The sequence below is a fragment of the Stegostoma tigrinum genome, chromosome 13 (genome assembly GCF_030684315.1).
Source record: "Stegostoma tigrinum isolate sSteTig4 chromosome 13, sSteTig4.hap1, whole genome shotgun sequence".
Lineage (NCBI taxonomy): Eukaryota > Metazoa > Chordata > Chondrichthyes > Orectolobiformes > Stegostomatidae > Stegostoma > Stegostoma tigrinum.
This window is the reverse complement of record NC_081366.1, coordinates 77844262-77916350: the sequence shown is the minus strand read 5'-3', so window position 1 is coordinate 77916350 and position 72089 is coordinate 77844262. Positions and strand designations below refer to the sequence as shown.

Here is a 72089-nt window from a genome sequence, read left to right as displayed (position 1 = left end):
GGCCTGCACTTTCCATCAGGGGCTCATTCCAACATTCTGTCTACCCTCTAGGAGCTAATGGGCCTCATAGTGTCTGAAACCAATGAAATGTTGCAAAAATATTACCAATGTGTCTGTGGGCTGCATTTCCACTTGAGCACTAGGCAGGTGATTATGCAAGACAGCAAACCAATGTCCAAATGTGTGAAGTTAAAATAGCACTGGGGCCCCTGAATCTGATTATGTTAGAAATGGAGGAGTGACACTTCACTGGCCTAGCACACTGTTAGCTCTGTCCCTCTCAAACTACTGCTCATCTCCCACTTCACTTCAGTAGCCTCTTCTTAAATGTTAATCTAAGTCTTTTTTCAATGATTTCATAGATTTAACTTTAACACCTCTGCTAATTAGTAATTGTATGTTCAGAAGGTCCTAAAAAGGTTCCTGTTAGCTCCTCCACATCATGACGAATGATCATAATCGATCACTCTTTGCCGACTCAAGACGCTGTTGCATTTATAAACAAATACAGCCTTGCAATATCTCTCATCCCAACTGGAGGTTGCAGAACACCGGTAATCATTGGATAAGAGTATTTTAACCTGTCCTACTTCCTTCTGAGATGCTGCATTTGAGTCTGATTCTTGTCACAATCCCAGGAACGAATCAGACTGGAGAGTGCTGAATGTCTGTTGAGTATCCATCACTACTGGGACTTCAAGCTAATACCAGCTAGTCGTGAAACCAACACATTAACAACATCTGTTCAACTAGATCCGTTGTCTGACTCCTAACGGATGAGGCTCCAGTCCCAGATAATGCCTACGTACAGAGGACTTGCGTTACATCAACTCCACACCCAAGCCCGTCTGCCATATTCTGCTGTGCAATCCCCTTCCTTATTTAACTTGGTCTCAGCTGTTGGAAATGTAGGTGTTTCTTCCAAATGCAGCACCAGTCATTTGTGCACAAGCAAATCATTAGGCCAGTGAGCCAGCCAACCTCAGGGGGCTGCGAACACCGAGGAGATCACTGCTGCTGATAAATATAGTCGTGAAGCAATGGCAAATTAGCTCAAGGAGTGTGTCACACAATCCAACTGTCCAAGCATCTTGTTAACCTACCAGACAGCTGGCTGCTTGACAAACAATTGTACAACCCTCACTTAACATTGATTCCAAAGCAACATCCCCCACTGAGATGTCAGCACAACCACTTTGATTTGGATTGGCAGATTCCATTTCTGTTGGCTTTCTTTGGGTTGTACCATAACCTTGACAAACAAAAAGGTCTCTCCTGACTACACTGGCACTGACACATCAAACCAAGACATTGGACCCAACACCAGCGCTTTTAAATTCAATAAGTCAACTATTTCAGATTGAATTAAATAAAGTCCTAATTCTCAAATCTTAGATATAGCTTACAGAATAATGGCATCATTATTCTCATCTACCTCACATCTTAATGTTATTCTCTAAACTGAAACTTGGAGGAGGATGGGGTACACGTTATTATAGTGAGCAGGATTGTGACACTGCTTAGCTGCTTATTCAAAGGTCAGGTTCTATCAGCATCACTGGTGGCGTTTCGGGAACACTCAGTAGGAGTCCAAGAGACAGACTGACACATTCCACAAGACACAATGTCCTAGTACTGCTGCTTCACAGTGCCAGGAACTCGGGTTCAATTCTACCATTGGGCAACTGCCTGCGTAGGGTTTGCATGTTCTCCCCGTACCTGTGTTTTTCCTGTGGACACTCCAGTTTCCTCCCACAGTCCACATGTGTGCAGGTTATGTGGATTGGCCATGGTCAGGAGTCCAGGGGTGTGTAGGCTAGCCATGGGAAATGCAGGGATGCGGATTGGGATAGTGGGTATGAGTCTGTGTAGGGCACTATTCAGTGGGCCAATGTTGAATTGATGGACTGAATGGCCTGCTTACACACTGTAAGGAGTCTATGAATAATAGCTAACGTAAAATATGCTGAGAAACTGAGCCACATTTTGTCAATTCCCATAACAACATAATGTTAGGGTTTATGACTATGAAATAACCATTTATGCAAGGGGACAGGTGCATAACTCCAAGCAACTTCTGTTTCACATTTGGCATGAAAACTTGCATCTCTCTGTTGTGAGATTGCTGGCAGTCTGGGGTTGTTTCCAGGGTTAGCTCTCATTTGGCGGGCATTATTGAATAAGACATCAATACAACTGCAGTATTCCTGGAAATAATTTTGCAATGGCAGCAGGCAGACAGCTTGCTACTTTCTGTTTTAGGGAAAAGGTAAGCTATTGGAGGTGAATCATCTTGGGAGTAGTATTGGGGCAGGGAAGGACCAGAAATGTTTGTTTGATTTAAGTTGGCAATGTTCTCCAGTAAAATGATAAAGGAGGTCATTGCATCCCATTGCATAGTGGGGAGGAGATGCCCCAGTTGTATTAGATTAGATTCCCTACAGTGTGGAAACAAGCCCTTTGGCCCAACAAGTCCACATCGACCCTTGAAGCATCCCACCCAGGCCCACCCCCCAATAACCCACATACCCCGAACACTACGGGTAATTTAGCGTGGCCAATCCACCCTAATCTGCACATCTTTGGACTGTGGGAGGAAACCGGAGCACCCGGAGGAAACCCACACAGACACGGGGAGAATGTGCAAACTCCACACAGACAGTCGCTCGAGGTGGGAATCGAACCTGTGAGGCTGCAGTGCTAACCACTGAGCCACCATGCCACCCCATTATTGCTGGACTGTTAACCCAGAGACACAGATAACATTTTGGGGACCTGGGTTCAAATCCTGCCACAGCAGAAAGTGAAATTTAAATTTAATCAATATCTAGAATTGACGATTATGCATTTGAATTCAATAAATAACTAGAATTGACAATTGTTTGGAAAACCCATCTGGTTCACTAATGCCCTTTAGGGAAGGAAATTGCCATCCTTACCTGGTCTGGCCTACATGTGACTCCAGACCCAGAGGAATATGATTGACTCTTAACTGCCCTCTGGGAAATTGTGGGCGGGCAATAAATGCTGCCCTAGCCAGTAAGACCATCATCAAGTGAATGAATTTTTTAAAAACCCAGTCGGTCACCCCATACAGCTGCTTCTTCTGTTAGATGTCTGTAGAAATCCTTTCTATCCATTTGCCCATTCTGTATGAAGGAAAATTTCCTGGCAACAGTCCTAACGTTGACTTTTATTAGTTTGAACGTGTACCCGAATGTCTAGTCTCTCATGTCCTTCCTTGCTGTACTCTTCCTACTTTGTACATCTGTGTAAGTGGGGGCTTTTAGATTGTCATTGATATTTTTAAGAGCGGCGATTTTGTCATACAGTAGTGAGTCCCAACACAGTCATTATGACACTGGAGGAAGACTAAAGTGTCTCGTGAACATAGAGTGATCAATTTTTTAAAAATATAGTTTACTGCTATGGGGAGATGAGAAAAGTGGAGTTTCCCTTTAACTGCGAATCTCTGTAAATGACATGAAAACAATCGCAGAAGTCCCTCCCTTGAGCAGTGAGTGACTGTTTCTGAGAGCTATAGGAGAAAACAAGGCAGGCAGCTTACAGCACGCCTGTGACAGCTGGGAAAGTGTGCACTATCCCAGTGGGCTTTGCTGTCTGTCTTAGCCGCGTTAGCACCACAGCTGCGGATCATGCAGTCTCAGGAAAGGTGTGGGTGAGATCCGATAATTAATGTGCAGCCTTGGTCGTCAGCACAGATTGTTGCTGGCCCTTCTGAATCACCGCATCGCTGAAACAAGCGGCGACACTTTGCAGAGCCAAACTTTCAGGGGCGGGTTAAAAACACACACACACACACACACACACAGTTCATACTGCTAGAATCCCTCAAGATTCTTAAAACTAGACAGGGAAAGAAAAATAGGTGCTGTGCATAAAACCCACACTCATTCCCCTAGCGATACCCTGAAGATTCTGTTGCAGCAAAAAGATGATTAATCACTTTACACCCTCTTTCAACCCTGTTCTGCATACAAATTGCTGGAACACAAAAAATGCAATTATCATTATAATATTATGATTTCTACTTCCTCTAATTATTTTTTTTCCAGGCTGTCAATGATATGAAGCATTTCCCCTGTGCAACTATTTCCCTAACCCACTGTAATGTAGGCAGTGTTTCACAAGTTAAAACCGCTCTCCCTAAATTCCCAGACTCCGGTCACTGACACTGCTTTATACTGAACTGGAACCTGTGGAATGTAACCGGGTAAAGGCTATCAGTGAACTTTTCCTAACGATTTTCTTGTTTCCTACGCAACGAAAATCTGACTCGCACTTTTTAATCAAACACCGCACACCTTCATTCTGTTATTGATCCCTTAAACTAGTTGTTTTTGAGAAGCAGGCTCATTCTTAAAATCACATTTTATTGTTTTACCTGTTTGCACCAATGTGGACCGCTCTAACCCTAAACACTCACTCCTCCTAATATCTTGTCACCGTTAGAAAAGAATAATACCAACTGGCCCTGGAAATGTCAACAGCCAAGCACAAAGCCAACATACCCCATGGTGGACTCATTTCTCTTCTGCCCTATCACTGTGCCTCAGGCTCCACAAGCTGCAGTCCCTGAAATTCTACTATTTTCCCCTCCTCCTTCAAAGACCCATCTCTGCAGAACAACCCCTTCAGAACCTCTTCTGACATCTGAGATAATGGGAACTGCAGATGCTGGAGAATTCCAAGATAATAAAGGTGACACCTCTCTGATGAAGGGTCCAGGCCCGAAACGTCAACTTTTGTGCTCCTGAGATGCTGCTTGGCCTGCTGTGTTCATCCAGCCTCACATTTTATTATCCTCTTCTGACATCTCCCCCTTTTGACTCAGGGAGGTCTTGTTCTTCTGGGCTTTGAGCTCAATGTAAAAGTCAGCAAAGCAATGCTGCAGTGTGCACTTGGCCAGAAAGGTGTTTAATATCCTGCAACAACCAAAATAAATGTTTTGGAAAAATGGCTACTCAATTGCACAGGCAGATCTGTCAGGGATGCTTGTCCCCAGGTAGTCACTCAGGTTTGCGAGCCTCTTTGAGTGCAAACTTTATACTGTGCCCTCACATTGGTCAAAGCAAGGTGTTGACGTTGATCCAACAAGGACAATGTTGGCCACAAACATCATCACCACCACCTTCAGCAAGAAGCAGCATCCGGGAGTTGCTAGTATTAGTGACAGATGATTCTAGGCACAATGTAGGTAAAGCATGAATTTTAGTTCCCTAAACAGGGAACATTGGCGCATCTCAGTTGAGCTTCACCATTTAAGATTACTAGCAAGCCAACATTAGACAATTGTCAATTGAAACAACTTGCCTCCCAAATGTATTAAGCATTCAGCAGGACCTCCTGTACTTAACGTGGATACCTCAGTGGTGGCCTACTTTCTAAACATATATTTCACTATCAGCCTGCAGTCAATCGTCTGAGAACTACAGCTGGCTTACAGTGAGCGCAACAGCTCCGCTCAGAACTGCTCCCTGCACCTCAAAGAAAGGCATTCATCACACTCCCATATTGTTCTCTGCATCCAGCGTTGGCCAACCATGGATTCCAGGAGGATATCAACTCAAGGTCATGGATTTCTGTCTCAGACCTTTGTGAAAATCAACAGGCCAATTCTTACTCGGCATGGATCAGGGCATCCTACAATGATGCAGAGTGTAGGATTAGCTTCCTTTTCTTCTCTCTCACAGCGGTGCTTCATCTTGGATTGGGCTCACAATGTGATTCAACTTGATGGACAACTTGTCCTTGTTTTGAGTGACTGGTATTGAGTCCTCTGTGTCACTAATGTCAATGGGGAAAGATTCAGATTGTTTTTGTGGCATCCTATCCCTCTGTCACTGGAATGTTGGCCATTTAAGAGTTAGGAGCACACAATCTGGCTGGGGAGCTTCTGGTCTCTCTGCTAAAGGCAAGTTGTTGTGAAGCTTGAAAGGGTGCAGAAAAGGTTGACAAGGATTAGATTCCCCACAGCGTGGAAACGGGCCCTTTGGCCCAACAAGTCCACACCGCCCCTTGAAGCATACCACCCAGACCCATCCCCCTATAACCCACACACCCCCGAACACTATGGGGCAATTTAGCATGGCCAATCCACCTAGCCCACACATCTTTGGACTGTGGGAGGAAACCGGAGCACCCGGAGGAAACCCACGCAGACACAGGGAGAATGTGCTAACTCCACACAGACAGTCGCCCGAGGCTGGAATCGAAGCCGGGTCCCTGGCGCTGTGAGGCTGCAGTGCTAACCACTGAGCCACCGTGCCACCCCACAATGATGTTGCCAGGGTTTGAGATATAGGGAGTGGCTGAATAGGCTGGGGCTACTTTCTCTGGCAGTTCAGATATTGAGGGGTGTTCCTTATAGAGGTTTATAAAATCATGAGGGGCATGAGTAGGGTGAATAACCAAGGTACTTTTCTCATGGTAGTAGAGTCCAAAATTGGATGGCATAGGGTCTAAGGTGAGAGAGGAAAGACATAAAAAGGGCCTAAGGGGCAACTTTTTCACACAGATGGTGTGAGTTTAGAATTCCATTCACTTTCTAGATCATTGACAGCTTCTTTATGAAAATGTTAAAAAAAATTGCATCTGCTCTGGGAATACTGCTATTGGAACTTTTGGAACGTAACCAGGAAAGGCTGATCAGTGAACTTTTCTGGGTGAGTTTGTTCCTTCCTACACCTCACAGGTTCATTCTATTATTGGTCGCTTAAAGCTAGTTATTTCTAAGAAGTAATCTCATTCTTAAAATCAGATTTTGTTTATCCTGTCCTTACCAATTCCCACCCATCCTGCAACTCGCTACGTTTAATGATAAAATAAAACAAAGAACCGCGAGTGCTGGACGTCTAAAGCAAAAACAGAAATTCGCTGGAGAAACTCAGCAGGTCTAGCAGCATCTGTGGGAAGAAAGCAGAGTTAACAATGTTATGTATAACACCATGGGTCTCCATCAAGATATGAATCCCTTAATAAGAAAGCTTTATCATAATCTGATCATGTTGAACATATTTATCTTGGTAATGTAGTGCACAATCTTTGATCAGGCATGAACAGAAGTGTTGTGATAGTGGAACGATGCAGTGCATTACCAAATGATAGTAATTGAATTTGCATCTCTGACCTCATTGACGATATAAAGAGAGTGGCACAGTGTGGTGGGGAGAGGTCAGTCATGTCCATAGTGTGGGAGGAAGGATTATTTTTGACTGTGAGGATGCACACTTCGAATGTCACTAGCAGAGGATTTCACTTTCACCAGGTTACCTGTGTGCACACCCTCCTGTCCAGTGAAGGATGAGACTGAGGGACAGAAAATAAAAGATAAAATTAAAATAACAAGCAAAGGCAATTTTTTGATAAAGGAAATCTCTGACCTGACAGGGCTATTGCAGTACATTTGTTACTGATTACCAAGTAATGCTGTATAACACATGTAATAAAGGCATTAGGGTAACAAACAGATGTTAACAAAGCTGTCAGACTTAACGATGAATAATGATGTAGTCACACAGATGAATTCCACCCTATTGTGAGAGACTACATTAGAAGGATTATGTCAATTGATTGTGAAGATTAGGCAAGCACTTTGAAGCAGGAACCTTCTTCAAAACACGCATTAAATCTGAGTGTTGACCATTCAGTCACTATCAGGACTGAGGACTCTGCCCTGGAGCTCCACAGGTGTAGAGAGGGCTCTGAGGCCGTACTTCAGGGTGAAAAATGCATTTGTGGCTTTTTCAAATATTTCAAATAGCTTTCAATGGATAAATCCTGAAAGAGTGCCACTTTGTAGCTGGAGGATGATTTTGAAGGTCTAGCACTGTTTGCAATTTAGTCTACCAAACTTTTAAAGAGGACAGGAAATTAAGGTGACAAGGTAGATTACTGTAGCAACATGTTTTGCCGCTGAATGGTAAGACTTAGCTCCATAATTACATATCAGCTCTGTTCACACTTTTGATTTATACCCGGCACTTTCCAAAGCTAAGGTGAACAGAATCATGGAGAAATCATCCAGTCAGTTTGCAGAATCTTCAATTCCCAAATGCAGCTCGGTGAAACAAATACAGAGCAATGATTTTAAAAAAAGATGCAATATAGAAAGTGAGAAAATATACATAAAGAAATATAATGTGCCTCTCTGCTTGAGTTTTGGTAGACTTTATTCACAAGTCATCATTTCACGATATAGACAAAGAAGAGGTTCAAGACATCATTGTTAAGACAATGGAGCTAACCAAAATCATCATTATTGGCTGTCCCTCACAGATGAGGATGATTCTCTTCCAGTCTCAGGGTGAGTCTGTAGGTGGCTGTACCGACCTATCACTGGCTCTGTTACAGTGGGGGCAGGTGGTGGTCACGGGAAGGGGTGGGTGGGACAGTGCTCCTCATGTTGTTTATGCCTGGCTTCTATTTTTACCCAATGGCAAGTCTTGAGGTGCTTGAGCCCTTCCTGATGCTCCTCCTCCATTTTGGACGGCCTTGGCCCAGTGATTCCCAGGCATCTGTTGGAATGTTGCACTCTGCATCAAGGGTATCCCGGATGCAATTCCTCTGTCCAACTAGCGATCACCTTCTGTTTCAGAGCTGGGTGTAAAGCTGGGGGGAGTCTTGTGTCGGTCATGCAGATTATGTGCCGAACCCATTGTAGCCGATCAAGGGCGGTCAGCGCCTCAGTGCTGGGGATGTTGGCCTGGCTGATGACGCTGGTGTTGATGCATCTGTCTTCCCAGCGGATTGAGAGGATCTTGTGCAGGCAGCGTTGGTGGGACTGCTCAAGCACCTTGAGATGTCCACCTTCTCAGAGCCATATAGGAGGGCAGAAACCAGCACAGCTCTATAAACCATGAGCTTGGTGACAGCTAGCCATGCAGGACAATTCTCAGGAGAACATTCACTTGCATCCTGCCATTGTATTTCACTGTTTCTTCTTCAAATACTTGGAACCGCTTGAGCAGTGATTCACTGTATTCACACATTATCACCGTCTCAAGGTTGGAGAATTCTATTAGCAAGTGTTAAAGGTACACTTGTAATTTTTGCATAAAGCTCATCACCCATAGATTTCAATTCTGACAGCTCTTTCCCACCATAAGTACATATTCATGACTGAGATAGTGGGAACTGCAGATGCTGGAGAATCCGAGATAACAAAGCGTGGGGCTAGATGAACACAGCAGGCCAAGCAGCATCTCAGGAGCACAAAAGCTGACATTTCAGGCCTAGGCCCTTCATCAGAAAGGGGGATGGGGAGGGGGTTCTGGAATAAATAGGGAGAGAGGGGGAGGCAGACTGAAGGCGGATAGAGGAGAAGATAGGTGGAGAGGAGTGTATAGGTGGGGACGTGGGAGGGGATACGTCAGTCCGGGGAGGATGGACAGGTCCAGGGGGCGGGATGAGGTTAGTAGGTGGGAAATGGAGGTGCCAATGTGGTATAATGCATCCATTGTACCCGTTGTGGCTTCCTCTACATTGGGGAAACCAAGCAGAGGCTTGGGGACCGCTTTGCAGAACACCTCCGCTCGGTTCGCAATAAACAACTGCACCTCCCAGTCGCGAACCATTTTAACTCCCCCCTCCCATTCCTCAGACGACATGTCCATCCTGGGCCTCCTGCAGTGCCACAATGATGCCACCCGAAGGTTGGAGGAACAGCAATTCATATTCGGCTTGGGAACCCTGCAGCCCAATGGTATCAATGTGGACTTTACAAGCTTCAAAATCTCCCCTTCCCCCACTGCATCCCAAAACCAGCCCAGCTCGTCCCCTCCCCCCGCTGCATCCCAAAACCAGCCCAGCTCATCCCCACCCCCCACTGCATCCGAAAACCAGCCCAGCTCGTACCCGCCTGCCTAACCTGTTCTTCCTCTCACCTATCCCCTCCTGCCACCTCAAGCCACACCTCCATTTCCTACCTACTAACCTCATCCCGCTTCCTTGACCCATCCGTCCTCCCCGGACTAACCTATCCCCTCCCCACCTCCCCACCTATACTCTCCTCTCCACCTATCTTCTCCTCTATCCATCTTCGGTCCGCCTCCCCCTCTCTCCCTATTTATTTCAGAACCCTCTCTCCATCCCCCTTTTCTGATGAAGGGTCTAGGCCCGAAACGCCAGCTTTTGTGCTCCTGAGATGCTGCTTGACCTGCTGTGTTCATCCAGCCCCACACTTTGTATTCATGACTGACTTCACTGTGGGAAGAACTTTCAAGAATTAAAGTAATTTTTACCATGTTGTACACCAGACTGCAATCTCCGCCTTTAGAGATGCAGAAATGGTCATTACAAAAGGTTAACAGTGGGAAAGCCTCAGCAAAATGAGTCACAACGGTGGCATTTGTTTACATTTTTCTCAGTTGTGAGAGTATAAAAAGGAGAGAAAATCAGAAAGGTTACTCTTACCAAAATTGGAGCCACAGTTTTGGACTCTTGGGGTGAGGGGAATCAGTTTAAATTGCATTTTGGAAAGGCAAATCAGGGCAGGACTTATACACTCAATGGTAAGGTCCTGGGGAGTGCTGCTGAACAAATAGATGTTGGAGTGCAGGTGCATAGTTCCTTGAAAGTGGAGATGCAGGTAGGTATGATAGTGAAGAAGGCATTTGGGACGCTTCCCTTCATTGATTAGTGCAACGGGTATGGGATTTGGGAGGTCGTGCTACCAGGTACAGGACTATTGTTCAGCCACTATTAGAATACCGCGTGCAATTCTGGTCTCGCCAGGAAGGATATTGTGAAACTTGAAAGGGTTCAGAAAAGATTTACAAGGACGTTGCCTGGGCTGAAGTGTTTGAGCTATAGGGAGTGGCTGAATAGGCTGAGGCTATTTTCCCTGGAGCGTCGGAGGCGGAGGGGTGATCTTATCAAGTTTATAAAATCATGAGGGGCACGGAGAGCGTAAATTGTCAAGGTCTTTCCCCAGGGTGGAGAGTCGAAAGCTAAAGGGCACAGGTTTAAGGTGGAGAGGGGAAAGATTTAAAAGGGACCTAAGGGGCAACTTTTTCACACAGAGGGTGGTGCGTGTATGGAATGAGCTGCCTGAGGAAGTGGTGGAGGCTGGTACAATTACAACATTTAAAAGGCATCTGGATGTGTATGTGAACAGGCAAGGTTTAGAGGGATATGGGCCAAATGCTGGCAAATGGGACTAGATTCATTTAGGATATCTGGTCAGCATGGATGAGTTGGACCAAAGAGTCTGTTTCCATGCTGTACAGCTCTATGACTCTAAGTTGGGAGGTGTAGCCATACATTAGGGATGAATCTCTTATTTGATATGTCTGCCTCCATTGAAAAAGGGCGGTATCAAATCTCAGTCCTGGAGGCTGCTGCATTGCTGAGGAGGTCACTTTACACACGTGACATTAAACTCAGGCCTCACATGACTATTCGGACAGATACGATAAACCCCATGGCACTATTCTTCCCTGATCAATATTTATGCTTCGGCCAATACTATTAAAATGTATTAGTGTGCAATTTATCTTGCTGTTTCCCAGGGTATCTTGATTTGAGAAAATCAGTGTAGGAGGGACATAGCCCAGGAGAGTCACAAAATACATACGCTCTGGCGCAAGCCCTCAATTCAACTTCTAAAAAGGTCATAACCGAAAGCCATTACAAGACAGAAACTAGGAGGATGAGATTGAAATTTAAAAAATGCTGGAAACATCCAGGATGTGAGGCAGCATGTGGGAAGCAAATAAAATGATACATGGGTGGCACAGTGGCTCAGTGGTTAGCATGCTGCCTCACAGCGCCAGGGACCCGAGTTTAATTCTGGCCTCGGACAACTTTCTGTGTGGAGTTTGCATGTTCTCCCTCTGTCTGTGTGAGTTTCCTCCCACGGTCCAAAGATGTTCAAGCTAGGTGCATTGGACATGCTAAATTGCCCATAGTGTTCAGGGATGAGTGGATTAGGTGAGTTATAGGGGGATGGGTCCGGGTGGGATGCTGTGAGGGTCAGTGTGGGCTTGTTGGGCCGAAGGGCCTGTTTCCGCACTGTAGGGATTCTATGAACTCTATAATTTTCTGGTCTCACAACTCCTCAGAACTTTAACAAGGGATCAAAAGGCCATTCCCAATGTTGATGGCCCACTAATTTAGTGGTGGAGAAACTACTGGGGGAAATTCTGAAGGATTCATTAATGCCACTTGGAAAAGCATGGGTTAATTAGGGACTGTCAGCATGGTTTTGTCAGAGGGAGGTCATGTCTAAAAGAAAAGTTAGAATTTTTCGAAAATGTGATCAACTGTGTGAATGAGGGAAGTTCAGTTGACGTAGTTTATATGGATTTAAGCAAAGCTTTTGACAAGGACCCACATGGGAGGCTGATGCAGAAGGTTAAAGCACATGGAATTGAGGGAAACTTGGCAAGATGGATCGGAAATTGCTTAGGAATAGGACACAAAGGGGAGTGGTACAAGACTGTTTGAATGACTTGAGGCTGTTGCCTAGCGGAGTACTACAAAGATCAGTACTAAGACCCTTATTGTTTGTGATGTACATAAGTGATATTGATCAAAATGTTGGGAGAATATTAAGCAAGTTTGCAGATGACACGAAGAATGACAGAGTGGTTAATTGTGAATAGGATAGTTGTGGGTTATAAGAAGATAGAGATGGGTTGGTCAGACAGGCAGACCAGTGGTAGATGGTTTTTAACCCTGACAAGTGTGAGGTGATGCACTTTGGAAGAAGAAACAAGGGAGTATTTAATGAAAGGCAGGGCTCTAGGTTGCTTAGAGAAATAGATGGATCTTGAGGAAATTATTCACAGATCCCTGAAGTTGTTAGAGCACGTGGATAGGATAATTAAGAAGGGATACGGGGCGCTTGCTTTCAGCAGTCATGGCAGAGAGTATAAGAGCAAAGAGGTAATATTGGAGTTGTGCAGTGCGTTGGTCAGGCTACAGCTGGAGTACTGTGTGCAGTTCTGGTCACCTCACTACAGGAAGGATGTGATAGCACAGGAGGGGTTCCAGAGGAGGTTCACCGGGGTGTTGCCTGAGATAGAGAAATTGAGCTACAAGGAGAGACTAGACAGTCTTGGATTGTTTTCTCTAGAGCAGAGAAGACTGAGGGGACATGATTGAGGTGAATAAGATTATGAGGTCAATCACGAGAGGACATATCTTAGGGTAGGGGCCGGAGATTCAGAAGGGATTCTGGGAAAAACTTTTTTCACTCAGCCAGTGGTGGGAATCTGGAATGCAGTGCATGGGCAGGTAGTGGAGGCTGGAAAACTTAAAAACTTTTAAAAATATGGGGCAAGTGCAGGAATTTGGAATTAGCGCATCTCTAATGGTAGTTATGCCAGTGCAGATTTGATGAGCTGAAGGACCTTTTCTTCGCTATATGAATATATGACTACGACTGTATGACTCTTGGCAACACACATCCATATGGCCTCACATCTATCATATCAACTCACCTAAATTTCACTGCTGGGCATGACGTTAGGCTGAGACCAAATAAAAGTCTATTAAATACAGTTCTCTGGGTGTGTTGCAGACTTCACTGTATTGAAAACACTCTTATTCATTAAAATGCTTTTAGCACATTCCCAAACCTTTGACAAAATAAGTTACCTTAAATGAAATGTTTCTTCTTATAAGTGCACAATCTCTTATCACAATAAGCACAGAATTCATTAATGGTCCCACCTCAAAGAATCTACAACCACTTCCTCCTGGAATTACTAATCAATCGAATTGAACCACATACTGTCACACATATTCAATATAAAATACGATGAAAAGCTGTACCATCGCCATGCATAGGCACCATTCTCATGAACTTAAAATAAAATTTAAAAATAAAGAAAGGTAATTTAAAGAGAGGTCAACTTTTCCCACTCCACGAGGATGTGAGAGTCCTGTTCCAGGCTTCAAGGCTGGCTGACAAAATGAAATGGCAGGTACCCTACTGTGATAGTGGATGGTTGTGAAATGAGTCACAGCATTAATCCAGTAATAGTAATACTCTGTCAATGGCAATTCTTTTAACACTCCAAACGTGTTTCAAAAGAAGTAAATGGCAGAACATTTAAATGATTTCTCAACTTAGCATCTCCCTTTGACAGGCACTTTTCACAAATCCACTTATCTGTTCTGACAGCTCCTTTTGTGGGAATCTCTTGACGAGTGCTCCTGACACTTCTAACAGTAGATTTTGACGTGGCTGTTGACAGTTTCAGTGAGCTTGACAGTAAATCAGTTCATGTACAATTTACACGTATTCAGGCCCATTTTGAACCATTACAAAAGACACCTCCCCTGCCCTCAATATTTCCTATTCCAAAGAACCCTATCCAATGGGATACCATCCCTCTCCAAATCCTGGTTTCCGAAACAAAATGCAGCAGATTCAGACCTGCTCGTACCAGCTATAATCTGTGTGCATCCGGTTTCACATACCAGCCTGACGGAAATCCAATTGGAGTGGAGGCAGCTGGTCTCCAACATGGTGAAAATCCAGTGCGCAACTGTTCTTTTTAATTTCCATGGAGGTCAGTCGGTGAATATTTTCATAAGAAGCTGCCAAAATACTCAAAAAGAGCATAAAATCTTAACTGCACAAAAGGAAAAATTAAACTATATTACACTGTACAAGAACACTTGTAATAACCTTATTCCAAATATCAGAAAGACTCAGCTTTATCTTAGCAATACCCTTACAGAAACTCAACCCTCTGAAGAGTCACCTCTACCTCCGCACAGAAGATTGTTTCTCAGCTGGCTCATCTGTTATTGACATTTTATGAGTAAATTTATACAACTTTGCTGGATGCTGTTTTCTTCATTGTCTCCCCATGAGATGGTAAAACAAATGCTAACTCAGCTCATTTGTTCCTTAACATGGGTTCCCTAAATCCTAGTCTTCAACAACCTTGTAGGATGTCTTCCTCTGTGATTCTTCAAGTATCTTCTGCTCCTGGAACTTTCACCTCACTGATTCCGAAGCAACCCCGGCTTCTTCCCAGCTGATAAGAGATAATGGGAACTGCAGATGCTGGAGAATCCAAGATAACAAAATGTGAAGCTGGATGAACACAGCAGGCCAAGTAGCATCTTAGGAGCACAAAAGCTGACGTTTCGGGCCTAGACCCTTCATCAGAGAGGGGGATGGGGAGAGGATTCTGAAATAAATAGGGAGAGAGGTGGAGGCGGACTGAAGATGGATAGAGGAGCAGTTAGGTGGAGAGGAGAGTATGGGAGGTGAGGTAGGGAGGGGATAGGTCAGTCCGGGGAGGACGGACAGGTCAAGGAGGCGGGATGAGGTTAGTAGGTAGGAAATGGAGGTGCAGCTTGAGGTGGGAGGAGGGAATAGGTGAGAGGAAGAACAGGTTAGGCAGGCGGCGACGAGCTGGGCTGGTTTTGGGATGCAGTGGGGGGAGGGGAGATTTTGAAGCTGGTGAAATCCACATTGATACCATTGGGCTGCAGGCTTCCCAAGCGGAATATGAGTTGCTGTTCCTCCAACCTTCGGGTGGCATCATTGTGGCACTGCAGGAGGCCCAGGATGGACATGTTGTCTGAGGAATGGGAGGGGGAGTTAAAATGGTTCACAACTGGGAGGTGCAGTTGTTTATTGTGACCAGAGCGGAGGTGTTCTGCAAAGCGGTCCCCACGCCTCCGCTTGGTTTCCCCAATGTAGAGGGAGCCACACCGGGTACAGTGGATGCAGTATACCACATTGGCAGATGTGCAGGTGAACCTCTGCTTAATGTGGAATGTCATCTTGGGGCCTGGGATGTGGGTGAGGGAGGAGGTGAGGGGGCAAGTGTAGCATTTCCTGCGGTTGCAGGGGAAAGTGCCGGGTGTGGTGGGGTGGAGGGGAGTGAGAAGGGGACAACGGAGTCGCGGAGAGAGTGGTCTCTCCGGAAAGCAGACAGGGGAGGGGGATGGAAAAATGTCTTTAGTGGTGGGGTTGGATTGTAGATGGCAGAAGTGTCGGAGAATGATGCGTTGTATCCGGAGGTTGGTGGGGTGGTATGTGAGGATGAGGGGGTTTCTCTTTTGGCGGTTATTGCGGGGGCAGGGTGTGAGGAATGTGTTGCGGGAAATGTGGGACACATGGTCGAGGTCGTTCTCAGCCACTGCGAGGGCAAGTCGCGGCCCTTGAAGAACGAGGACATCTGGGATGTGTGGGAGTGGAATGCCTCATCCTGGGAGCAGATGCAGCGGAGGCGAAGGAATTGGGAATAGGGGATGGAATTTTTGCAGGAAGATAGGTTGGAGGAGGTGTATTCTAGGTAGCTGTGGGAGTCGGTGGGCTTGAAATGGACATCGGTTTGTAGGTGGTTGCCTGAGATGGAGACAGAGAGGTCCAGGAAGGTGAGGGATGTGCTGGAGATGGCCCAGGTGAACTGAAGGTTGGGGTGGAAGGTGTTGGTGAAGTGGATGAACTGTTCGAGCTCCTCTGGGGAGCATGAGACAGTGCCGATACACTGATCAATGTACCGGAGGAAGAGGTGGGGTTTGGGGCCTGTGTAGGTGTGGAAGAGGGACTGTTCCACGTAACCTACAAAGAGGCAGGCATAGCTGGGGCCCAGGCGGGTACCCATGGCCACCCCCTTAGTCTGTAGGAAGTGGGGAGAATCAAAAGAGAAGTTGTTGAGGGTGAGGACGGGTTCAGCTAGGCGGATGAGGGTGTCGGTGGAGGGGGACTGGTCGGGTCTGCGGGACAGGAAGAAGCAGAGGGCCTTAAGGCCATCGGCATGAAGAATGCAGGTGTATAGGGACTGGACATCCATGGTGAAAATGAGGGGCTGGGGGCCGGGGAATTGGAAGTTCTGGAGGTTGTGGAGGGCGTGGGTGGTGTCACGTACGTAGGTGGGGAGTTCCTGGACCAAGGGGGAGAAAATGGAATCCAGATAGGTGGAGATGTGTTCGGTGGGGCAGGAACAGGCTGAGACAATGGGTCGACCAGGGCAGGTGGGTTTGTGGATTTTGGGAAGGAGATAGAAACTGGCTGTGCGGGGTTGGGGAACAATAAGGTTGGAGGCTGTGGGTCGGACGTCACCTGAGGTGATGAGGTCATGGATGGTTTGGGAGATGATGGTTCGGTGCTCGGGGGTGAGGTCATGATCAAGGGGGCAGTAGGAGGAGGTGTCAGAGAGTTGGCGTCTGGCCTCAGCAATGTAAAGGTCAGTGAGCCATACTACAACTGTGCAGCAACTCATATTCCGCTCGGGAACCCTGCAGCCCAATAGTATCAATGTGAGTTTCACCAGCTTCAAAATCTCCCCTGCCCCCAGTGCATCCCTAAACCAGCCCAGCTCATCCCCTCGCCCCACTGCATCCAAAAACCAGTCCAGCTCATCCTCGCCTCCCTAACCTGTTCTTCCTCTCACCAATCCCCTCCTCCCACCTCAAACCACACCTCCATTTCCTACCTACTAACCTCATCCCGGCCCCTTGACCTGTCCGTCCTCCCCGGACTGACCTATCCCCTCCCTACCTCACCTCCCATACTCTCCTCTCCACCTATCTTCTCCTTTATCCATCTTCAGTCCGCTTTCCCCTCTCTCCCTACTTATTTCAGAATCCTCTCCCCATCCCCCTTTTCTGATGAAGGGTCCAGGCCTGAAACGTCAGCTTTTGTGCTCCTAAGATGCTGCTTGGCCTGCTGTGTTCATCCAGCTTCACACTTTGTTATCTTCTTCCCAGCTGTGGCTGCTTGGTGTCTGCTACCAACAATATCTCTGTAGTTATGGACCTCTTGTCCCTAAATGAGCCTGCTTTTGGCCTCTCTCTCTCTCTATCTCTCCCCAGAAGGTGTAAAACTTCAGTCAGCAGATACCTTGACAAATATCTCCGTAAGTGGCTTGCTGGTCATTTACCTGAAATCATAAGACTGCTTGTAAATGCTCCTTCACCATCAATGATCAAAGTAGTTTTCTGACATTTAAAAAACTCAGTGCTTCACAGAGCTAGAAATAAAATTCAATCTTTCGTTGACTTTAAAACCCAAGCTCTTAAATAACAACAATATATTACAAATCTTTGTAACACCGGCAATACTCTGCAGCTGGAATATTTTTGAGCTGGATTTTACAGCCCCCTTCCAGGCATTTCTTTAATGGGGGAGAAGCATATAAACTGTAGTGGGTGGTTAGCATCACTTTCCCATTCACTTCTGCCTCAGATCCTGATATATGAGGAGGTAATGCTTCTGCAATTATATACCATCCAGCAAAAGGTGAGGCAGAGTGAGAAGGCTCTTTTTCAGCAGAGTTGGTGGAAGGTAGTGCAGGGTCGGGGGAGCATGTACAATTTTTAGGGAGCATCAGGTTTTTGAGCAGCTCTCGGGGGGGGGGGACTTTGTTCTGCTGAGGGGCAGAAGTCCCACTGCCAGGTAGTTAAGGTCACCTGCAAAATCTTATTGCCCTTTTAAGAGACAGTCAATTTCCAACTGACTTCTCAGTTGTTTGTGAATTGAGAAAACCACCAGTGAGAAGATCCACAATGTAACCTTTCTAGATTTCCAACAGGTCTTCAACAATATTCCACAAAATAGACCAATAAATAAGATCAAAGCATGCAGAGTGAGGGGACAATAGAAAACAGGTTGGCTAAAAAGCAAAAGCAAAGAATCAGGGTAAAAGATAGCTTTTCACAGTGACAGGAGATGGGAAGTGGTACCTCATAAGAACTGGTATCGGGATCATTGCTGTTCACTGTTTATATTAACAATTTATATTCTGAAATTTAACATTTCTAAGATTGAGGACAATTGAATTTGGAATGATAGAATTCACTGAGATTGACTTCAACAAATTGCAATAAGCTTAAAGGATGGTCTTATAATTTATAAACACATCCAATAGATGCTGACTGATGAAAGGCTTGCTGTAAATTGGTGGTTCTTGTTTATAAGGACAGCCTGCAGGCTCAGTATATTAATAACCAGCCAACTAACAGATAATTGGAGGGAATGTTAATGTTCTGTTAACATTTCTCAAGCTTAATTTTTAAAGCCTTTCTCCAACTGCCCCCGGCTTTTTTGTGGGAAGCAAATTTTAAATATAATTTGAACAATAACTGCATGCAAGGACAGTTTGTGTGTCACCTATATAAAACATCTACTTAACTGGTGCTTATAATTAGAGGCAGAGGTCAGGTAGCTCTGTGCCATGGATGGCTGGTTTTCGATGCTGAGCGGGTTCATTTCCTATACTTGCTGAGGTTACCAGAAATATCCTGTGTTCTCCACATTACCCCTCACTTGGAGCATGGTGACCCTCAGGTTAAACTCAGTTGTCTATCTCACACCTTTGATTTACAGTAATTAAGGGCGTTTTTATATTTGTTTTTGTTTAACTGAAGGCTGTATTGATGTGTATTTGTAGATCTGCAAACAACACCTCAATGCACACTTAATTTTTAAACAGGCATCATTGAGGTATCATAAAAATAGCTTTAAAAGACTTTAATAGTTACAATCAGTAGTCTAATTCCTTCATATATCATGCAGTACTTTGCAGGAAGAACCAAACCTATTTTAAATTTCGAGAATCCATGGCGTTTTGTTTCAGGTCACTAGTTATTTTAATCAACAGTAGAATGGGGCAAATCTAATTCTGATTACAAGCTTAAAAGTCTTAATTTCTATGTCGTATTTACTTTCCTGGGTCACCGCAGCATTTTATATTCAAGGGCTTAATGTTAAGGTGCAGTCAATTGGCAAATATAGCCAGTTTCTCACAGCAAGTGTGGCAGAAAATGTAACCAGGGCATTTTAATTACCTCTCTACTCTCTGTTATGGCAACAGATTTTGTTTTAAACACCAAATCAAGCACATGGGTAGGGTATTGGAGCATCGCTCAGAGATGTTGCCAGGGTTGGAGGGTTTGAGCTATACAGAGAGGCTGACTAGACTGGGGCTATTTTCCCTGGTGCGTTGAAGGCTGTGGGGTGACAATGTACAGATTTATAAAATCATGAATTGCATGAATAGGGTTAACAGTCAAGGTCTTTTTTCCTAGGATGGGGAGTCAAAAACTAGAGGGCACAGGTTTAAGGTGAACGGGAGAAAGGTTTGAAAGAAACCTGAGGGGCAACTTTTTCATGCAGATGGTATGTGTATGAAATGAGCTGCCAGAGGAAGTGGTGGAGGTGAGTAAAATTACAACATTTAAAAGGCATTTGGATGGGTACATGAATAGGAAGGATTTCGAGGGATATGGGCTAAATGTTGGCAAATAGGACTAGATTAATTTAGGATAGATATCCACTTTATTGGTGTGTGTAATTTATTGGTCAACATGGATGACTTGGATCAAAGGGTCTGTTTCTGTGCTGTGTAACTCTATGGTTCTATTTCAAATTAGATGAGTGGAAAAATATTACACTTTGGTAGCAAAGAAAACCATATTATTTGGGAAAGAATTATCTAATGAGACAGAAAACAAAGGTATTTTAAAATACAAATACATGCATCACAAAAAGGTCAATAAGGCCACATAAATGACAAATCCAGAATTGGATTTGTTTCTAGGGAATCATAAAGTAGAGAAGTGATGCTAAACTTATGATGAAGTTTGGTTACACCCCACTCTTGGAATACTGTGTATCGTTCTGGTTGCTATGTCATTAAAGCGATATGGAGGTACTCTAAATGGTGTAAAAAACGATGTTTAAGAATGGAACCAGAACTGCAGGGTGTATGTACCTGCAGGGCGGATGGTACATCCGAGACTTTTAGATCTTGAAATTTAAAGGCAGAGGGTGACCTAGTAGAAATGTTAAAAATTATGAAAGGTTTTGTCAGCATATATGCAAAGAATATTTCTGCTTGTCAAGAAATAAAAACTGGAGACCATCAGCCTAAGATCTTTGAAGAAACTTCTTTACTCAGTGCATGTTGTAAAAGTGTAATTCACTAGCTTAGGGAACAGCTGAGGAGAATTTAAGGGTCAGGGTAACTCCCATATTAGCCAGAATAGAGGAGTATGCTGATACATTCAGCTGAAGAATAGTGGCAAGAAGATCGAATATAGCATAATTGGTGCCAGGGACTGGTTAGACAAATACTTGTGTCTGAACTGCATAGTCAATGTGATTTTATGTAACTTCTTCCAATACATCAGCTGTGGAGAATGTAAACTTCAGCTGGATCTGCTCTTTTGAGGCCAGAGGCATGAATCTGCTGCTATAATGCTAAGAAACTGGGAACGGTGATCAATTTTGTTAGGTGTCTTTTGTTCACAGAGACATGGAAAGGGGATCCAGTGGTATCAGGACATTCTGCCACATCAAAACGAAATCCACAACTGTGTCCAAGATAACAAAGTGTGGAGCTGGACGAACACAGCAGGCCAAGCAGCATCTTAGGAGAACAAAGGGTCCAGGCCCGAAACGACAGCTTTTGTGCCCTTAAGATGCTGCTTGGCCTGCTGTGTTCATCCAGCCCCACACTTTGTTATCTTGGATTCTCCAGCATCTGCAGTTCCCATTATCTCAGACCACAGCTATGTCCAGACCAGCTTCCACTGCCTTTCACATCAGATATCTCAAAGCACTTGGTATGATGTATTACTTCTGACATATCGTCACTTCTTACTGAGGTGAAGTGCTAAAGTTTGGGTTAGATGTCTATGTGTCGATTCTTCATCTGATTACATCTTCAGGGTCAGTGACAAATGTTAGAGTAGGAACTTTCACCTGTGAGTTGTTCTTTGCTTCCCTTAGAAAAGCAGGTGGATTGGGTCAATTCCAGGACCAATCAGACACTGCACGGCCACATGGTCTTACTATTATAAACATTGTGTTCTGATGAAAAATTTTGATTTAAGCACAGACAATAAATTAGAATGAATAGGATAGAAACATGCATGGAGGTGTGTTCATTCATTCAGCACTGCCTTCTACTTCTTACAGTCAAACAGGCAGTTAACACTGACAGCCTCATTCAACAGCTGACTCAACAAATGTTACCAATTCTCCAAAAGTTAATTAAACTTGAACTTCTCACAGAACATTGAATGAGGGGAATGTTAGATATATCTGTAGTGAGTGTTGTACATTTTATTTCATGGATTCTATATGGAGATGACACCAGCCTTCTCTGGATGTAAAAGTTCATATTCACAGTGCTTTAAACAGTCCACTCCATGCAACAGCTCTGGTTACCGACAATTTCTACAGCTTTATCTACTTTCCTCTGAGTCGCCTAACCAATTAAGCATGGCAAGTACCAATAGTGACCGGACTCTCAAAATTAAACATAGAACTAATGAATACAACAGAACTATTTAATCATTTGATCTTTTTCACCCTTCCTCTCAAAAAGTTGTAAAATCTTGTAGATAATAATACTTGGCAAGTCCTTCACATGCTTTCAGATCTGACATTTTTAAAATGTTATCCTAGACTATTGGACTAGGGGCTAGGCTCATAGCCAATACTAACTCTCTACTCATCTGGTGCCCGTATACTCGCATATCATCCACAGAGTCATTCCTTGGGAAGTAAGAGCCAAGCCCAAGAAACTGATAAGGGAGCATAGAATGTGAATCCAATCTAGCAATAAAATAAAAATAGATAGTAAAAGCTTCTAAAAGGTACAGAAAAAGAAAGTGGTTGGCTCAAACAAATGCAGATCCATTACAAGCAGAGCCAGGAGAATTTATAACTGAAATAGCTTCTCTGTAGTTTCTCTAAATGATTACTTTACGTCTGTTTTCACTGATAGAAATACCAGAAATATTACACAAAATGAGTGCCAAGTGGCCAGGGAGAATGAGGAGATGAAGAAAACTGGTATGAGTAAGAAGATTCCACTGGAGAAATTAATGGGGGCTGAAAGGTGGTAAATCCCCAGGATCTGTAGTCTACATCACAACGTGTTGAAGATGGTGGCTATAGAGACAGAAGATACACTGGTGACTATCGTCCAACATTCTACAAATCGTGGAATGATTGCTATGGGCTGGGAGGTAGAAAATGACACCCACTATTGAAGAAAGGAGCAAAAAGAAAACAGGGGTCTACAAAACTATTAACTTTTCATCGGTAGTAAGAAAAATGCAAGAACCTATTATAAAGGATGAGATAAATAGACATTTTGGCAGTAATAACAAGGTGTAGAGCTGGATGAACACAGCAGGCCAAGCAGCATCAGAAGATCAGGAAGGCTGATGTTTCAGGCCTAGACAATTCTTCAGAAATGGGAGAGGGGAAGGAGGTTATAAATTAAATAGGGGGAGGGGGGAGGCAGATAGAAGATGGACAGAGGAGAAGACAGGTGGAGAGGAGACAAACAGGTCAAAGAGGCGGGGATGGAGCCATTAAAGGTGAGTGCAGGTGGGGAGGTAGGGAGGAGATAGGTCAGTCCAGGAAGGACGGACAGGTCAAGGGGGCGGGGTGAGGTTAGTAGGTAGGAAATAGGGTGGGGCTTGAGGTGGGAGGAGGGGATAGGTGGGAGAAAGGACAGGTTAGGGAGGTGGGGATGAACTGGGCTGGTTTTGGGATGCAGTAGGGGGAGGGGAGATTTTGAAACTTGTGAAGTCCACATTGATAACACTGGGCTGCAGGGTTCCCAAGCGGAATATGAGTTGCTGTTCCTGCAACCTTTGGGTAGCATCATTGTGGCACTGCAGGAGGCCCAGGATGGAAATGTCGTCTGAGGAATGGGAGGGGGAGTGGAAATGGTTCGCGACTGGGAGGTGCAGTTGTTTAGTGCGAACCAAGCATAGGTGTTCTGCAAAGCAATCCCCAAGCCTCCACTTGGTTTCCCCGACGTAAAGGACGCCACAATGGGAACAGCGGATGCAGTATACCACATTGGCAGATGTGCAGGTGAACATCTGTGTGATGTGGAACATCTTCTTGGGGCACGGGATGGGGGTGAGATGTAGGGGCAGGTGTAGCACTTCCAGCTGTTGCAGGGAAAAGCGCCATGTGTGGTGGAGCTGGAGGGGAGTGTGGAGCGGACAAGGGAGTCACGGAGAGAGTGGTCCCTTTGGAAAGCAAATAAGGGTGGGGAGGGAAAAATGCCTTTGGTCGTGGGGTCGGATTGTAGATGGCGGAAGTGTTGGAGGATGATGCGCTGTATGTGGAGGTTGGTGGGGTGGTGTGTGAGAACGAGGGGGATCCTCTTTAGGCGGTTATTGCGGGGGCAGGGTGTGAGAGATGAGTTGCGGGAAATGCAGGGGTGGGGAGGGAGAAGTTGCGGTCCTTGAAAAACGAGGACATCTGAGATGTACGGGAGTGGAATGCCTCATCCTGGGAGCAGATGCAGCAGAGGCAAAGGAATTGGGAATAGGGGATGGAATTTTTGCAGGAAGGTGGGTGGGAGGAGGTGTATTCTAGGTAGCTGTGGGAATTGGTGGGCTTGAAATGGATATCAGTTTCTAGGTGGTTGCTGGAGATGGAGACAGAGAGGTCCAGGAAGGAGAGAGAGGTATTAGATGTGGTCCAGGTGAATTTAACGTTGGGATGGAAGGTGTTGGTGAAGTGGATGAACTTTTCTAGCTCCTTGTGGGAGCACGAGGCGGCGCCGATACAGTCATCAATGTATTGGAGGAAGAGGTGGGGTTTAGGGCCTGTGTTGGTATGGAAGATGGATTGTTCCACATAACCTACAAAGGGGCAGACATTGCTTGGGCCCTTGCAGGTACCCATGGCCACCCCTTAAGTCTGTAGGAAGTGGGAGGAATTGAAAGAGAAGTTGTTAAGGGTGAGGATGAGTTCGGCTAAGCGGATGAGGGTGTCGGTGGAGGGGGACTAGAGAGTTTTGAGAAGATTTGTAGCTCAGGTTGAGTTTCTGGATGTGAGTTTGCTCGCTGAGCTGGAAGGTTAGTTTTCAGACGTTTCATCACTTTTTTTTATTTGAAAAAATATACTTTATTCATAAGATGTACAAAAACTAAAACATATTTATACACCCACCCAGTCATGCAAGCCGCTCCGGGTTACCCAGGGGGTACGTACATCAACTAAAGGAAAAAAACAAACAAAGAAGAAAAAAAACAAAGCAAAGAAAATACCCCGGCAGTCATCTCCCCGCACAGTCCCAGTTGGCCCCCTGACCAGTTGGGGAAGGCGCCAGCTGGGCCCAGTTACCAGATAGGGCCTTTTTTCCTATTCTGGACGAGGGGTTTCATACGGTGGTCTTTCCCCACCGCGCCTTGGCGGCGGCTGCCCCAAGCTTTAGCACATCCCTCAGCACGTAGTCCTGGACCTTGGAGTGCGCCAGTCTGCAACACTCGGTCGGGGTCAGTTCTTTCAGCTGGCAGACCAGCAAGTTGCGGGCAGACCAAAGAGCGTCTTTCACCGCATTGATGGTCCTCCAGGCGCAGTTGATGTTGGTCTCGGTGTGCGTCCCCGGAAACAGCCTGTAGAGCACGGAGTCCCGCGTCACGGAGCTGCTCGGGACGAGCCTCGACAAATACTACTGCATCCCCCTCCAGACCTCCTGTGCATCGGCACACTCCAGAAGGAGGTGATCGACAGTCTCGTCCCCCCCGCAGCCACCTCGAGGGCAGCGTGCGGTGGTGCAGAGATTCCGGGCATGCATAAAGGATCTCACTGGCAGAGCCCCTCTCACCGCCAGCCAAGCAATGTCCTTGTGCTTGTTTGAAAGTTCTGGCGATGAGGCATTCTGCCAAACGACTTTGGCAGTCTGCGTGGGGAACCACACGATGGGATCCACCCTCTCCTTTTCCCGATGGGTCTCGAGGATACTACGTGCTGACCACTGCCTGACGGCCTTGTGGTCAAAGATGTTTCCTTTCAAAAATTTCTCCACGAAGGACAGGTGGTACGGAACGGTCCAACTACTCAGAGTGTTCCGTGGCAACGAGGCCAAGCCCATCCTTCACAACACCGGGGACAGGTAGAACCTCAGTAAGTAGTGACACATGGTGTTTGCGTACTGAGGATCTACGCACAGCTTGATGCAGCCACGTACAAAGGTAGCCGTCAGGGCGAGGGTGGCGTTCGGTACGCCCTTTCCCCTATTTTCCAGGTCTTTGTACATGGTGTCCCTGCAGACCTGGTCCATCCTCGACCCCCAAATGAAGTGGAAGATGGCCCGGGTGACCGCAGCGGCGCAGGTCCAGGGAATAGGCCAGGCTGGGCCACATACAACAGTACCGAAAGCCCCTCGCACCTGAAAACCAGGTTCTTACCCACAATGGAGAGGGACCAGAGCGTCCACCTGCCCAGCTTCTGCTTCAGTTTGGTGATATGCTCCTCCCAAGTCTTAGTGCACGCCCCAGCTCCACCAAACCAAACACCCAGCACCTTCAGGTAGTCTGTCCTGACGGTGAAGAGGATGAAGGAGCAGTCGTCCCAGTTCCCGAAGAACATGACATTGCTCTTACCCCTATTGACTTTGGCACCCGAGGCCAGTTCAAACTGGCCGCAGATGTCCAATAGTCTACTCACCGACCGACGATCGGTGCAGAAGACGGCGACATCATCCATGCACAGGGAGGTCTTGACCTGAAGGCCTCCGCTGCCTGGGATAGTCACGCCCTTCAGGCTCACGTCCTTCCTGATGGATGCGGCGAAGGGCTCCACACAACACACGAACAAGGCAGGAGAGAGCGGGCAGACCTGCCTGACTCCAGATCTAACAGGAAAACTGTCCGATTCCCACCCGTTGATCGAGACTGTGCTAACGATGTTGGCGTAGAGCAGCCGGATCCGATTGTGAATGCCCTCCCCGAACCCCAATTTAGAGAGGACGTCCCTCATGTAAGCATGAGAGACCCTGTCGAAGGCCGACGAGGCAGGTGTCCACCCGCCTGTCCTGTACGTAGGCGATCGTATCCCTGATGAGCGCGAGGCTCTCAGCGATCTTCCTGCCCAGCACAGCACAGCACAGGTTTGGTCAGGGTGAATCACCGACTCCAGGACAGACCTGACCCGGTTGGCTATGACCTTGGCCAGGATTTTGTAGTCCACGTTCAATAGTGAAATGGGACGCCAATTCTTAATTTCTTCTCTCTCCCCCTTCCTCTTGTAAATGAGGGTGATGATGCCCTTCCTCATGGACTTGCACATTTCCCCTGCCCGAAGCGCACTATCGTACACCTTCAGCAGGTCCTGGCCGACCAGGTCCCACAGAGCGGAATACAGCTCGACCGGTAAGCCGTCGCTCCCGGGAGTCTTATTCCTCTCCAAGGACTTGAGGGCTCTGGTCAGCTTATCCAGGGATATCGGCCGGTCCAGCCACTCCCTCATGCCGTCGTCTAAGACCTCCGTGATAGACGACAGGAACGACTCGGAGGCCGTGCTGTCCGTGGGCTTCGTGTTGTACAGTCCGGCATAGAAGGATCTGCTGATCCTCAAAATGTCAGGCCAAGACGACGTCACCAAGTCGTCGTCCTCCTTCAGCCGGCTAAGCACAGAGCTCCCTTTGTGCACCTTCTGAAAGAAGAAACGCGAGCACGCCTCGTCCTGCTCCACGGAGCGGACCCTGGACCGGAAGATTATCCTGGAGGCCTCCGCAGTGAAGAGTGAGGCTTGCTGGCCCCTCACCTCACGCAGGTCCTCCATGACATCGACCCCCATCAACTGCAGAAGGAGCAGGTTCTGCACCCTTTTCTGGAGTCGCGACAGCTTTCCCCGCCTCTCTCTCGCCTTCCGAACACCCTTGAGGACAAAGAACCTCTTGATGTTCTCCTTCACCGTCTCCCACCAGTCGCCTGGAGACGCAAAGAGGGGTTTCAGGGTTCTCCAACCCGCGTACTCCCTCTTAAGCTCCTCGACGTTCTCTGGGGTCAACAGAGTCGTGTTGAGCTTCCACGTCCCCTTGCCAGCCGGCTGGTCGTCCTGTAAGTGTCAGACAGCCAGCAGGAGGCAGTGGTCAGAGAAGAACACTGGCTCGACGCCGGTTGACCCGACCGAGAACGTCCGTGACACAAACAGGAAGTCTATCCTTGAGCGAATAGACACGTCTGGCCGCGACCAGGTGTACCTCCGCTGCACTCCGTCCGCAGGGGTGCTGAAGACGTCGAGCAGCTTGGCATCCTTCACCGTGCCCATCAGGAATCTGGACGTGACGTCCAGTTGACTCCCCCCACCCGCTGTCCCCACGCCGGATCTTCCATCTGCATCAATGATGCAGTTGAAGTCTCCGCCTAGGATGACTGGCCTGGACGTAGCCAGCAGGGGTGGAAGCCGCTGCAGGACGGCCAACCGCTCACTCCGTACCGCTGGGGCGTACACGTTGATCAGCCTCAGGGGAGTGTTCCTGTAGGTGATGTCAGCCACTAGGAGGCGCCCCCCCCCACCACCTCCTGAACTTGAGAGATGGTGAAGTCGCGCCCCCGCAGCAGAATAGCCAGGCCTGAGGACCGACAGTCGTTACCCCCCCGACCAGATCGAAGGCCCACAGGTCCAGGCGCCAGACCATTTCCCGTACCTGCCGAGGTGCGGTATCCCGCACTCCTGCAGAAACAGGAGGTCCGCCTTGATGGTGGTCAGGTAGGCCAACGTGGACACACATCTTGTGGTGGACTTAACGCTGCGCACATTAATGCTCGCAACTCATACCCCCATTGTGGGCAGTGACCACAGTACCCTCCCCAAGTCCAAGGTCCAGCCCCTCCATCTGTCCCTTCATGCCCATTGCCCAGGCGAACTGCTGGACGCTCTCCGGGCTCAGGAAACCGTCCGCGCTGCCTTCCGGGTGGCATCCCCCCGTCGGGGGTGCGGAGGCAGGAGGGTCCGGCTCTGGGTCAGGAGGGGGACGCGCTGTTTCCTCCTTCCCGCCTGGAAGTTCCGGGGGGCCCTCCAGTGCTCCAGCGGCACTTAACTGGGTGTCGGAGGGAGCCTCAGGATGCCTCCCGTCACCTGGAAGCGTGGTGCTGCTTTCCTTCTCCCTGGAGATCTTTAACTTCTGCTTCGGGCGGGCCCTCTCCGAATCCCCCTCGTCAGAGGAGCTCTTATAGCCCCCCGTAGCTGCTTCTTCCTGCCTGATGTTTGCGGTTCCTGGGCCCGTCGACGCGCCTTCCTCCTCGCTTTCCGGACCATCGTCCACTCCCCTGGGTCGCCTGTCGCCGCCTCCATCGACTCCGGATTGTCGGGGGGGAGCGGAGCCTGCAGGGGTGCTTTGCTGGCCTTGGGCCCATCCTGCGGGGCTGGGCCCTCCTGCACGACCTGGCCCTCCTGCACATTAGTGGGGTCCTTGCTGGGCCCTGGTGCCTTCCTCTCCTCCGGGGGTTGGGGGGGGGGGGGGGGGGGGGGGGGCTGGCCCCGCATTGCCCCTGCCGGCAACCTGGGCGTAGGTGGTCCCCCGCTGCGGGCATGCCCTATAGAGGTGGCCCGCTTCCCCGCAAAGGTTGCAGCTTTTCTCTTGTGGGCAATCCTTTGCAAGGTGTCCCTCCTCCCTGCAGTTCCTGCAGATGGTGGCTTTGCAGTTGGCTGCCACGTGACCTGACCTACCACAGGAATGGCAGACTTTAGGTTGCCCTGCATAGGTCAGGTAGCCCTTGCTCCCGCCAATCGCGAAGCTGGACGGTGGGTGTACGACGTTCCCGTCCGCGCCCGTCCTCAGCGTCACCTTGACCTGCCTCTTACTGGTCCAGATGCCAAATGGGTCCATGATGTCTGTTAGGTCCCCTTCCATCTTCACGTACCTTCCAAGGAAGGTCAGGACATCAACTGCTGGCATATGTGGGTTGTACATGTGTACAGTCACCATGCGGCTCCTCTGTGCTGGCATCATGAACAGCGGGACAGCGGTCAGTACAGAGAGGGGGCCCTCACCTCCTTTCTCCTTGAAAACCTCCAGGAAACGCTCGCAAAGCTTGGCACTCCTGAAGGTCACATCGTAAAAACCTCCTCCGGGGAAATCCTGCAGGCAGTAAATGTCCGCAGCAGCGAACCCGCAACAGTCCAACAGGACCCTCTTCACGAAGAAGGTGCGGTCCACAGGTGCACCTTCATCCACCTTCTTCACGGAAACAGGAAATCATGCTTGACAAAAGTGTCAGAATTTTTTCAAGATGCCACTAACAAAATTGACAAAGGGGACCTGATGGGAGTAATATACTTGGGTTTTCAGAAAGCTTTTGTTTAAAGTCCACCACAGGCTTGGTTAGAAAAATGAAAGCACATCAGACAGGAGGCATTGAACTGGCCCAGATTAATGATTGATCAATAAATAATTAACAGAGTAGAAATGAATGGGTTATTCTCACACTGGCAGGCTGTGACTCATGGAGTATGGCAAGACTGAGGACTTGAGCTCCAGGTGATCACAATATAAACCAATGATTTGGAGGTGGTGGCCATGTGTAATTTATCCATATTTGCAGAACATAACAGAGCTAAGTGGAACTATCTGTTATGAGGAAGATATATAGGGCTTCATGAGGATTGGGACATGTGCAGGTTTGGTCTCTTTCAATTAGTAAAAATGTTTTCGCCACAGAGGGAGTGCAATGAAGCTTCACCAGACTTGGTACCAGGATGGTGAGACTATCCTAAGTAGAGAGGTTGGGAAAACTGGACTTGTACCGTGTACTTTGGAAGAATAAGAGGTATCAACAGGGAAGATGCAGCTATTCTCTCTGGTTTGGGAGTCTAGAACCAGGGCACAATTTAAATTTTAGGGACTACCATTCAGGTCATAGATGAGGGGAATACTTTTTAATTCAGAAAATTGTGTACCTATGAAATTCTCTCTTCCAGAGGGCTATTAGATTATTTGTGATTACCAACAGCACAACAGGGATGGGATGGATGTAAGGCATTGAAATGTTTGATGAGCCTTGAATGCTAAGACAGGGATCGACGGGCTGAGTGGCCCACTCCTGTTCCTTTGTCCCTACATGCCTAAGCAGGATAAGGAAATCACTTGAGGGCTCTAAAGCTAGTTGTAGCTCAGCACCAATGAAACATCCTACCAAACCACCTTCACTAAATATGCAATTGTACCTCGGGCATTGACATTCTGACCTCTGGATTCTAGATTCAGCTGCTGATCACAAGGTCAATGGTTGGCACTCCAGTGTAGAACTGAGGGAGTGCTGCACTGTCAGAGCAGCTGTCTTTCAGATGAGGCTTTATAGTAAAGTTCCATCCACCCGCTCAGGTGGAAAGTGAGTGAGCAATGCCCACTACTCCGATCAATATTCAGCCCTCAATCAGCATGAGAAAATAGATTGGCTGGGTGCTGTTGCCGTACCCCTAATAGGTGAAGGAATAAACCAAAGCCAGTCTTTCTTTGGCCTCTATTCACTTGTGGTGTTTAACACAGATCTTTTCACTCCACTGTTGTGTCAGTAACAGTCTCTTTACATATGCTTAAGTAACCATCCAACTGCTATCTTCCCTCCATGCATATATAGGTATGTAACTTCAAATGAAACAATTAACATGCTTCACTTTTGTGTGGGAGCTTGCTGTGCGGAAATTGGCTGCTGTGTTTCCTACATCACAACAATGACTACACTTCAAAAGTACTTCATTGGTTGTATAGCACCCTGAAAGATTCGGTGGTTGTGAGAAATATAATGTAAATGCATGCCTTTCTTTCATTTTCTCTTCTCCTCTGTGAAGAGGTGTTACAGGGCTTTTATGTTCCGAAGCTGAGTGTTTTTCTCTCTCCTCTTGATTTGTTTTAATTTGTGCTATTGGCTAACTAATTCCATTATTGCAGACACATTATTTCACTGTTCGCAGCAGCAACAACACTGGCTCACAGTGATTGCTGACATCAGTATCGGTTTAAGCGCTAATTTTCCAGTCAAAATATTTGCTGCAAATTGGTGTTTGGAAATGAGCATCAGTAAGTTTCTTCTGGACCAGATGACAGCAATTACCACAGAACTTCAGCCCAATGTTGGAGGATTGCAATATCGCTGTTGCCAATGTGTGTTAGCGGACACTGGAACTATCCAAATCACAGTCTGTGTAACACTGACAGGATAGATGAACACCAACAGTTTAGATTTTCTCCTCAGAGCCCCAAGCTCCAGTCCCTTAGTTAGGCAGATGCTAGAAGGTTTTAAATGCCAGGATTGTGTGGTACCATGACACATAAGAGACATGGGCCAACACCTATGATTCATCATCCACTGAGTTCCAGATCTCAGCTGTACCACTGTGGAGAGGCACTGAACATTTCAGAGCTGAAAATGTGTAACAACACATTAACATTTGCCTGTTACTAACAACTTAGGAGTTAAAATTCTGGCTGGTGAAAGTGGAAACTAAGCAAGTGGGGGCTGGAAAGTGACAAGTTCTGAGAATTCGCTAGAACTTCATTTAGTCGCCAATCTCGCGCAAATTGCAACATTATGGACCAACCAATGAAATTCCAGAGTTTGTACCTCGCATGCGCGACATTTTTAAAACATCCACTTAACACGAGCTTTAAAAGGCCACTTAAAGCATTGCTCTGCAAAGGTGGGTTATCCTCAAGAGGATTTGCTCCTCCAATTTTATTAGCACCGCGACTTTTGGGAATTATTTTCAGTTTAAAGTTTTAGCGAAGATCTGTAGCTCGGGTTTTGGGTGAAGTTGTTGACTTGTTCGCCAAGCTGACTTGTTTTCGTTCAGACGTTTCATCACCATGCTAGGAAACATCATCGGTGCAGCCTCCGATGAAGCGATGTTATTCTATTCCGCTTATAATTACAATTCCAAGCAGACTAGAACGCTTCATCAGAGGCCTCAATGATGTTACCTATTATGGAGACATAACATCTGAATAAAAACAAGCCAGTTCGGTGAGCAAGTCAACAACTTCATCAGTTTCAGTTCTCTCCTCACCCATTGTGAAGAATAATGGAGACTGAGGAAGAGATTCCAGGCCTACCTCACCTTCTAAGTGCGTACACTTACATTCTATATTTTCATAGCCAACCTGTCTAAGAGATGTTATTACACTCTTCTGGAGCAGGAACCCATGCCTCCTAGCCCAGTGGTAGGGACACTACCAGTGCACCACAAGCTATTTTTTTTAAATTCAAGCCTAATTAGAAATTTCAGAGATAGTAGGAACTGCAGATGCTGGAGAATCTCAGAAAACAAGGCGTAGAGTTGGATGAACACAGCAGTCTAAGCAGCATCATAGGAGCAGAAATTTCTGAAGAAGGGTCTAGGCCTGAAACATCAGCTTTCCTGCTCCTATGATGCTGCTTGGACTGCTGTGTTCATCCAGCTCTACACCTAATTAGAAATTTCTGATTTTGGTTGCTTCCAATTCATTTTGACAAATTCTCTGCGAGTGAATGAAGGTTATATTATGGGAGTCATCCTTTGGAACAGAAATTGCAGAATGAACTACTACACTATATTTGCTCAGTCAATATTTTTCCATCAAGTGAAATTTCTGGATAGATTTTCTGTTCATTATCAAATGATTGTTTGCGAAACCTTTCTGTACGCAAATTGGTATGTGTGTTTCCCACATTGCAAGGGAGATTCCACTTCAAATAAACTTCGCTAACTGCAACATGCTTTGAAATGAACTGAAGTCATAGGTGCAAGTTTTTCTCTATGTCTCTGCAAGGCAAGGCAGAAAAAGCTAGCAACTAGGCTGGGAGTTCCCAACTGCTGTTGATACATCTATGAAAGAGAGAGAAACAGAAATGATAAGATTTACCATATTCATTGTGTTTGTGGAATGACAATACTTCAAGCCATTTGACAACCAGATGAATTACATACAAATCTGAACTAATATTGCTGTTTGACTGGATAAGCACTAATATTTGAAAATGGTAGGAATGAGATGTATGGAAACTTTTTGATCCTGTATATAGACCAATAAGACCAGAATCAGTTTGTCAGACGTAGAGTATGACGAATGATCACATGGTCATGGTCCTGCCCATTGAAGAGTCACTCCCCAAAAGCAGAGCTACTTGAAGTTGTTGCCAAGAACACAAATCCGGCCTTAAGGCTGAAGTGGCTGGGTATACAGGAGAGGGGCAAGAGGTGGTGTTGTTTAGAGATGTGTTTGTCCCATTTTCCCATCATCTCCCTCCAGGGCCAGCAGCAAAACACCTATCGTACTGCTGTAGACTAGGCCAGACCAGCCTGGTCAACATCACTCACACATTCAGCATGTGTGCCCAGTGTGCCGATCTCTTACAGGATCATGCCAGACCAATGCAAACTCTCCACAGATGTCCTTATCAGGAATATCTGCCCGTGCTTGCCTGGGAGTTTGAAATCCCAATCGGTGGTCAGACTTGACTCATGTACGTGTGGCCGTGTTGTTGAGGGGACATGTCTTACATCAGAGACATGCGTGAATCAGCAAATATACTCACAATTCCTGGTCTGGTTAAGACATTACACTGTAACCAATGTCTGGGCACAATGCTTTGGGTGCTCACCACCAAAGATACCTCCCACCAGGATTTATTTGAGAGCCACAGCTTCCTCACTCCTTCTGGGGGAAACATTTATCCCCACCAGTCCTGAATTGCATCTGGTAATCCCAGCGATATATCACTGAATCTGGTTGCCACCTTGCTCCGTGTGTGGTATCCATCACAAACACTCCTTTCCTTCTCCAATTTCCATTTGTACACTGGCTTTTTAAATGGAATTGACTCAATGGGCATGTAGACGGATGTGATGGCCCCTGGATAACTCAGACGTGCAAGCCAGAAGTCAAAATTTATTGATTGAATTCAATTGTAACTGGAGCATTCATAGTGATTAAGGAGTTTGTAGTTTGTACCAGAACAGTTAAAAGATCACTGATACAAGCTTAAGAGATAATAAGGTATAGAGCTGGATAAACACAGCAGGCCAAGCAGCAGATCCTCCAGCATCTGCAGTTCCTACTATCTCTGAAACAAATACAGGCTTTTAATTATTGCTACTACTGGTTATAGAGCCCTGATAAAACTGAACTCTCACAAAGCACACTTTGGAAGTTTCCATATCTACAATCCTATTGACAATCTATTGAGTAGATTATATCAAACAAATATTTCACCCATTTTCCAGATTGATTCGCGGACTGTCTCATGCATAAAAGCGATAAACAGACATGTAACTTCTCATCAATAAGTAGATGGAATCTAAATAGTACAACAAATAACCTAATTCTGTCCACAGATAAACAAGGTTAATTTTTGCGTGCACATCACAAGGCTGGGTTCGTATGTCTTCAGAACAGAACAAGTTATGTCTTTATGTTACAGATAAAATCTGATTATTTACCTATAATCAATACGACAAAATTTACAATTTAAATCAAAGGTCCAATAAAAGCTAAGACCAAGGAAGCCATCTAAAATTCAAATTCAAAGGAGCAAACCATTCAGAATCTCTGAATATCTGACCGATAACATTCTTGATAGCATTCACTCCTGCAGTCAACCTGCGACCCTGTAGTTGCTTATTTCCTCCAAAGTGAGTTGGCTTCCCATGTTCCCATGATGATTCTCCCCCTGTGATCAGGAACTCACCACAGGAGAGTACAGGAGCAAACTTCCATCCTACACGCTGTGGCAGAGAGTGCTGGCACAGTAACCTGCTATGCCACAGAGATGCCAACAACAATTAGTTGTGGTACTAATCTCACAATCTGCGGAGCACGCTGTGCTGCTTGACAGGCCAGAGTTCGAGAAGCACAGAAATATCACGTGACTGTGAAATTATCAATGTTGCAGCTATGTGTGCTCACTGAGGAGAAACATTCTTAGAGGCTAACAGGATAACAAACTCAGCAGGACCTGCGGACAGGCGATATATGCTGTATATTCATCAAACTTATATTTTTGAATTGTATGTCTTCCCTTTTGAAGGGAGAGTTGTTTCCCCAAAAACTATTTGGACACACAAAGTATGTATACAAAATATCTCAAGTACAGTTGAGAAATTATATTGATGCCTATTAACTCACAGTACTTTAAATGTGCCAAATGATCAGTTTTTTTATTCATTTGAGGGAGTGGGTGTCGCTGGCTGGATCCAGTATTTATTGCCTGTCCCTTGTTGCCCCTTGAGAAGGTGGTGGTGAGCTGCCTTCCTGAACCGCTACTGTGGATTGACTTACTATGCCGTTAGGGAGGGAATTCCAGGGTTTTGACTCAGTGACAGCGAGGGAACAGTTAAAGGGTGTTTGGTTAAATGGACAGCATTGATCATAAACATGGTGCAACATTAAGACAAATTGTTTCTAGGATTTCTGCAGGATGAGCGAGGGCAGCACTTAGTAATTGAGGGCACTAACAGTCAGCTACATTGTGTGGCACTGGACACATCTATAGGCCAGGCTAGGTCAGGATGAAGGGAGATAACAAGGTGTAGAGCTGGATGAACACAGCAGGCCAAGCAGCATCAGCAAAGCTGACGTTTCAGGCCTAGACCCTTTTGAAGAAGGGTCTAGGTTCGAAACGTCAGCTTTCCTGCACCTTTCATGCTGCGTTCATCCAGCTCTACACCTTGTTATCTGAGATGCTCCAGCATCTCTAGGACAGGATGAAGTTCTACTTCTTAAGTGCAGGAGTAAACTAAGTAGATTTCTGCAAACTAACAACTGTTACGAACATTTTGTCTGTTGCAGCTTACAAACGATCATATATCTTGGGCCTAATATCCCAACGTGCAAAGGTATTACCAGACTTTAACCTCTGGGCTGCATGTCCAGTATCAAACCCAATTTCTCTGCCAAAGTTTTGTCCCTGGCGATGAACTCTTCAAGTGCCAGTCACAACATGCATTGTGTAACCATATACAGTTGTTTGTTCAGCAACCTGAGAGTTAATGTGCTGTCCCAGGGGAGACCAGTGGCAGTCCAGTAAGATGGAGCACTGAAGAATTGTGTATTGCAGGACCATGCCTGACATCCACCAATCCCAGCCACAATTCTCTTGGGCATATTCGAGCACCTGGCTGCCCTCAGCCAGTCATAATGGATGGTCTGGAAAGTCCTCACTGGGGAGAAAATAATCTTGTCGTATAGCTGGATAATGAAAATGCACACAGTTTTTTAAAAAGAAAACTGCTCGTTCTGTGATTGCAGTAGGTTAAAGGTTATTTCCTCTGTAATTATTGTGTTCATTTTGGACAGAAAGAGTTAAAAATGCTGCTTTTAAAAAAAGTTGGTGTATTTGTGCCAAACATTTTACACTGTCATATACATCGTTTGCAAAGCTTCCTTTTCATAATGGCATGCCACCATCCTTCAATTTCAAGGCAGTCATACAATAATTCTTTTGCTTCTCAGCCAGGGCTGAAGCAATAGTTTTGCTTCTTTTACAAAAGCCTGACTAATTAAGTTGTGTTGTGTCTCTGCGTCTGCAATCAAAAAGCAGGTAATTATTCGTCAGATCCAATTTCACATCCCTTCAATGCATCTTACTCATAACAGAACCATAATTAGTAGATCATGGGCATATGGGATAGAAGAGTGTCGAAGCCACAAACCCTCACTTGAATTTATACACCATCTGTCTGCAATATAGCGCAAAATGTAATTGCTAATCCATCTCTGAACTAATGTTCTCATTATCCCACCACGAGACAGTGCAATCATCACAACAAGTGTAAAATTTGTACTAAAATGCTAGCTGGAGTTGTAATGGACTAGAAAATCTGTCTACTGTGAAAGGCAATTCACACTCTTGAGTTAAACACTTACTTTTGTTCAGTTTCTGTTCAACTGATTTGCTGTCCTTACACAATTTCGGTTCAATAACTTGTGCTCTTAATTATAAGCAGTTTGGGTATTAGGGATAGGATTAAAGTAAGGGTTAGGGTTGGCATTATGATAAGTGTCAGGTATGGACATTGAATTACAGTGATGCAGAAAGACAGGTTGTTGTAATATTGCCTTTGTTATGTTTTGTTATCTGTTATATTTCTTATCTGCTATATTATCTTTTGCGTTATTTGTGGCCTCTCACTTTACACCTGCTAGCCCCACCGTCTTCCTTCATTGTTCTAAAATACAAAACCATACCCCACTGCTGATCCCTATAAATGTCATGCACACTAGCATCATGATTACTGATTTAGGAAAGCTGGGCTGAGTATTTGGGAGAGCACTCACAATTGTGTAGGTGTAACTTTAACTCCTGTCAGCAGGAGGTATGATTTGAGTAAGGCAGCTTTAATAAGACCAGATCTTGCGGTATTTGCATGGGTCTACAATACAAGTTGAAGAAACACAGCGAAAACAAATCTGCTGAGCACCAGCAAACTGTGTCTTATTCAGTATTTCTTTAAGACTGAATATCCGTTATAAATAAAAACGTGATTATTTTTTCCACAGAGAGTTTCTACTGGTTAGGGAAAGATTGCTGATGCTTGGAAGAAACAATTGCTCGACATTTTTATAACCATTACCAGCATCAGCCATTTCATGGTGATGTGGTAAAGTGCAATATGTTCATTGATCTTTGCTGATTGCTGGTGAGGAATTTCGGCATCAGATTCAGGGTAAAATTCCTCCATTATCACATCAAATACTTCCAGCAGTGTAGGGTTTGCCAGATACTATCCCCCATCACTTCAGGGATTTGCATGCATTAGGAAATCCTAACAACTTGACATCTTTGAATATTCTATACTTCCAGCTGGGTAGTAAGTAAATTCACTTGACAGCATGATTGTCTAAAGTAATTGAATGCCCAACAGTCCAAATATAGCCCTGTAATAACTCTCTGAGGTCCCAGCTAATTGCATACTAAATAAGAATTTTATACCTTGAAAATAGAGCTAATAGAATCAGAACGACTGAACATACGATTCTAACTCATTCAAACATACATGTAATATGTGTCTATCACTCACTATTTCATTTAATTAAACTGTAAACAATCATGATTGAATTAGCAAATATCATTTAGTCTGCAAATAAAAATCAGGTATTAAAAATACTAATGGAAAACATTCAAGGCACATCGAGGGAATCAGATATAAGCAGTTAGCATCCATTACCAATAAAAGCTGAGCCATAATGCTGCTTCATTTTAAAAATCACACTCTCGTGGTTTATCATTCTACAGTCATGACACTTCCTTATGGATGCAAAGCAACCTCAAAAGAGCAAAGTATTATTATATCTGTCTCTTGACCTGCAGTCTTAAATTTACAAGTATTTCCTTAAAATGCACAGCTCCCTCATCCACCGACAGTTAATGGTGATTGTTTGATGAACGCAACCTCAGGGTCCATTAGACTTTGAGGCCTCAAAGGAACACAGCTCAGCCGTGGCTGCAAAGCAATGAATTTTATGGTGTAGCATTCCTGTACTTGTAAAGTGTTATCTAACTTTCCGAAGGCGATTAATTACTTTCAAAAGAAACAATGGAATTCAGATTAAGCTAAAGTTTTCAGCCCCACTTCTCACTTGGAAGCCTTATAAAAAGCAAAAATTTACATTGCCACATGATAGACGTACTTAGGACTAAGGAATCTGTGAGAGCTGTTTTCCAGAGAGGTTATAACCTCTCATTACTCATACCCAGGATATTACTCATCCCCAATAATCTTTCATAAGTATCTATGTGCATGATGAATGTGGAGCATTGTGTAGTTAGCAATATATAAGACATTCTTCAAATATGATATACAGAAATATTTCTTACGTGAAACAGCTATGGTTAATTTTCAATTATTTGCAATTCCAGATTGGCAAATATGTTTTAGTATAAATGAGTTATTTCTCTTTTATTGACAAAAAGTATTAAAAGGCCTTTGTTGGTATGGAGATGGAATTTTAATTGACTCACTTTCATTGCCATATTCAAATACACAATGGTAATTATGTTTAGCAATTCAAACAATGGAACGCAGGTACCTTTAGATGTCTAGAAACCAAGGCTTTCAGCCACTAACTCACACTAAAGCCAGTTCGTAGTTTTCTAGGAAACATCCACTAGGCACTCATAGACAGCCAGAAAGATTTCACTTGAAAATGTTCCATACACCACCAAATATAATTTCACCAAACTGGAATAAAAGATATGTTTGATTCCCAGAGCAACAGTGTCTGTTAATTTATTGTTTTGTAAGGTTTGGAATCAGGACATAGAAAAAATTATGTTGCTACTTACATTTAAAATAAAAATATTGCAGATCTATGTTGGCCGATTTGCTCAATTTGGTATTAATTGGAACACTGTAATCTGGCAATGTGGTCTTTAAGGAACAGGAACAAAGAAAGTAATGTTGTGAAACACTGCCCGAAGGCAGGAGCCTTCACATTCAAAATCTCTTGCTGCTTTGTGAGCAGTTTCATCAGTGGAAAATTCAATATGACCTTATTGTCTAGAACTAGTTTCGTAGCTTGAAACTGCACTTATCTGATCCGTGGCTGTACTGAGGCCTATCCTATAATCCATCAGAAACAAGAAAGGCAGATTCAAATCTGATTGTGGAAATTACCTGCCATACTTATTAACAGAACAACAGAGCATTGATAATGTTATGGGCATGACTTATCCTTCCCATCTCTGGTACAGGATTAAACTGCAAACTTGTTCCTTTGTTTCAAGTACTTTGTGTTGCTGTGAAGCCATTGTGTGTTGTCTTTTAATTTTCTTCCAGTGAAATTTCAAGATAAGGATCTACAAATGAGCAGTTAAAGTACTGGCAAAGACTGTACGTGAGCAAGGGTGGATAGAAGGCAAACTGCATTTATATAGCGCAATCTGTAGAATGTTCCAGACTCCTCCATAACCATGTGGGATCAAATTACTGCAAGTGCTGGAATCTGTACTGAAAACAACAAATGCTGGAAACCACAGCAGATCAGGTAGCATCAACGGAGAGAGAACAAGCTAAAGTTTCAAGTCTAGACTGAGATTGCTGATGACCAGGTTAAGGAGGCAAATAATTTTGGATGAGTTGCAGCTTGAAGCCAGGTAGGATAGGTCTTCAAAGGCTTGCAAGATGATCAGAGAAAACTGGCAGTAGCAAAAATATCGCTAAACATCTCAAGATTAGTGTTGGATTAGGATGAGTTCGGAAAGGAGTCTAAGTAGATTGAGCATCAATGATTTAAGAATTGTGGAAACAAACACTCTTGGTAATAAAGGAGATAATGGGAACTGCAGATGCTGGAGAATTCCAAGATAATAAAATGTGAGGCTGGATGAACACAGCAGGCCAAGCAGCATCTCAGGAGCACAAAAGCTGACGTTTCGGGCCTAGACCCTCTCTGATGAAGGGTCTAGGCCCGAAACGTCAGCTTTTGTGCTCCTGAGATGCTGCTTGGCCTGCTGTGTTCATCCAGCCTCACATTTTATTATCTATACTCTTGGTAATAATGTCGATTTGATTCGTATGAGTACATTCAATTAACAATCATGATGTTATACTATTAGATGAAAAATACCATGCAAAGTCTAATTGTGAAAAACAGTGACACAAGTCAAAAATTTGCCCCCCGGAGGCATTCACTTTAGCCAGAAACATGGAGAGTTGTCCATATATCAAAGATTTCAGTGAAAATCTTTAAACTGTTCTTTAAACTAATGGCTGGCCCAGTATAAACATTCAACTGCCTCTCGGAGCGGCCAGCATTGAATTGGAACAAACCGCTTTAATGAATCAAATGTCTTCTGTACCATTATCAGCTGCCCTCTCTTTTTTGTTCTATATCTTTTATTCGCATCACTTATCCGGAATCCTAATCTGAAACGTGAAACCCGCATCTAGACAGTTACTGTCCAAAACTATCGTGCCTACAAACACAGCAGAAAGCCTCTTGCAAAGACTGGGCTGTAAACTGACAGCAAGTTGCAACCGGAAGAACGAGCCACGCTGCCCATTCATTGCTCAAAAGGACCAACTGAGCGTGCGCGGGAAAGAGTGCGGAGGGTGGGGCGGCGGGGAGATGCGGCGCAGGCTTGGAGAGCCAGCGCGTCCTCCAATGAGCGACGCGAATGATGGCGCGCTGCGCACGCGCACGGGAAGTAGCGTGTGACCACCCACGGGACGAGGCGAATGAACGAACAAAAGGCGCACCGCACATGCGCGGATCTGACTGACAGGGGGCACAAGGGAAGTAAGGGTGTGCGGATGAGCAAGGGGGGCGGGGTCAAGGTGTCCGACGCCACAAAGCGGAGGCGGGGCCGGCGCGGCGCAGGCGCACAGCTGCCTGTGAGTGTCGGGCGCGGCCCCGGAGCTCAACGTCCCCTCCCCCTCCCCGCCACCCACGCGCGCGAGCATGAGAGAGCGCGCAGCAACGGCGGCGGCAGCGTCCGGAGATCCCGGGAAAGGGTCAGTGCCAGCGCTCGGCCGGTGCCCGTCTCCCTGCCCCCGCTAATCCCACCCCCTACCCCTCCCCCATGGCTTCCATCGAGCAGAGCTGGTTCCCCACTCACCTCCGGGTGACGGTGATCGGGGCCCGGGGCCTACGGGCCAAGCGCAGGGACGGCCTCCTCAGCTGTTACGCGGTGATCCGCCTGGGCCGGGACAAGTACGTGACCTCGGTGCAGAGCGGCAACCTGAGCCCCGAGTGGAACGAGGAGTGCACCCTGCAGCTGCCGGCGGTGCTGGATAACTCGGACAGGTGGACGCTGCACCTGACGGTCAAGCACAACCACAGCCGCCTTCCCGTCGACGGCTTCCTGGGTCACGTGGCGCTGCCCATCGCCCAGCTGTACGAGGACAAGAGCAGGAGGAAGAGCGAGTAAGGATCACCCTTCTCCACCCTCACGTACACCGGCCACCCTTCCATAGACCGGCCGCCCTTCCATAGACCGGCCGCCCTTCCGTAGACCGGCCGCGGTCACGTGGACCGGCCGCCCTTCCGTAGACCGGCCGCGGTCACGTGGACCGGCCGCCCTTCCGTAGACCGGCCGCGGTCACGTGGACCGGCCGCCCTTCCGTAGACCGGCCGCGGTCACGTGGACCGGCCGCCCTTCCGTAGACCGGCCGCGGTCACGTGGACCGGCCGCCCTTCCGTAGACCGGCCGCGGTCACGTGGACCGGCCGCCCTTCCGTAGACCGGCCGCGGTCACGTGGACCGGCCGCCCTTCCGTGGACCGGCCGCGGTCACGTGGACCGGCCGCCCTTCCGTGGACCGGCCGCGGTCACGTGGACCGGCCGCCCTTCCGTGGACCGGCCGCCCTTCCGTGGACCGGCCGCGGTCACGTGGACCGGCCGCCCTTCCGTGGACCGGCCGCGGTCACGTGGACCGGCCGCCCTTCCGTGGACCGGCCGCGGTCACGTGGACCGGCCGCCCTTCCGTGGACCGGCCGCGGTCACGTGGACCGGCCGCCCTTCCGTGGACCGGCCGCGGTCACGTGGACCGGCCGCCCTTCCGTGGACCGGCCGCGGTCACGTGGACCGGCCGCCCTTCCGTGGACCGGCCGCGGTCACGTGGACCGGCCGCCCTTCCGTGGACCGGCCGCGGTCACGTGGACCGGCCGCCCTTCCGTGGACCGGCCGCCCTTCCGTGGACCGGCCGCGGTCACGTGGACCGGCCGCCCTTCCGTGGACCGGCCGCGGTCACGTGGACCGGCCGCCCTTCCGTGGACCGGCCGCGGTCACGTGGACCGGCCGCCCTTCCGTGGACCGGCCGCGGTCACGTGGACCGGCCGCCCTTCCGTGGACCGGCCGCGGTCACGTGGACCGGCCGCCCTTCCGTGGACCGGCCGCGGTCACGTGGACCGGCCGCCCTTCCGTGGACCGGCCGCCCTTCCATGGACCGGCCGCGGTCACGTGGACCAGCCGCGGTCACGTGGACCGGCCGCCCTTCCGTAGACCGGCCGCGGTCACGTGGACCGGCCACCCTTCCATAGACCACCCTGCCCTCGCGCAGACCCCCCCATCGTGCAGACCACCCCCCCTCCCCAAATACACTCCATTATAAGACCATAAGACGTAGGAGTGGAAGTAAGGCCATTTGGCCCATCGAGCCCACTCCGCCATTTAAATCATGGCTGATGGGCATTTTACCTTCACTTCCCCTGCACTCTCCCCATCGCCCTTGATCCCTTCTGAGGTAAAGAATTTTGTAGATATCCGCCTTATAGAACATTACAGTGCAGTACAGGCCCTTCGGCCCTCGACATTGCACCGACCTGCGAAACCAATTGAAGGCCATTTAACCTACGCTATTCCATTATCATCCATTTGTTTATCCAATGACCATTTAAATGCCTTGAAGGCATCCAGCGTCCTAGCCCCTACTGCGCCCTGTGGCAATGAATTCCACAGGCCCTCCGCTCTCTCTGGCTGAAGAAACGTCGTCTCATTTTAGTTTTAAATTCGCCCCCTGTAATTCTAAGGCTATGCCCACGGGTCCCAGTCTCCCCGCCCAACGGAAACAACTTCCCAGCATTCACCCCCTCTAAACTATAAGACTGGTAATGAGCCATTGATCACAGATTCCATGATTTTTACGAAATCATTAGAGCCCTACAGTGTGGAAGCAGGCCATTTGGCCCATCAAATCTACGTAGGCCCACAAAGAGCATCCCTGTAACCCTGCATTTCGTGTAGCTAACTCACCCAGTCTACACCCCCCTGGACACTGTGCAGTTTAGCATAGCCAGTCCACCAAACCTATACCAATTTGTATTTGAGATTGGAGCAAACCCACACTGGTGCTGGGAGATGTGTAGACTGCACACAGACTGTTGCCTGTGGGTGGAATCAAACCTGGGCTCTGGCACTGTGAGGCAGCAGTGCTAACCACTGTTCCACCATATTATAAGGAGCAGACCATCTCATTCACTTTCAATTCATTCAGTCCTAGATCTTGTCAGAGTTGGGTTGGGTGTTTGGTGAGAGCCAGGATTGGAGGTGGGAGACATTGTGGGATGGAGGGCCGACGAGAAGAGTTGGACTGGGGCGAAATGAAGTCTGGGTGAGGTATTGGGGTTGATTTGGAGGAGTGTGGAAGGAGCAGTTAAGTTCTGTAGTTACTTAAGAGTTAGTCATCTTTTAATCTGTTTAGCATTTTCCTGAATAGCTATCCAGGCAAGTAAGTCAGATCTTCACAAGTCTTGATTGTAACTGAAAGGCACAAATTCCAGTATAAGAATTATTTCTGTGGTAACCTATATAGCTCCCGGGACAAAGACTCTCATTCTGGAGGAGATTGTTACCTTGAGAAAAATTGTATTTTGCTACTTAAGGTACTCAGCAAAATCTGATTTCTGGTTGGTGCTGCAGGATGGGCACCTGTAAACTGCCCATGCAGGCACATGCTGCTTAACTGAAATGTGGTGATTGCATCTGTATGACTGACCATGGGAGATGGGAGAAAATCTCTTTTGTTACACTAATGCGAGGACCCAGGAATCTTATGCCTTGCCTTAGTATCCACCTCTCTTCTTTTGGGCATTTCCCTTCTGCTTGCTTTCTTATATTTCAAATGTTATTGTAAAATTCTATGCAGTTTACTTTATTCAGTAATGTATTGATTATGGCTTATATATCAAAAGAAATTGCTGCATTTCAGAGTGAAACTTCTGATTTGAGTGTACTTCCCACATTATCAGATAGGGTAACTATTGCTGTGAGGCTCAGTGTTCTCAATTGTTAAACTTAGCAACTAATAGTTGATAGTTTTGGAACAAATTGTTTCATTTTGTGTGGTAAATGTTTATTATTTTGGACAAAACTAGTAATCCTCGTCAGACTATCTATTGTATCATGGAGTTCCAGCTTACAAAGCAGCATAAAGAATACCAAGCATTTCATTTTTAATCGGTAGAGTAAAGCCTATACTAATGCAGAGTATTTTTTTACGTTGAGCAGATCAGAATAAAGGGTCAGGTTTTGTTAGATTGCACGATTGATATGAGTCACGTTCTTGGAACTAGAACTTGGTACCGCAGCAATCATATCTGTAGTGGGATATTATTGATTGGTCAGAGTTGCTATTGGCTTGATGGCAGGATTCTCCACAGCTGATGGTTTATTGGGGTATGATTGCTTTTAGTAGTTTTTTTGTGATTTATGTGGAAATGTATTTTCATTGTTGGAATGGAATGTTTAACGATGACTGGAGAGGAAGGTAGCTTTGATTCAAGTTTTAAATTAACCAATCCACCATACAAGTCCTGAGTTAGTGGATATAATGATATTGCATATATTTTCTGTCAGCAAATGACTCTCTGCTTCAATAAATGATCAGTAGTTATTACAGGCAACCTGTGGACTGAGAATGTGGAGTCTACATTAATATGCAATTCATTTTCCGGCAAAATGGCAGCAGGGTAAGCCGTTCCATTCAGAGCTCCACTCTGCTCGCCAGTTCTTTCTTTCTCCCTTTGTCCTTTTTTTTCTCTCTTCTCTCTCCCTCTCTAGTAGTTGTATCTCCCATCCCCATTGACTACCTACTTAAGGAGTCGGGAAGGAGCCAGGTTGTGACCGGGAACAATGTGGCGGGAGCTGTGTCTTGCATCGACAAGTGGATAAAGAGTGGGTTGGTGAGGGCAACCCAATGAGGTGGCCCGGAGCAGGACGCTGGCGGAGGCATGACAAGGACTGGAATGCCCGGAATGGGATGGCAGCAATGGAAAGGAAAATTGGACACTCTTAAGCTATTTCTTTTTATCTTATTCTAAGTTAATGTGAATGGCACCACGTATGTACGGTGAAGGTATGCACTTTTCACTGTATTTAGTCTTTTTTATTTGAACCAGTTCTGATCAAAAATGAAATATTAAACTGTGTTTTCTCTTCCCAGTCTTGATTGACATGCTGTATATATCAACACACCTTGTTTTTACTTCAGATTTTGTGTTTGTATATTTAAGTATTTTTATATTCATGGTTTTGTAACACTGTAGATTGGTCTCTGTTAGAAACTTCAGTGGAGCCAGTTTTGAAGCATACTTGCAGAACTGTACAACATTTTATCTTGCATTTACAGGCTTAATTCTTTGTTCAGGGTGAAGGCGGCAGCCCTGCATGACCAGCTCCAATACAAAGTTCTATTATCCATCTTTATAGTAGTTATCTTAAATATTGCAGCATAATAACGTGTAGGGTACTAGCACAATTTTTAAAAATCATGGTGATGTCACATTATGTAGCTCATTGGTAATCATTTAGATAGAATAGAACAGTACAGCACAGAACAGGCCCTTCAGCCCAAGATGTTGTGCTGACGATTGATCCTCATGTATGCACCCTCAAATTTCAGTGACCATATGCATGTCCAGCAGTCTCTTAAATGTCCCCAATGACCTTGCTTCCACAACTGCTGCTGGCAACGCATTCCATGCTCTCTCAACTCTGTGTAAAGAACCCGCCTCTGACATCCCCTCTATACTTTCCTCCAACCAGCTTAAAATTTGAAAAGTATAATCAAAGTGGGTGTTCATTGTTCAGTTTTTGTTTTAAAAGAATGTTTTGTTGTTTCCAGTATTTTTGTAGCATCAAGATTTACAAGTAATTCAAGAGAGGGATTAGAGTTCCTGCCCCATCCATCACCTGCAAAATTATATATTACTTCCTAATCTTGCAAAGTAAAATAAGGTGAATTTTTGTTGTCAGGGTCAGTAATTATTGCCCATCACTGGTTGTCCATGTGGAGGTGATGATAAACTGCCTTTTTGAACTACTGCTGTCCATCTGGTGTAAGACCATAAGATTCAGGAGCAGAATTAAGCCATTTGGCCTATTGAGTCTGCTCTACCATTTGATCAAACTCGTACCTTTTCCTCAGAACCTTGATCCCTTTAATCCAAAATCTATCCATCTCTGCCTTAAGTACAATCAATTACTTGGTCTCCAGCCTTCTGTGGCAGAGTTCCACAGATTCACCACCCTCTCGCTGAAGAAATTTCTCCTCCTCTCTGTTCTGAAGAGTTGTACCTTCTCTCTGAGTCTGTGCTCTCAGGTCCTAGTCTGTCCTACTGGTGGAAACATCTCTACATCCACTCTATCCAGGCAATTTAGTAAATATCAATGAGATCCCCCTTATCCTTCTAAAATAACAGTACAGATCCAGAGTCCTCAACTGTTCCTCGTGATAAACCCTTCATTCCTGGGATTGTTCTTGGTACAGCTGTAGACCCCATCCAATGCCAACACTTCCTTCCTTAGATACAGGGCCCAAAACTGCTCATAATTGTACTCCTGTAGAACTGATAGGAAGGAGGTTTCCGGCTTTTGATCCTGTGACGGTGAATGAACAGTAATATAATTTCAAGTCAGAATGGTTTGTGGCATTTTGATGAAATGCTTATATTGGTATTACCATGTATTTGCTGTCTTGTCCTTTTATTCAGCAGAACTCTCGCACCTTGGCAAGTTGCTGCAGTGCAATGCACACGGTACACAGTGCTGCTACTATGCATCAGAGGTGGAGGCAGTAAATGTGGTGGTTGGTGTGCCAATCAGAAGGGCCAGTGTGTCCTGAATGGTGATGACCTACTTGTGTGTTCTTGAAACTACACTAATTGAAGCAAAAGGAGAGTGTTCCATCATCTTGTGCCTTGTAGATGGTTGACAGGCTCAAAGTAAGGTGGTGAGGAATTCCCATCTCCAGACCTGTATTTGTAACTGCAGTATTTATGTGACCATATCAGGTTCTGGTCAGTGGTCACCCCAAGGGTATTGCTGATGGGGGATTCAGTCATGGTAATGCTATTGAATTAGTTAGATTCTTCCCTGTTGAAAATGGTAATTCCTTGGAATTTGTGTGGCCTGATGTTACTTGTCACTTATCAATGCAAGTCTAAAGGTGAAAAGGTGATGCTGCATTTGGACACAGACTGCTTCAGTAACTCAGGTTTTGAATGGAACCCAACTTTCTCCTTTTGCTTCTATTGTTGCTTTTGCTGTTTCCCTTAAATTTGTGCCCCCTCACTTGATCTGTTATCAGTGAGAAAGTGTTTGTACTTTTCCCAACTGTGCAGACCCCTCACAATTTTGAGCACCTCCATCAAATTTCCTTTCAATCTTCTCTGGGGGAAAAAAAACCCAGTATCTCCAATTTATTTATCTGTCTCATCCCCAGAACCATTACCAGACTTGATTCTGCATCCTTTCTAATTCTTTTGCATCTTTACTAAAGTGTCTGACTCAACTGAACACTATTCCAGTTGAGGTCAAATCAGTATTCTGTGCAATCTAATAGACTTCCTTGGGTCTATACACAGTCTCTCTTAATAAAGCTGTGGATGATGCAAAGTTTGTTAAACACTGTCTCAACCTCTTCTGTGACTTGTTCCTCTGCTCCTGCACACTCTTGTCTCAATGTTCGTCCTACCAAAGTGAATCTCTTCACACTTCTCTGCATTATTTCATTTGCCACTCAATCCCCAAAGTTGTGATACCCTTTTGAAGGAAAATTAGCAGTGACTCATTTCTTTAGTCGGTAACATTCTTGCTTCCGAACCACAAGGTATAGTGCCCATGTTCTCAAGGATGGAGTGCATAAAACGACTGAATCCCCAGTGTGTTAAGGAGGGTAGACTGCAGGTGAGGGATTCTCTCATGGTCAGAACTTCCAAGCAAGCATTAAAACTAGCTTGGTTCTGGCAGGGAAGGATCATCCCAACATATCCTTCACGTATCTGGATTCTCCACAGGATGCTGTGGCAATCCTGAGACAGCTGCAGTGGAGAAGAGGCAGTTGTCCAGCACCTTCTGTAATGTGAATTTGCACATAGAATTTGGGCAAAGATGCAGTGGTTTCTTCGTGAAATATAATCCTGAGAAATTCTAAGGTGGATCCCTGTGCTGCATCAGCTTTTCCCAGGGATGCTCCCTATAATAAACATTAGCTGCTGATGAAAGACCCCAGCTTAGTGAAAAATGTTCTTTGACCTACCTGAAATTTGTTGGTCCTCCATTATAAAGTGCTGTCTATGAATTTGTGTTGCAAACTGGCACATTATATGACCGAGGATGACCTGCCAAAGGATGCAGTCAAGTTTGGCACAGCTACTGCAGAAGCTTGATGGAAAAAGACCACTGCCTAAAGACATTCCACCATAGTAACCCCAGGATTGTATGCAGAAAAGAATGTTTGACATGAAATATAAATGTATGTTGTAAATATATAATTGTAAATGTGGCGAAACACCTGAGTCCCATGTACTACATTGAAAGAAATGAATGTATCACTTTATTTAATGTCAAATTTGAACTGTTATATAATGGTGCCTTTATAACTTCTATAAATAAAGTATATTTTTGAAAAAATGTTAGTTGGAGAATATAGTATCCAGTGTTTCCCCAGAGATGTACAAGACTTTGTGAATTTCACTTGTGGACTATAGATTTTTTTTCCTTCATGCGATATGTGTATTGCTGTAAGGCCAGCACTTATTATCCAGCCCGAATTGCCACGGCTAAGGTGATGGTGAGCTTCCTTCTTGAACACTACATTGCTTGCATGTAGGGAGCCATAGTTCTATTAAGGAGTTCCAGGACTTTGATCCAGTAACAATGAAGAAATGCCAAGGTAGGAAAGTCAGAATGATGTGCATCTTGGAGGAGAGCTTGTAACTGGTATTGCCATATCTACTTCCCTTGTCCTTCAAAGTGATAAAACTCAGTGGAGCTTTGGTCAGTGACTGAAGTACATGTTTTAAATGGTACACGTTGCTGCCATGGTATGTCAATGAAGGGAAAGAATGTTCAAGATAGTGGATGGGGCACAGAATCAAGTGGATTGCTTGGATGGTCTGTTAGAAGCAGATGTGAAAGTGTAGGATAAACAACAGTGGCATTTCTTTGAAGTAAGGGGTCTTAGGTAAAAGGAAAAGACAATAATACTGTAAGAGATGGGGTGAAAGTAAATGGGATAGAAAAGGTAAGGCTAAAGGTTAATGGAGAAATGGCATGCACAGGTTGAAGAATCTAAAGCATGTCAGCAGTCAGTCATTGGTCAGCCAATCTGTGATTGGAGCCATTGTGTCCCTCTGAGATAACAAGGTGTGGAGCTGGATGAACACAGCAGGCCAAGCAGCATCTTAAGAGCAGGAAAGCTAACGTTTCGGGCCTAGACCCTTCATCAGAAAAGGGGGAGGGGAAGAGGGTTCTGAAATAAATAGGGAGGGGGCGGTGGATTGAAGGTGGGTAGAGGAGAAAGACAAGTTAAAGAGGTGGGGATGGACCCGGTAGAGATGGGTGTAGGTAGAGAGGAGATGGGTCAGTCCAGGAGGGACTGACAGGTCGAGGGGGGTGGGTGGGAGTTGAGGTTAGTAGCTAGGAAATGGAGTTGGGAGGAGGGGATAGGTGAGCGGAAGAACACGTTAGGGCAGCGGGGACAAGCTGGGCTGGTTTTGGGATGTGGGGTGGAGGGGAGATTTTGAAGTTCGTGAAATCCTCTGATACTATTGGGCTGCAGTGATCCCAAGTGGAATATGAGTTGTTGTTCCTGCAACCTTTGTGTGGCATCGTTGTGGCACTGCAGGAGGCCCAGGATGGACATGTCGTCTGAGGAATGGGAGGGGGAGTTGAAATGGTTCGTGACTGGGAAGTTTCCCCAGTGTCGACGCCACAACAGGTACAGCGGATGCAGTATACCATATTAGCAGATGTGCAAGTGAACCTCTGCTTGCTGTGGAAAGTTGTCTTTGGGCCTGGGATGGGGGTGAGGGAGGAGGTCTGGAGACAGGGGTAGCACTTCCAGCGGTTGCAGGGAAAAGTGCTGGGTGTGGTCTGGCTGGAGGGGAGTGTGGAGCGGACAGGGGAGTCATGGAGACAGTGGCCCTTCTGGAAGGCAAACAAGGGTGGGGAGGGAAGAATGTCTTTGGTGGTGGGATCGGATTGTAGATGGCGGAAGTGTCAGAGGATGATGTGTTGTATCCGGAGGTTGGTGGGGTGGTATGTGAGAATGAGGGGGATTCTGTTGTGGTTATTATTGTGAATATGGGGTGTGAGGAATGAGTTGTGGGAAATGTGGGAGACACAGTCGAGGGCCTTCTTGACCACTGCGGGGGGGGATGTTGCAGTCGTTGAAAAATGAGGCCATCTGAAATGTACGCGAGTGGAATGCCTCATCCTGAGAGCAGGTGCGGCAGAGGCAAAGGAATTGGGAATAGGGGATGGTATTTTTACAGGAAGGTGGGTTAGAGGAGGTGTATTCTAGGTACCTGTGGGAGTTGGTGGACTTGAAATAGATATCGGTTTCTAGGTGGTTGCCTGAGATGGAGACGGAGAGATCCAGGGAGGTGTTAGAGATAGCCCAGGTGAACTTAAGGTTGGGGTGGAAGCTGCGGTGCTGATACAGTCATCAATGTAATGGAGGAAGAATTGGGGTTTAGGGCCAGTGGAGGTGCAGAAGAGGGATTGTTTCACATAACGTACAAAGAGGGAGGCATAGCTTGGACCCATGAGGGTACGCATGGCTGCCCCCTTTGAGGATTTTAAAGAGAAGTTGTTGAGCCAGGTGAACCTACGGTTGGGGTTGTGTCCCTCTTTGAGCTTGTTTCCCTCTCTGGAATCTTCTGTCTTTGCCATCTGCCCTAGTGAAGCAATTCCTGTTGGTCCAATGTTGAGGTCAGAGCTGATTTCCTTCAAGTAGGATTTTGGGGTACCTTTGAAACGTTTCTGTTGGTCACCATGTGTTCTTCGGCCGGGTTATAGTTGGGTGCTAAGCGCAATTTGGGTTTACACCCTTTGTTAAGCAGATATTAAAATAGTTTAGAACTTTTGAGGCCTCAGCATTTTTCTTTTAACATGTTTTTTGTAGGTGGTATGATTTGCAGTCAAAACCAAACAAAGTGGCAAAGAACAGAGGTCAGCTGCAACTTGCATTTGAGTTCCTACGTAACAACATGACAGCAGGTTCATATGAGCTATTGAAGAGAAGACCTCAGTCTGTGTTTGATAAGTTTAAGGACAAAGTAACTTCCTTAAAGTATGGAATGACTCATGAGATTTTACCATCCGAAAAGCCTAGCACTGTGAGTAAATAACTATCTTCTCCTAGTGATTGCCTCTTTAAGCTGAGGAGAATGGAGTTGGCATTTTAGTGCATTTATGCTTAAAACATGTAATGAAATCCAAAATGCTGAGCAACCTTGAAATTTGGAGGTAGCATTCTTAAAAGGCAAAGATAATGGGAACCGCAGATGCTGGAGAATCCGAGATAACAAGGTGTGGAGCTGGACGAACACAGCAGGCCAAGCAGCATCTTAGGAGCACAAAAGCTGACGTTTTGGGCCTAGACCCTTCATCAGAAAAGGGGGAGGGGGAGAGGGTTCTGAAATAAATAGGGAGAGATGGGGAGGAGGATCAAAGATGAATAAGTGGAGAGGAACTTCTTCAAGTTAGGCACCCCCGGAAGAGGCTTCGCAGTGAGGTTAACATTGTATCAGAGATAATGGGAACTGCAGATGCCGGAGCATCCGACATGACAAAGTGTGGAGCTGGATGAACACAGCAGGCCAAGCAGCATCTTAGGAGCACCATTGGCCTGCTGTGTCCATCCAGCTCCACATTTTGTTATTCTTAAAATGCATCTTGTTCACAGACACCCTAGAAAAATAGCCATTTGCTGCAGTTATTTATTTATTCTTCACTTGAGTTCTCCTTCAGGTGCAAGAGCTGAATCATGCTTCTCGCTGCGAGGAAGCCTGATTGGCCTAAACCTGATAAATTTTCAGCAAAATGTTCAGGCTAGATTTTCTTTCCTGGCAGCCAGGGTGTTGGGTAGTGGCCAGAAAATTAAACTTGATGGTACTTTCCCTTCACGGAGGTTGGTCACGCTTTTGTTTGGCAGCTTGGAATTATGGATTCTGTTTCCTCTTGTCAATGAGGGGCCTGGTGCAAGGCTCCCTGTTTTAGATGGGAGAGCACTGGATGAGTGAGCATAAGTCCAAAAGGCAAAGTGTCACTGTCAGCCGTCTGTTTCAGCCTAGGCACCTGCAAGTACATAAATCATTGAAATTACTGGAATTTATTGTTCCGAGCCAATGGAAGTTATTCTGGAGGTCCTCTAGCTGCAGGTGAAGTTGTGATTTTTGTTTTTGTTTCATTACGTAATGTTTCCAGTCCACATTTCTGTGGTTTGTATGCAGTTTGTTTGGTTGGGCCACATAACCGACATCTTTCTACATTTTTGACAACGGTGTCAAATTTGCTGGGGAAAAAAAAATTCTGCAAGGTATCATGGTGTTGGGAATGGTGATAATTTCTGGTCTGTTTTAGAGTTGCACTGGCAACACTGGGTAAAACATGGTTTGGGAAAGGCTAGATTAAAAGCACTGGCTCTGGGTAGGATGCTCTTTAGAGAGTCAGTGCAGACTCAATGGGTTGAATGGCTTCTTTCAAAATTGTGGGGATTCAATGATTCTAATAAATAGTAATTCTTGTTAGGTAGAGAAACCCTGTGCATGCTTTGTATCAATCTGTCAGTCAAGAAAATTTGGGTCGTATGCGTACTTTTGCAGTGTCCTCAGGAATAATGAGGATTGATTTCCAGCATGCTACCTCAGAGGCATAACACCTGTTGAAAGTCCACAATGACCATTTTGTTAAAAAAACACTGACCACTGAGTGCTCAAGACGTGCACAGCAGCACCTGGTGTAATTTATTTAACCTACTTGAATAAAATGTTAGCTTTAAAAGGTTTGAGTCTGTCTGTCTTCCTCCTCCTTCCTATACCTCTTCAACCCCGGCACCATAAATTTGTTTATTATAATATTTTCCAACTGGGATTGATTGTGCTCAGTGCTATAAATATACATTGACTATGAAGACCATTTGTCATGTTTTATTAGTATACGAGAATACTAGTGAAAACTAGCAATAGGATTTATAGGAGAGGTGTAATTTGGTATCTCCCAGCATTCTTGATTATTGATATAAACAGCCATGAAATCACAAGCCAAATTCTTTCAGTGGGGTTTCTTGCAGAAGAGGGAAAAAATCATGGACTCTGATAAAATACTATAGAAGTGCAAACAAAATCTCAGCAGTGCAGCTGAGCCCCAGAAACAAGGTGTTTGCATAACTTTGTAAGTTACCACCAAACTATTGATTGGTCTGTAAAAGGAACTGAATAATGTAATCTTATCAAAAGAAGATTGCATTTGGAGCTACAAGATTGAAAAATATTTAGTCAATTTGTTAACTTCTAAGATTCTAAGCTAATTTTGGTGTTTCATTGAATAGAGCCTGAAGCATCACAAAAATGGAAAAATGTCAAAATCACTCAGTCACGGTAAGGAACCCAATTAAATTCAATCTATAGTTCACTTGTTTGGTTGTGTTGAACAGTGTGCCTCAAAGGAAAGTCCGATTTTTAGGGTGAATCTAAAGGTAAAACTTTGCTTCTCCCAAAGGTTTGAGGTCAGTTCGAGATTTATAAGGGAACAATCCTAGACTAAGTGTTGTTCCAAGATGTGATACTAACATGGGCCAGTAAATTTGGTCTTACGCAGAAATCTGCCCTTGGATACACTACTTAGTTGTTTTCTTCTTTTCTCAGCAGATCAGTTTTTTTTATATTTAAATAAGATCTTTTGATTAGTTTCCTCATTTACAATGTGTACTACATTTCGTACTCAGCAACTCATTTTCATTTTGAATGCGAAGGAGATGTTTGATTTAAAAAAAACTTACCTATCTTCTCCTCTATCCATCTTCGATCCGCTTCCCCCTCTCTCCCTATTTATTTCAGAATACTCTCCCCCTCCCCCTATTCTGATGAAGGGTCGAGGCCCGAAACGGCAGCTTTTGTGCTCCTAAGATGCTGCGTGGCCTGCTGTGTTCATCCAGCTCCACACTTTGTTATCTTGGAAGTATTGAAGTTGCTGAATGGATATTATCCTGTCCTTTGAATATTACAGCTGGTTTACATTTTGCTCTTTCTGAAACTTAACTTGCCATCAGAACATGCATGGGAATAATAATCAGAGAATTATCTGGAAACTATATCAAAGAGTCATAGATCTGTACAGCGTGGATATAGACCCTTCGGCCAACTCTGTATCCTAAAATAATCTAGTTCCATTTGGTCCCTATCCCTCTGAACCTATCTTAGTAGTATACCCGTCCAAATGCCTTTAAAAGGTTGTAATTGCACCAGCCTTCACCACTTCCTGTAGCAGTTCATCCCATACATGTGCTACCCTCAACGTGAATAAAATTTCTCCTTGGATCCCTTTTAAATCTTTACGTTCTCACTTTGAATGCATCCCCTCTACTTTTGGACTGCTGCACCCCAGGGAGAAGACTTTGCCTGTTTACCCCATTCATGCCTCCCCACCCCCGTGATTTTATAAATCTCTAAGGTCACCCCCAGCCTCTACACACCAGGGAAAATAGCCCCGGCTTATTCAGACTCTACCAATAGCTCAAACCCTCCAACCCTGGCTACATCTTTGTAAATATTTTTCTGAACCGGTTCAAGTTTAACAACATCCTTCCTGCAGCAGGCAGACCAGAATTGAATGCAGTGTTCCCAAAGTGGCTTAACTAATTTCCTGCACAGCTGCTATGTGACCTCCCAACTCCCATACTCCATGCAATGACCAATAAAAGCAAGCATACTAAATGCTGCTTTCACCATCCTGTCTACCTGTGACTCCATTTTCAAGGAGCTACGAACCTGCTTTCTGGGGTCTCTGTTCAGCAACATCCCCAGGACTTTACCCATAAGTGTATAAGTACTTTGCTGATTTACCTTTTAAAAATGCAGCACCTCACATTTATCTAAATTGAATTCCATCTGCCAGTCCTCAGCCCACTGGCCCATCTGATCCAGATCCTGTTGTACTCTGAGGTACCCTTTGCTGTCTGCAAATTCGCTGTCATCTGCAAACTTACTTATCATACCTCCATTTTAAAGCATGAACAAAAAGAGCAAATAGATGTTTTTTTTAAAATATGCAATTACTGTGAGCAGAATACAGTTTGACCATATTGATCAAGTTAGTTCAGTTGGCTGGACAGCTGGTTTGTGATGCAGAGTGATGCCAACATTCCACATTCAGTCCCCATACCAGCTGATGGACTGTTCATCCTGAGATGTAGCGTCCCTCACGTTAAACCACCACCAGTTGTCTCTCAAATGACAGAGCATCCCCGTAATTCAGTAGGACGATGGTGACTTTATTCCTACAAAAGTATTTCATGATTGAAGTGACGCAAAATTAAAGCATTATTCCAGGGAGGCCAATAACCGTGAGAATTTAATAGCAGTCTTTATTGCAGCAACCATATGGACACGGCTGGTGCATGTAAATCACACTGAATCAAAAAGAGTTGTTGCTGTAAGCTCTAGATTCACATTAATTCAGTTGCATAAATGTGACTTTGCAGCAAGGAAACTTACACCATCACAAGTCACTTTTATGTTGCGTTACCGGACCTTCTGCTCACTAACCAGCTAACAGTTTTGACTGATGCATTGATCAAATGGCTGCATTGTTTTTGCTGAGCAATGACCATAGTTTGCCTTCATTTAGCACATTACTGTAGCTTTAAAATGACTTCTTTTTCTTTCTTTGCTATCACTAGTTGCATCTGTGTACTTTGACTCATTCAAAGCAACATTCACAAGCTAATAATTGAAACCTTTGGGACAAGTAGTTTTTTAAAATTTTTGCAAATGATGAAAAGGATGCTTTTAAGTAATCTCTCTGCCCTTGACTGTTTGCAGTGTTTGCAGGCTGCAATTATGGCCTGCAATGCCAGGGCAAAAAGCAAAATATTAGTAGGCTAGGCCTAAAGTATAGCTGTTTGATAGAGATTTCATTACAGAATATTGAGCATTACGCTTCCCTCTTCAGAGGCACTTATCTCCTAACCACATCTCTGATTTTCTGGAAACTGCACATCTGAATTCTCTAATTGGGTTTCCACGTCTGCAATTGTACCCCAATTAATAGAAAACATTTCAGTGTTGAGGTTGTGGACATGCTCGCCCAGCCACTGGATTTGGTTGCAAATGTTTCGTTACCCTACTAGGTAACATGGTCAGTATGCTTCTGGTGAAGCATCCGTGTTCTGTCCTGCTTGTTATTTATATGTCTCAGTTTGCTGGGGTGGTTGATATTACTTCAGGTTCTGTTTCTCAGTGATCTGTATACAGAGTCTAATTCAATGTGTTTGATGGAGTGTTCTGGTTAGAATAGCAGGCCTCCAAGAATTCCCAAGCATGCCTCTGTTTGGCTTGTGCAATTATGGATGTGTTGGCTCCGTCGAATTTGTGTCCCTCATTGTCAGTATGTAGTGAGAGCAGTGAGAATTGGTCGTGTCTTTTGGTGGCTGGTTGGTGTTCCTGTATCTGTATGATCAGTTTTCTTCCGGTTTGGCTTATGTAGTGTTTCTCACAGTCCTTGCATGGTATCCTGTATATTACACCAGTTTTGCTGGTTTCTTTCAATCTTCTCAAACTTTTAAACATTCAATATTCTGATCGACAGAGCCATTCCATGATTTCTTTTCCATTATACCCTGAGTATTGCCAAAAGATGGCAGGACCTTGCAACTTCAATCAATAATGATTGTAATTTATTTATTTATACCATTTATGTTTACATTACAATACTGAAACATCACCTCCTGCACCAAGATTAAACTCTGGTCTGGCAGTTTACTTTGTTTGATGCTCCAGTATTTATCTTCAGAACAATTTGTTTTCTCCTTTAAGTTTTTTTATGACCTTTGTAATTTTTTGACATCTTGAATATGGCTTTGTTTTAATTATTTCTCCTTTGTGTTTTCTAGTCATCTATAGTTTAAACTGACAGTGCTTTCAAATAGCTTCTTGTTCTATAGTTGGTGTTGTGCTTTCTCTGCTGAACATTCTTCCTATGTGTGTGCCTTGGTCATGCCACATCAGACAAGTCCAACGTGGCAGTCTTTTTTATTCTGTTATGATGGACTGCATTTTGACGAACGGTACAGTGCAGAAACAGGCCCTATGGCTCATCCACCCCTGTGTCAACACAAAGCTTTTCTAAACTTAAAAACTTTTTGACTGTATGTTTTCCGTATCCCACTATTTGCTGCTTATCAAGATGCCTCAAACTTTGCTTTTTTATCTGCTTCCACCACTTCCACTGATAGCACAAACTTACCCCTTAGTCCCCTAGTATTTGACATTTGTACCCTGGGAAAAAGACCCTGACTGTCCATTCTAACCATGCCCCTCCTAGTTTTGCAAATTTCTATCAGGTTGCACCTCAGGCTGCAACACTCGAGTGGAAACAAATTAAGTTTGTCCAAGCTGTCCTCGTAGCTCTGTCTTCCAAACCAGGGAAATCCAAGAAAAACTTCCAGTACCCCCTCCAAAGCCTTCTCGTTCTCCTTGTAGTGTGGCGTTCAGAATTGTACACAATTATTCAAACATAGCCTGACTAAAGTTCTACATAGCTGCATCATGAGTCAGCAGATTTTTTATACTCCAGTGCTCTGACTGAAGGCAAGCATGCCATATGCCTTCTTCGCCATGTTATCCACTTATGTTTTGCTACTTTCAGAGAGATTTTGCCCAAGATCACACCAATTTCCACATTCCAAACTTCACTATTCGGGGATACATCCATTAGGCCCTGGGAACTTGTCTACCTTTAAAGCTTTTCAAAATATTCAACACTACCTTACTTTATATACGTCAACATGCCCTTGAATATCAGCACGTGCCTCTCTAGACTTATTGCCCACCATGTCCTTCTTTTGTGAATACCAGTGCACATCCTTATTTAGTAATCTCACCCACTTGCTGCAGTGTCATTTGTCCTAGAGTGGACCTACCCTTTCCCTAACTAACCTCTTTTTTTTCCTGTATACAGCTCTCTGTCTTCAGTTTCTTATGCATTTTTGTTTTGGCTTTGTAGCCTACAGACTGAATCGCCGCCTTCATTCCCTTTTGATGATCCATCAGTTTCTCCTGTAATGGCTTCTGAAATTGTGTTTGCCTAATAATTTACACCACTTTCTACTGTTACCATTTCTAGCGTCTACAAGGTCTAATGGTCCTTTCTGCAACTCTGTGTTCCTTTCACTAATAAGTCTACCTCACCTGTCTTATCTACCCCCGACTCCCTCTGGCCCAGAAGGTTCAGGTTCACATCCAATTTTTCCTGGAGATGTGTCAGAATACATTTGAATAGGTTGATTAAAAGTACTTACTCGAGATGCCTTACGTTATTTTGAAATTCTTGCTGTTCCACTCAAATGGATAGAAGCTTTTATTTAATATATGGGGATGGAGAGCTAGAAATTTATCAATGCTGCCTGTATGAACCCTTTGACTTGAATTGAAACTTGTGTTTTTGTTTAAACATCTTTTGTTTTCACCACACAGTGCAAATGGACTTCAGGGCTGAAATATTTACTGCACCAGAGATAGACAAGCAAACTGGATCTGACGGTCTCTCTCACTTTTTCCACATACACTCTGGGGATGAACAACCTAAGATGCATTTAAACAAGGCAGATGTCCATACAGAATATGCAGGTCACAACCAGTCAGACAAAATGGCAACTTTGAAGTTGGAGAAAGCAACTGCACTAAAGCTACATCCCAACAATGTTGAACACACCGTTTTACCCAAATGTACTGCTGAAGCTGATAGATCCTATGTCTCAGCTACTTATAAGTCTCCATTGGAAACTGCAAAGCCCCACCACTCTGAAGATAACCCAAGATTAGCATCTTTTGTAATCGCTGGTGAAGGTCGAGATGTTTCATTTGCGGGATGGAAAGTAAAGCCTACAACTTGTTGCACTCATTGTTTTCGTCAGGCTAATTCAAAAAGCAGGTGACTGCTTCAACATGTCCACATGCGCTCTAATGGCATGCTGTTCACGTCACCTCGGGAGTTTCAGCTTGCTTATGAAAGAACACCTCCACATACCTTTCTTTAGACGTATTCAATAAAGCAATGGTGTGCATCATGCCTTTGTTTCATTTTTTTACTGAAGCAAATATTAGGATCAGTGCAAATCTAGGATAGCAAAGCACATTTGAACAGCTCTGAAATCAATCCAATGTTGGCACAGTTTGGGATCTGATTAAAGTTTATTTGGAATTTGTTAGCTTTTCTTAAAGGGATCCTCAGAACCATCTGCTATCTTAAAATGTGAAAAATGTTATTTGCTTACTCACAAAATCATTTGCCAAATGTTCTAAGCTGCATGCTGTCGGGTCTTTTAAGAGAAAACCAGCTCAAAGCTTTGTGTATTTTCACAATTGGGAGGGGGTGGATGGTGGGCGGACAACTGTAGCACTCTTCTACATTCACCCCCCACCCCCATGCATTTTGGTAAATGGTGTTTCAGTGCCAGTCATATTTAAATTAATTTTTTCATGCTCAATACTTTTTGAAATTGAGAATCAAAAACTGGACTCAAACATGTTGACATCCCATTTATGGTTTTCTTCAGGGAAGATTAATGTACATAAAAGTTTAGAATTGGACAACGTAGAGTAGAAACACTTTGTTGGAGGCTTCTGTGCCATGTGAAAACTGCCACCATTCTCAAGACTTTACAAATTAAGCATAGTTGTGAACACATTGCAACTAATTCCATTTGTGTTATCATCACGGCCCATGGTGATGTGAAAAAGACTGCCCTTTAAATCAAGACAACGTGACTAACCCTGAACAAAATTTAACGGATTGGGATTTTGACAAACCTCTCCACACATTTGAAGCTCTCTGTACTACAATGTATAGTGCCATATCCTCCTACCAGGAAGTCCTTGTTCTGGGCCCATTTGTTTTCAATACAGCAATAACTCACCAAGTCCCCTTCAGCAGTACCTTCCACCAGCGTGACTGTACAGTGCCTTTAAGAGGGATTTGCTCTGAACTGTATATCATCCAGACAGGTGGTGAAGTAATGTCTGCTGCAAGAGCACAGGGTAAACAGTTTTGAGCTCCCTGAGTATTTTTTTCTGATTAATTATTAGACACATGAGTCTAAAAGCAGCATGAGTAGGTGGAGTCACACAGGTTTACTCAGACTTAAGGTATTAGTTTTGTTCTCAGCTGAAGCTGGAGTTTGAAGCTGATTGGTACAGCTCTCTCTGTTGCAGCAAAATGCTTGAGTTCTCTGCTGCTAGATTTTTTTTTTGTTTTGGTGTTGCTATCTTCTCCAGTTCAGGAGAAAGGATATGAGGTAAATCTGTTTTGCTGAATTTGCCTAACTTATGGGATGCTGCTGTATTAGGATAGTTGATGAATAGTAATTAAATGATATAAGCTTTTCAATAGGATTAAAGTTATACCAATTCTTTATTCTTAAACCACTGTTAAAATACAAAAAAATGTGCTTTTTTTGTCTTAAAACTGAATAGTGGACCAATCAAATTACATCCAGAACACAGCACTGTACACTTGCTTTTATAGAAGATAAGAGTTAAGGTCTAGGCTGTCTCCTTGATATATTTTGAGGGAGTTTGGTCTTGTCCATAACACCAGCTAGGTGGACAAGGGAGCACCATAATCTGCAAGTTTTCCTCCGAATCATCTACCATCCTAAATTCAACTATTTGTTGTTCATTCTCTGTCACCGGGTCAAATTCCTTTCTAACAACTTTGTGATGTACATATACCATGTAGAATATTAAATGAGAGACCCTGCCCTCCTCCCCCTCACCCATCTCCTCAAGTCCAAATAGGGATGGTCATCAATTTTATCAGCACTAGTATCCCTTAAGTGAATTTTTTAAGAGAGAAACTCCCTATTTAAGACAGAAAAGTGAGTTGAGTTGAGTTGATAACAGGTGTCTACATTCATGCACTAAACAACAACCCAACCATCCCACTCTGATTAATCTAAGATGTCCTTTTATAATAATACAAAATAATGGCACCACAATACTTCATAAGATTAACAGTTCATCTAATTTGACTAAACAGTTCTCTTTCTGACATCGCCCAAGTCTTGATTTTAGAAGATTTGTTTGAAAATCTGGCTACGTACCAGTTCCTTCTGTCACCCTATAGAAGAAAAAGATAAATGGCAACCCCCTCAAAATGCCAGAATTTAACTTGGACAGTCGATTTATATTTTGACTATTTCAGTTCAACAATAGTGCTGTTGTGTGATAGATTGATGGGTTAAGTAGGAATCTTACTGTAATGTACCTCCATTGTCAAGTTTCATGGCTCCTCCCACAGACTTGCTTATTTTCAATGGAAAAAAGAGTCGACCAATTCTAACACCAGTGAAAGGATCAGGATGGGTGGCCTACGCCTGCTGTGGTTGCTAAAGAGGTGGAGAACTTAAAGGGTTTACCAGGCTGAAGACAAAGATTTTAAAGAAAAAGCACAGTAATATTTAGCTCCTCTTCCCAACAGCTGTCAATTCCATTGCATCAATTGTTTGTTTTCTGAAATGTTAGCCTCAACAAAAAGCATGAATGCCCTCAGGAAGCATAGAAACCATTGAATGTGATCGTGGTCTTCTGGCAGAATCACCTGAGTAGCCACGACCTATCTCAGAGTGTCTGTTGGAGGGATAGAGTGCTCATCCTGAAACCCAGTGGAACCGTGCTTTTCTAAATCTTTCGCACTATCTCGTACCAACCTGCCTTCCCCTTAAACCTTAAATCTAACCACAGGACCCACTTTCTTCGACTACATCTTAGTCTATTATTGCTGGCAAGCTTACCAAGTGCCCTGCTTAGTGGTAACCACCGTTAATGCTCCTCTTTAAAGATGCGCTCAAAATCTTTCTCTTTTATGATACACAAGTGATGGTGAAAGATATCTCTCTCTCCGCTGGAAAGTGCTGGGGCAAGGCTCGATTAAATGATAGCAATCTTTCTATTGAGTAAAAAGATTGTATTCCTGTCTCACTTACAAGATGACGGCACAGAAATCTTGGCCAGTGCCTCCAAACCTTTGACAGTGGAGGCCCCGTTTTGTTGTTTGGAAATTGCAGTGACTCTAGATCCTGGAGATTTGTGAGAGAGTTGTGGAGGGAGGGTAGTTGGAAATCTGTGGGAATGTGATGGGGACGCTGGAGACCAGTGACAGTCAAGGGAGGGGTGGATGGGGTGATAGCTCTATGACAGGCATGTGATGAGAGGCTGGTGATAGTGGGAGAGGGTGGGTGACTATTTCATCCAAAGAGATTTTCCACAAGTTAAAAAGGCATCTGTTTTTCAATGAGGTTTTGCAAAACGACAAGTCTCAACTGTTGCTTGATTAGGCTATCCCCACTGTTAGAAAGATGGCAATGACTCAAAGGGGCTATGCAACTGTTAGGGTAAAACTTGGCAAAAGAAAGATTTTGGTTTTTCCAAGGGTGCACAGAAATTCTAGTATTAATCTGATAAAATTGGGAACATAACAGCACAAAGCAATGAGAGTCATCCTGTTACTCGACAACTACTAGGGTAGATTTAGAAGGTTACCCACAGCTGAATGGGAAGAATTGCTGTTAGCAGTGATGGATTTACTGTTCCAGGCCCTGTCATGAGCCCATTTGGCTAGTCAATGATCAACAGCCTCAGTGGAATGCTGTAGATTTACCTCATTTGGGTCTCTTCAGACTGAACATCAGTTCAATCTTCTAGCACCAGACATGCCTACTTTGAAATTTCCTTGACTTACAAAGATTCTACTTAAATTCCCTCTCACCCAAGGAGGACAGTTACATATTGAACATTAGACAAATGAAATCAGAGACAACTGTGTAGGCACTATGAAACAGATATTCTCATAAGTAGCACAATTTACAATAATTTTTTTATGTATGCCTGTTGAATTTGTTATCTGAACCTGAAGGGGGATGTACATAAGTTGTCAGAGTGCAAGAACTTTCTTTTCATAACACAATGTTGATCAGCGGTACATTATTGACATGCCTTTTTATTTTATACCCTTTCCATTGCTGGTCTACCCCTCGGACGTTACTACTGTTGGAGATTGTACTATTGGCATCTTACTCTGATGTGACAGGCCAGCATCTACCCATGGGATTAGTTATTTTTCTTATTTTGGCAGTAAACAGATAGCCTAATTGTTCGATAGTCCTCCAGATTGCCATAGGGAAAGGTTTGTTTTGTCAACTCACTAACTGATATTTATTTTGTAACAAAAGGAAGCTTGACATGATGGATCTGGTTTCTTATTCATGTTAAGTAGCTTGTGTGTAAAACCCAAGTTGTATTGCAGAGTTGGAAAAACACAGAAACTGGAAAACGGCCACTAAATCCACCCTTCTGGTTATCCCTGAAGATTAAATGCAGAGCAATAATAATATTTACCGTGTACCTGAGAGTGTTACTTAATCAGGGCCACTATACTCAGTTACCCAAAGTAAGCTCTGAAATCTTAAAAGCTTCACACCATTTGTAAAGAATGCACTTAAAATTAATATCTCAAAAGTTAAATGAAGCATATTTTTTAGAAGTATAATGAACAAGGGGCTCAATAAATGCCACAGGTGAATTAAGCTTAATTTCTGGATTACTAGGTGAACTTTCCCTCTTATGTTACAAATAAGTTTTGATAAAATGTGAAAACAATAATTCAGAATCATTAAACAGGAGGTCAGATACTTGCTACAGAGTTCCTAGCAACTGTCCTGCATGTGTACCTCTCCTTATGGGGTTAGTTCAGTTGGCTGGTTTGCGATGACAGCTGTGCGGGTTCAATTCCTGTACCAATAGAGACCATGATGAAGGTCCTGCATTCTCAACCTTGCTCCTCACCTCATTGAGGTATGGTGACTTTTAGCTTAAACTCACCACCTTTTGTCTCTTTATAAATACAGAGTAGCCTATGGTCCTCTGGGGCCATTGTGACAGTACCTTAACCCTGAATACTTATTTGGCCAGTCCAGTTCAGTTTCTGAATAATGGTAACCTCCCGGAGTTGATGGCGCTGGATTCAGTGATGATAATGCAATTGAACATCAAGGGGGGCCTTGGTTGGATTCTGTCTAGTTTGGGATGGTCATTGCCTGGCACTTGTGTGGTGCAAGTGTTATTTTGCCTTGCTGCATTTGAACATGGACTCTTCATTATCAGAAGAATTATGAATAGTACTTAATGTTGCACAATCATTATTGAACATTCACGCTTCTGACCTTAAGACAGAAGGAGTGTCGTTGGTGAAGCAGCTGAAGATGTTGGGTATAGGGCACTACTCTAAGGAGCTCCTGCAATGATGTCCTGGGGATTAGATGATTGGCCTCCAACAATGACAGTCATCTTTCTTTGTGCTTGATATGATGCCAGCCAGAAGGGGAAAATTTACCACTTGAATCTCATTGACCCCAGCTTTACTAATGCTCTATTGTGTCATTACCAGTTAAATTCTGTTTTAATGCAAAGGATGGTCATCCTCACCCCACCTCTGGAGCTCAGATATTTTAATCATGTTTGGGCTAAGGCTTAGTGAGATCAGGACTGGATTAGCACTGGTGGAACACAAACTGAGCAGCAATGAGCATTTTATTACTTTGCAAGTGCTGTTTGATAGCTTTGTCTATGATACCTTCCACACTTTGCTGATAATCAATAACAGATAGTTAGAGTGTTAATTTGTGGCTTGAATTAGTCCCAGACACAACTGGGTAATTTTCCTCATTGTCAGGTAGATGCCAATGTTGTAATTGTACTGGTATAACTCGATGAGGGGTTTGGCTAGTTCTGGAAAACTAGCCAAACTAGCTAACACTAACAAACTAACACTACCCAACACTAGACATTTCAGTATTATTGCCAAAATATTTCCAGGGGCTATAGCCTTTGCAGTTTCCAATGTCTCCACGTGGATTAAATTGGATTGGTTGAAGAGTAGCATCTGTTATGCTGGAGGCTGAGATGGATCATTCAATTGACAATTCTGGCTGAAGATGGATACAAATGCCTCAGCTTTTTCCGTGCTGGGCTCCCCTTTTGTTGAGGAATGGGAGTGTTTGTGGATCCTCCTTGTTTTATTATTTGATTTCATATCACACTCATTTGCAACTGGATTTGGCAGGACTGCAGAGCTTTGTTTGTGGAATCACTTAGCCCTGTCATGCTACTTCCACTGTTCAGCATACAAATAGTTCTATGTTGTAGCCTCACCTATGTTGACAGCTCATTTTTAGCTGTGGCTGGTGTTGTTTCTGCCATGCCCTCCTGAAATCTTCATTGAAGTTTATGAAAACATGGAAAATATGTGTTTAACTATCAACCTTACTTTGTTTAATTGAAAAGCAAGTCATTTCTATGATGAGTATATAGCTTTGAACACTCCTATCGTGTTGAATGGAATGTCAAAGCTGCTAACTGCTTGGTTCAGCCTGATGCAATGGAAACAGGCTGGATGGAATCAGCAAAGCGTGGATTTTGAGACAATCCTTGTGAAAAGTGATCATTAATCACATCTGGAAGTAAAAATGGAAAGTACTCGAAACACTCATCAGATCCAGTAGTATCTGTGCAGAACAATGAAGTTTTGTCGTTCGATGTTGAATATGACTTTACTCTGGAGCAGTCAAATCTAGCAACAAACATCAGACATTCCCACCTTCATCCCGGCATATAACCTCTCCCACCTTGAGAGTGGTCTCACCAAAACTGGACCCCATTGGTATATAGTTGCACAAGTGTATCCTTTTAAGTCTTCAGTGCTCCTGTGGGGCAATAGGAAGGCCTGGGTTCAGGTCTCAGGTGCTCCAGAGGTATATCATACCATCTGTATACTGTATACGCCTTCGAGTGATGGATCAGTACTTCTCCTTAATGAGCAATATTTCTGTGAATCAAGGGCACAGAGACTATTGTAGGCATCCACCAACTGAATTCATGATCCAAGATTGCCAACTTTTAAAGGACAAAACTTCCAAATGGGGGGAGAAACTAAAGCAAGAAATAAGGCAAAATAGTTGTACCGTGGTAATCATAAAATCCTTACCCTGTGGAAACAGGCCCTTTGACCCAACAAGTCCACACCGACCCTCAGAGCATCCTACCCAGACCCATCCCTCTGTAACCACCAAATCTACACATCCCTGGACACTATGGACAATTTAGCATGGCCAGTCTACCTAGCCCGCACATCTCTGGACTGTGGAAGAAAACTGGAGCACCCAAGGAAACCCCAGCAGGCACGGGGAGAACATGCAAACTCCACATAGACAGTCGCCCAAGGGTGGAATCAAACCCAGGTCCCTGGCGCTGTGAGGCAGCAGTGCTAATCACTGAGCCACCGTACTGTCATGTTTCTGGACATGTATCTAGAATCCTGCACTGAAGACACGGGTTCAATTCCCATTGTAATTTGGTGGAATTTGATTGGAATTACTTAATGAAATCCAAAAGTGAAAGTTAGTCTCAATAATGGTGACCTTGAATCTATCATTGAACTTCATCTCCTGGGGTGGCACAATAGCTCAGTGGTTAGCACTGCAGCCTCACAGTGCAGGGACTCGGGCTCAGTTCTACCCTTGGGTGACTGTGGGTGGAGCTTGCACATTCTCCCTGTGTCTCCGTGGATTTCTTCCAGGTGCTATTTGGTTTCCTCCCACAGTCCAAAGATATACAGGTTAGGCGGATTGGCCAAGCTAAACTATCTAGAGTATTCAGGGATGTGTCGATTAGCCATGGGAAATGCAGAGTTACAGGGATAGGGTAGGGAATGGGTAGGGTTGGGATGTTCTCCAGAGGGTTATTGTGGACTTGTTGGGCTGAATGGCCTGCTCCCACACTGTAGGGATTCTGTGATTATTTTCGATGAACTAATTCATTAAGGCAGGCTTACACCTGAGTTCAGACCCTTTAGCAATGTTGTTGTCTCTTAACTGTCCTCTGAAAAAGCCCAGCAAGCTTCTCAATGTTACCTGTAGTCTGCGTGGGATTGCAGGGCTCTACCATCATGTTAAGTAGGATAGAATAAAGGCAGACGTGACACTCATAGAGAACTAACTATGGACCATGAGCAAAACCACAGTGTGTAATTTCATGGCCTGTGCCTTTCAGTCCTTGATTACCATCAACGTGTGGAAATATTCTGGTTCAGTGGGCTAGGAGGAAGTCATAGCAGGAATACCAGCAGGTATGACTGAGACTGGAGCTTCAAACCAATTGAAGTTGTGCCATAGAGTTGTATGCATATTGAATGATCCAGCATCGGGAATGAGGGGGCCACTGGAAATCTCCTCACTGTCCTGGCCTCTAATCCCGTATGACTCCCACTCCACCCTTACTCACCTTTGGTATGGAGTCCCAGGATTTTCCTGGTTGCAGTGATGTCAGCAGTCACCTCCCCTACAACATCTGGTGATTGGATAAGACTTCCATTGGCATGGATCTCAATCACAGTGCAGTCCCAACAGTCACCACTTAAATACCCAAATTTCAATAGACAATAGACAATAGGTGCAGGAGTAGGCCATTCGGCCCTTTGAGCCAGCACCACCATTCATTATGATCATGGCTGATCATCCACAATCAGTATCCTGTTCCTGCCTTATCCCCATAACCCTTGATTCCACTATCTTTAAGAGCTCTATCTATCTCTTGATTCCATGTCGCTTGATTCAAAGAAACAAAGAAACAAAGAAACCTACAGCACAGGAACAGGCCCTTCGGCCCTCCAAGCCTGCGCCGATCAAAATCCTCTGTCTTACCTGTCATCTATTTTCTAACGGTCTGTGTCCATTTGCTCCCCGCCCATCCATGTACCTGTCCAAATATATCTTAAAAGACGCTAATGTGTCTGCGTCTACCACCTCCGCTGGCAACGCGTTCCAGGCACCCACCACCCTCTGTGTAAAGAGCTTTCCACGCATATCTCCCTTAAACTTTCCTCCTCTCACTTTGAACTCATGACCCCTAGTAATGGAGTCCCCCAACTCTGGGAAAAAGCTTCTTGCTATCCACCCTGTCTATACCTCTCATGATTTTGTAGACCTCAATCAGGACCCCCCTCAATCTCCGTCTTTCTAATGAAAATAATCCTAATCTACTCAACCACTCTTCATAGCTGGCACCCCCCATACCAGGCAACATCCTGGTGAACCTCCTCTGCACCCTCTCCAAAGCGTCCACATCCTTTTGGTAATGTGGCGACCAGAACTGTACATAGTACTCCAAATGTGGCCGAACCAAAGTCCTATACAACTGCAACATGACCAGCCAACTCTTGTACTCAATACCCCGTCCAATGAAGGAAAGCGTGCCATATGCCTTCTTGACCACCCTATTGACCTGCGTTGTCACCTTCAGGGAACAATGGACCTGAACACCCAGATCTCCCTGTTCATCAATTTTCCCTAGGACTTTTCCATTTACTGTATAGTTCGCCCTTGAATTTGATCTTCCAAAATGCCTCGCATTTGCCCGGATTGAACTCCATCTGCCATTTATCTGCCCAACTCTCCAGTCCATCTATATTCTGCTGTAATTTCTGACAGTCCCCTTCACTATCAGCTACTCCACCAATCTTAGTGTCATCAGCAAACTTGATGATCAGACCACCTACACCTTCCTCCAGATCATTTACATATATCACAAACAACAGTGGTCCCAGCACAGATCCCTGTGGAACACCACTGGTTACAGGTCTCCAATTTGAGAAACTCCATTCTACTACTACCCTCTGTCTCCTGTTGCCCAGCCAGTTTTTTATCCATCTAGCTAGCACACCCTGGACCCCATGTGACTTCACTTTCTCCATCAGCCTGCCATGGGGAACCTTATCAAACGCCTTACTGAAGTCCATGTATATGACATCTACGGCCTTTCCCTCATCAATCAACTTTGTCACATCGTCAAAGAATTCTGTTAAGTTGGTAAGACATGACCTTCCCTGTACAAAACCATGTTGACTATCACTGATAAGCCAATTTTCTTCCAAATGGGAATAGATCCTATCCCTCAGTATCTTCGCCAGTAGCTTCCCTACCACTGATGTCAGGCTCACCGGTCGATAATTACCTGGATTATCCTTGCTGCCCTTCTTAAACAAGGGGATAACATTAGCAAGTCTCCAGTCCTCTGGGACCTCACCCGTGTCTAAGGACACTGCAAAGATATCTGTTAGGGCCCCAGCTATTTCCTCTCTCGCTTCCCTCAGCAACCTGGGATGGATCCCATCCGGACCTGGGGACTTGTCCACCTTAATGTCTTTTAGAATACGCCACACTTCCTCCTTCCTTACGTCAACTTGACCTAGACTAAGCAAACATCGATCCCTAACCTCAACATCTGTCATGTCCCTCTCCTTGGTGAATACCGATGCAAAGTACTCGTTAAGAATGTCACCCATTTTCTCTGACTCAGCGCATAACTTTCCTTCTTTGTCCTTAAGTGGACCAATCCTTTCTCTAGTTACCCTCTTGCTCTTTATATATGAATAAAAGGCTTTGGGATTTTCCTTAGCCATGTTTGCCAGCAATATCTCATGTCCTCTCTTAGCCCTCTTAATCCCTTTTTTCAGATTCGCTCTACATTCCCGATATTCTTGAAAAGCTTCGTCTGTCTTCAGTTGCCTAGACCTCATGTATGCTTCCTTTTTCTCTTGGCTAGTCTCACAATTTCACCTGTCATCTATGGCTCCCTAATCTTGCCTTTTCTATTCCTCATTTTCACAGGAACATGTCTCTCTTGCACGCTAATCAACCTCTCTTTAAAAGCCTCCCACATATCAAATGTGGATTTACCTTCAAACAGTTTCTCCCAATCTACATTCCCCAGATCCTGCCAAATCTTGGTATAGTCAGCCTTCCCCCAGTTTAGTACTCTTCCTTTAGGACCACTCCCATCCTTGTCCATGAGTATTGTAAAACTTACGGAATTGTGGTCGCTATTTCCAAAGTAGTCCCCTACTGTAATATCAACCACCTGGCCGGGTTCATTCCCCAGCACCAGGTCCAGTATGGCCCTTTCCCGAGTTGGACTACATACATACTGCTCTAGAAAACCCTCCTGGACACACCTTACAAATTCTGCTCCATCTTGACCCCTAACACTGAGTGAATCCCAGTCAATGTTGGGAAAATTAAAATCTCCCATCACCACCACCCTGTTTCTCCTACACCTTTCCATTATCTGTTCACATATTTGAACCTCTATCTCACACACGCCGTTGGGAGGCCTGTAGTACAGCCCCAACATTGTTACTGCATCCTTCCTATTTCTGAGTTCTACCCATATTGCCTCACTGCTTGAGTCCTCCATGGGGCCCTCCTTCAGTGCGGCTGTGATATCGTCTTTGAGAATTACTGCAACTCCTCCACCCCTTTTACCTCCCTCTCTATCCCGCCTGAAGCATCGAT

At 45.0% G+C, this 72089-nt stretch overlaps 1 protein-coding gene across 1 annotated transcript; it reads left to right on the top strand.

The window, feature by feature from the left end:
* The first annotated feature begins 42103 nt into the window (after nt 1-42103).
* On the top strand, nt 42104-60674 carry LOC125458328 (rab11 family-interacting protein 1-like). The gene is made up of 4 exons (XM_048543531.2): nt 42104-42611; nt 52593-52806; nt 55020-55068; nt 60163-60674. The coding sequence occupies exons 1-4, from the start codon at nt 42268-42270 to the stop codon at nt 60621-60623; spliced, it is 1068 nt and encodes a 355-aa protein (XP_048399488.2). The 5' UTR covers nt 42104-42267; the 3' UTR covers nt 60624-60674.
* Nucleotides 60675-72089: the final 11415 nt, after the last annotated feature.

What these genes read in the sequence shown, in the direction of transcription:
- LOC125458328 (XM_048543531.2), top strand. Translation starts at nt 42,268, where the DNA reads ATGGCTTCCATCGAGCAGAGCTGGTTCCCCACTCACCTCCGGGTGACG. An exon ending in AAGAGCAGGAGGAAGAGCGA is followed by an intron (nt 42,612 to 52,592) that starts GTAAGGATCACC and finishes TGTTTTTTGTAG; the next exon opens with GTGGTATGATTTGCAGTCAA. An exon ending in CATCCGAAAAGCCTAGCACT is followed by an intron (nt 52,807 to 55,019) that starts GTGAGTAAATAA and finishes TTCATTGAATAG; the next exon opens with AGCCTGAAGCATCACAAAAA.